The 70856-nt window shown below is 41.8% G+C and overlaps 4 protein-coding genes across 14 annotated transcripts in view; 1 reads left to right on the top strand and 3 right to left on the bottom strand.

Annotated features, from left to right (window-relative positions):
* map7d1a (MAP7 domain containing 1a) overlaps positions 1–26643 on the bottom strand; it is a 31117-nt gene extending 4474 nt beyond the window's left edge. Inside the window, exons 1-15 of one of the 5 annotated variants that reach the window (XM_081696119.1) lie at positions 26251–26643; positions 15506–15673; positions 13514–13582; positions 12487–12507; positions 9951–10114; positions 9604–9715; positions 7038–7142; positions 5212–5334; positions 4826–4968; positions 4427–4542; positions 3546–4204; positions 2729–3005; positions 1794–1974; positions 725–829; positions 1–49 (exon numbers count right to left, since the gene is read on the bottom strand). The exon at positions 1–49 is cut by the window's left edge and continues 2 nt beyond it. In XM_081696119.1, the coding sequence (XP_081552245.1) occupies positions 1–49; positions 725–829; positions 1794–1974; positions 2729–3005; positions 3546–4204; positions 4427–4542; positions 4826–4968; positions 5212–5334; positions 7038–7142; positions 9604–9715; positions 9951–10114; positions 12487–12507; positions 13514–13582; positions 15506–15673; positions 26251–26311 (2353 nt within the window). In that variant the 5' untranslated portion in view covers positions 26312–26643. The remainder of the gene's footprint in view (positions 50–724; positions 830–1793; positions 1975–2728; positions 3006–3545; positions 4205–4426; positions 4543–4825; positions 4969–5211; positions 5335–7037; positions 7143–9603; positions 9716–9950; positions 10115–12486; positions 12508–13513; positions 13583–15505; positions 15674–26250) is intronic. The other 4 variants (XM_081696120.1, XM_027001551.3, XM_081696121.1 and 1 more) reach the window with 4 other exon arrangements.
* Positions 26644–33983: 7340 nt separating this feature from the next.
* Positions 33984–49100, bottom strand: si:ch211-1i11.3 (mitogen-activated protein kinase kinase kinase 5). Of its 2 annotated transcripts, XM_027001630.3 has the most exons (28): positions 47394–49100; positions 47112–47251; positions 46606–46793; positions 46323–46491; positions 45880–45986; positions 45488–45658; positions 44137–44249; positions 43696–43855; positions 43397–43547; positions 43182–43286; positions 42495–42544; positions 41628–41723; positions 41188–41272; positions 40522–40655; positions 39935–40062; positions 39527–39663; positions 39323–39428; positions 38808–38965; positions 38445–38640; positions 38026–38179; positions 37709–37874; positions 37369–37551; positions 37175–37280; positions 36853–37093; positions 36415–36533; positions 35123–35211; positions 34970–35046; positions 33984–34866 (listed from the first exon to the last, which is right to left on the bottom strand). In XM_027001630.3, the coding sequence occupies exons 1-28, from the start codon at positions 47722–47724 to the stop codon at positions 34770–34772; spliced, it is 3957 nt and encodes a 1318-aa protein (XP_026857431.2). In that variant the 5' UTR covers positions 47725–49100; the 3' UTR covers positions 33984–34769. The 2 variants fall into 2 exon arrangements, with proteins under 2 accessions (XP_026857431.2, XP_081552269.1); XM_081696143.1 differs by lacking the exon at positions 47112–47251 and having other exon boundaries at positions 47434–49100.
* Positions 49068–60216, top strand: LOC113572197 (polycomb protein SCMH1). 5 transcript variants are annotated; one of them, XR_003410081.3, is made up of 17 exons: positions 49068–49182; positions 49847–49971; positions 50673–50722; positions 50939–51016; positions 51249–51319; positions 51526–51760; positions 52472–52560; positions 53216–53462; positions 55827–56083; positions 56424–56570; positions 56721–56847; positions 57152–57352; positions 57579–57746; positions 57960–58088; positions 58291–58428; positions 58913–59114; positions 59344–60216. XR_003410081.3 is itself a non-coding variant. In XM_027001575.3 (17 exons), the coding sequence occupies exons 3-17, from the start codon at positions 50698–50700 to the stop codon at positions 59464–59466; spliced, it is 2175 nt and encodes a 724-aa protein (XP_026857376.1). In that variant the 5' UTR covers positions 49068–49182; positions 49847–49971; positions 50673–50697; the 3' UTR covers positions 59467–60216. The 5 variants fall into 5 exon arrangements, 4 of the variants coding, with proteins under 4 accessions (XP_026857376.1, XP_026857377.1, XP_026857373.1 ...); XM_027001575.3 differs by having other exon boundaries at positions 53219–53462; positions 58913–59055; XM_027001576.3 differs by having other exon boundaries at positions 58294–58428; positions 58913–59055.
* A 5208-nt stretch (positions 60217–65424) lies between these two features.
* cited4b (Cbp/p300-interacting transactivator, with Glu/Asp-rich carboxy-terminal domain, 4b) lies at positions 65425–69269 on the bottom strand. 2 transcript variants are annotated; one of them, XM_081696803.1, is made up of 3 exons: positions 69085–69269; positions 68114–68163; positions 65425–68019 (listed from the first exon to the last, which is right to left on the bottom strand). In XM_081696803.1, exons 2-3 carry the CDS (start codon positions 68144–68146, stop codon positions 67252–67254), a joined length of 801 nt encoding a protein of 266 aa, XP_081552929.1. In that variant the 5' UTR covers positions 68147–68163; positions 69085–69269; the 3' UTR covers positions 65425–67251. The 2 variants fall into 2 exon arrangements, with proteins under 2 accessions (XP_081552929.1, XP_026857414.2); XM_027001613.3 differs by lacking the exon at positions 68114–68163 and having other exon boundaries at positions 69085–69267.
* Between the last annotated feature and the right edge of the window lie 1587 nt (positions 69270–70856).

Here is a 70856-nt window from a genome sequence, read left to right as displayed (position 1 = left end):
TCTCTCCTGCGTCTGTTCTGCGTGTTCTTTTCATTATCTCCTCCAGGCGCTGGTGAAAAGGGGAAAAAAAAGAATCATGAAAAGCATCCAAAGGCAATAAATAAATAAAAATCAATCAGATTGCAACACTGAATGCCCTTGTCTCCTTCTCCGCAAGAGTATGTGTTTTGATACAACATGAACACAGTGCAACAATAAGTCTTCCCTAGGGACAACAGTACTGGGTTTGGAACAATAAGGCATCAAGCCAAGCTCTTTGGCAGAAACATGTGCAGACATATATAAAATCCCTCTGAAGTCCAAAAGCTGATGGGACAAAGGAACACCGAGTGGTTCTATTGAAAGATGCTCTGTTCTAGTGGGTCTGCTGGCACTGGAGCTGGAGCTGGTGCGGTCAGATAGAGAGGCTGCCTGTGTCTGGTAAACAGAAATGCTAGGCTCCTCGCTCTGGGGCTAAAGCAAGCCACTGAGCGCCTTTATGGTGGTGTATCGGAGTCATACTCCCCCTGTGCCAGACCCAGTAATTAGCTGCTCTTTAGGGGCTACTTCTACAAAGTCATGCCAGTCCTGTGGGAGTAAGTGGATTGATGCATCATGATGGTAATGCTCCATGTTTACACAGAACAGAAATAAACATCCCTCCTCAGTGGAGGTCTAAAGGCGATATGCCAATATTGGGGCCCAGGCCAGGGGTGCCTCTGCAAGGGGCTTCTCAGTCTCCAACCTTCTTCCTGGCCAGCCTCTCCTGCTCCTCCTTCTGGAAGTGCTTCTCCCGCTCCAGACGCTGCTTCTCTGCCTGCTCCAGTGCCCTCAGCTCAGCCTCCTCTCTCTGTAACACATGCAGTAATAACACGACAGAAATGTTGGGCTACTGCTGACCAGTGCATTTCAAAACAAACATATTCCTTTATGGGTTTCCACTACTTTAATTCCCCATGTAATGTATGTATACCTCAGATACACATAAGATTGAATTTGAGTTTATGTATTGTATTGTTCACCATGTTGAACACAAGGTGGTGCCAGTGCTGAAAAGAATAAAGACTGGCACCTCAAAGACGGCTCCATCTGCACAGATCATCCAGAGTGTAAAGGCCAACAAACATTTTATTTATGGATTTTTCTTCCTGTGCAAACTGGCAATTATAAGGTCTATGAGCAAAAACACAGGCCAATTTATCCATCTGGTGCATGTGTGTGGGGTGGGGGGGGGGTGTTACACATAAAGGAGGTATGCTCTATCCTACTATTTCTGTCTTGGTTATCATGGTTAAATCCAATACAGAACAGAATGAATGCCCCACAAATGACTTGCATTAAAATTTACCCTTAAATCATTCCTATCTTAGGCAAAGTAGAGTTGGGAATGCCCAACACACTACGACAAACACAATTATTTTACTTCTTTTCAAACACATTACATACATTTATCAGATGCTCTTATCCAGAGCGACTTACAAAAGTGCTGTCAATTACTCATAGAATACATTCTAGCCAGTACAGTAGGTTAAAGTCCACAAAATGGTTGCTCAGTCTTTTTAATATAATCTGCAGTTCTGACTGTTGAGAAATAAAAGTGCATGCAGACGTCACCCAGCATTCTAGTGGCTGACTGCCACTGTGGGCACAAAGTTTTTTCCTCCTCAGAACTCTCCCCAGAGCTCCACTTGGCTGGCTTCCCTAGACTGATCTGGGACCAGCTGATGACCAGAAACTCCCCAGGCCTGTACTGAAAAATGGGGTTGAGAGAGTAGGTATAGAGTGGGCTGAAAGGCAGCAGAGGTGAACTGAACCTGTCTGTGGAGCCGCTGGTTCTCCTCCTGTTGGGCCCTCACTCTCTCCTGAGCCTCCTTCTCCTGCTGCAGACGCTGAACTTCATCCCTCAGCCTCTGCTGCTCCGCCAAGAGCTGCTCTTCCTCCTCCCTCCGCTCCCTCTCCTTTGCCTCTTGTGCTACCCGCTGCTCCTGCTCCAACCTGCCATACACACATACATACAGAAGCAATCAGTAAACTTGTATCATAATGGCATTCTTAGCACAAAGAAGAAAAAAAAAAAATCAGTCTTTTAAACAAAAAATAGGCTCGACTAGGAATGTCTCAGATTAGGCAATCTGTGCATGTTCCAGGCATTTATGTATGCAGGACATTATAAAGTGTACTCAGTGAAATGTGGGGAAACAGAGAGATTCTAAAAATAAGCGGATCCACAGTGGATATCGGGGCAGGGCCACTGTATCCTGGAACTCTCATTACACTTGTGCCAAAGGCCTGCCTGCCTCATAAACACCATCACAAACAACTGAACTGGCCTTCTTTAAACATCAACAGCTCCTCACCACAGGCAAATCACACACCACTGAAGGACAACTTATTCTGCTACATAGCACAGCTTTAATATAAGGCCTCACATGCAAACTAGTTTTTTCCTAGATCAGATTTTTTTTTAAGCACAATTTAAACTGAGCTTTATTATTATTATTATTATTATTATTATTATTATTATTATTATTATTATTATTATTATTATTATTATTATAACCATCATTGTGCATGCTGTTGAGAGAAAATGTGGGAGCATGCAATGCCAAATGTTCAAATCTAAACACCTGGACATGCTGTAAAGTGTGTCCTTTACTGGAACCTGAAAAAACCTTGAAAGTCATGGTATCTCATGGAAGTGTGCTGCGAGGCTAAGGCAGTGTGTGTGTTCTCAGACTCTGATGCTCACCTCTCCCTTTCCTCCTGATACCGACGCTCCTGTTCCTCCCGCTCCCTCTGCTCACGTGCCTGCCGTCTCTTCTCAGCCAGGATGCGGGCAGCCTCCTCTGGATCGTTGGTTCCAGCCATGGGCTTGGCAGGAGAATGGGATGAAGAGGTTACAGGAATGCTGGAATTGGTACGGGAGTGCTCAGAAACAAAGGACATCTCCTCCTTGACTGGAGCACTGGGGCAGGGAGGGGTGTCAGGGGCAGCAGACAAAACATCTGCAGGTACAGGAGAGGAGGCTGGATGAGAGAACAAGAGAGATATGAGAGAGTGAAAAAAGGGAGAGAGAGAGAGAGAATATTATACAAATTGAAAGTGCAAAAGAAAAACAATTCACCATTAAGTGGGAAAGGCATTCCTTAAGGCAGGGATCTGGGTCTCCTGCTGGAATGAACGGGAGCTGAGTGGTAGTTAGTAAATGGTACAGTCATTAGTATATGATTCAGTTATTACTACAGCTACCAGGGCTGGAGCAGATACAGCCATTCTCTTAACGAGCTGCCTACACTCTTGAGCCTAATTAACAGCCATATAATCCACTTGTATTGTAGCTTCTGTAACACACACACACACACACACACACACACACACACCCCATTTATTCATTTTTGTAGCCTGTAGCTGTGTGATTAAAGTCCAATGCAGCAAACTAAATCTAATACAAAAGCTAAGAAAAGTGGATGATGTAGCCAGAACACACTGATGCAATAATGCTCCAGTAATGAAGATAATTCTAATTACAGCAGTCAGTCCAGAGCTGAGGTAAAGATAACACTCACTGCACGCATCATTTGGAATGGCTGGGTCGTTGTTGTCTTGGGCTTGCTCAGCAGAGGTGGGTGCATTGGTGTCCCCCTCCACCCAGACAGGTGTCTTGGCCCTCTTAATCTGTGCCTTCAGGGTGCTGGGGCTGGCCTTGGCTGATGAGGGTCTGAGGGAATCTGCAGGGTTGGATGAGGCAGGCCTACCTCTGGACGTGACGGGAGAGGCGGCCCTGCCTTTGGGCGTGACGGGAGAGGCGGCCCTGCCTTTGGGCGTGACGGGAGAGGCGGCCCTGCCTTTGGGCGTGACGGGAGAGGCGGCCCTGCCTTTGGGCGTGACGGGAGAGGCCGCCCTGCCTTTGGGCGTGACGGGAGAGGCCGCCCTGCCTTTGGGCGTGACGGGAGAGGCCGCCCTGCCTTTGGGCGTGACGGGAGAGGCCGCCCTGCCTTTGGGCGTGATGGGAGAGGCCGCCCTGCCTTTGGGCGTGACGGGAGAGGCCGCCCTGCCTTTGGGCGTGACGGGAGAGGCCGCCCTGCCTTTGGGCGTGACGGGAGAGGCCGCCCTGCCTTTGGGCGTGACGGGAGAGGCCGCCCTGCCTTTGGGCGTGACGGGAGAGGCCGCCCTGCCTTTGGGCGTGATGGGAGAAGATGCCTGTTGCTTCGATAAGGGGCTAGGGCTGGAAACAGGAGAGAAGGAGGCCTTAAAATATCTGCATCCCATCATGACAACTGAGTAGATGTACTTAACCTAATGATTTTAATGGTGAGTTCTTTATTCAATGTCACAGTCTTCTATGCAGTATGGTGATGACGGGTTCGTCATCACAGTTACAATATTACAAAAGGTAAAATAACAGTTAGCAAATTAGAAACGAGTCCTTCAGTTAGGTGTGCGTTACCTGGGCTCAGCTTTGCTTCTTATAGGCGGTATGGACTGTCTCTTCTTCAGCACCTTCTCTTTGGTGATGGCATTCTTCTCCTTTTCATTTTCTCGTTCCTTCTTCTTTTTATCCATCTGCCAAGAAACAAACAATAGGCACTACTGAAACAATATCAATATTATAGTCATAGGGTACTTCGTGGTGGCAGGGTTCAGCTGACCTACAGAGGCGAACACATGAATGAATATATCTATTTATTTATTTATTTGTCTATTTATTTATTTATATCATATCGCTGAGAGAACCACAAAATGAATGGGTGTTTTGTGTGTGTGTGTGTGTGTGTGTGTGTCTGTGTGTATATCTGTCTGTGAATATGTGTGTGCGTATGCGTTGAGCACAAAAAAATGAGCATACAGGCGTGGAATCTCCACGGCGTTGGCGCTGGGTGATGTCTGGCGTGCTGATCGTGACTCTCCAGCGTTCAGAGCACCGGTGTGAACGTTGGGAACATGCTGTGAGCGGACTTGCTGAAGCAGAACGAGGGCACACTGGAGACTCTAGAAGATATAGATATATACACACACATGCGCATTCATATGTTTACACACAACAGCACATGTATGCACAAACACATATTTGCAAAAAGCAAATATAAAATGTATAGAATGTTCTGTCCACTGTGGCTTTTCCTCATATGCTTCATGTTTACCATATTGGAAATGCTGCATCACAATCATTGCCTGTAAGCAGTCTTACCTGTGTGCTGACAGGCTGCAAGACCATATAAACTTGTTACTTACGGGAGTCCTTGCCGCTACTCAGCACGCTGGCTGCACTGCGACTGCGTGCCAGGAAGGACAGAGTAGGTGTCATCAGGCGGTCCACAATGCTGCTCTCCCACGGACTCAACTCTAACCTGCGTGCTGCAGAAGGAGAGAAACGTCAGCATACACACACACACACACCCACACACACACACACCAGACACATGCTTTAAAGAAATAAAGGATCAAGACCTCCTCATCCACTCTCAGTCTAAAAGGAGCCACCTTACAGTTATATACAGACACTATATAAAATCAACAGTATACTCTCACCAGGCCCTTTGTTAGAATCTCTATATTAGAAACACAATAAAAGGTGTGCAGTTCTGGTCTGTATCATGCGCTAGGCACAGTTTGTGTTAGGATTCTCTAGCCCTTAAATGGTGACAGTGACATCTGCTATGCCTGACAAACAAAAACTCCACAGCCGTACCACTACCACGTCATGCTGTGCTGAGAAGTGTCCAAACCTCAAACACCATCTGCTCAGCAATGGTCATGTGGTCTAGTGATGAACAGGCAAGAGGGTGGATGATACAGATAAAGAGGGTAGTTTGTGCACATAAAGAGATGTACTGTAGATGGTAATTGTACATAAAATGAACCCATGACATAGATGTACCTACTAAAATAGCCAGTGAGTAAAGGCTTCTAATAAAGTGTCTGGTGAATATATGTAGATTAAACTGATTCCACCACAGTTTGGGGTAAGCAAGGATGCTCACAGAGGTCAAGATGAAACATACACTGTAATATTAGCATGCTATGCTATGAATGCTACATAATAACTAGAAACAAGTGCATAACACCCAATCAATAAAAAAATAGTGAGGTCATACTCAAGATCAACAAACATTTCCCAAGGCACAGAAAAGGAAACAAAGATTAATAGTTAACTATCATAAACTAAACACATGAATCGAATGTCAGGGAGGTTGAAACAAAGAAAATGGATATCCATAAAACAGCAAGGCAAAAAAAAAAACAACAAAAAAAACAAAAAAAAAACTAAACAAAACACTTAAATAAAGTTGCCAGTGGGATCATATCAATCATACAGTATATTATATACTACAAATAATGCCAACATTTTAAGAAAGCAAGAGAAAGAAAAGAAAGATTTTGTTGTGTAGATGGGTCACCTTGGTACTGTGCAGATTTCACGGCTGTCTCAGCAGCTATATACACTCCATTTTGGTTCAACTCACTTGAATATGTTCCACTTTTTAGTTCTGGCACATGCACTACATAGACTGGCCTACTTAATGAATGAAAAAGAATTACTCTCACAAAAAGCTGCTTGGCTTGATTAACCAAGCATGAGCCATGGGCTGCACTTAAAATCATACATTATTATCATTGGGTTTAAAACATTCAATACACTGAACACAATGAAACAGGTCTGTTTATGAAATTTAGACCAGGATGAATAAAGAAAGAAAAGGAGACAGAATCAGCCACCACCAAAAATGAACCATTCAGACGATGGAGCCCCACAACAAGCAACAGGGGGGAGGTCCAACATGGAATGTGGGGGGAACGGAGCATATACAGACCGGACATGAAAATTCATACATTCACACTTGAGTATGAATGTATAAATGTCAGAATCTATCAAACTCAAGACCCATAACAGCTGGAGAGTCTGGGCAGGAAAAATGATTCAGTGATTGCCCAGAACAGGCAGGTGATTCAAGACCAAATGAAAATCATATAAAGATAAAACAAATGATAAAATGTGAGGGGAGGAATCAGAGACAGCAAGGGGGTGGAATCAAGTCTAGGGGGGGGCATGGCCTTACTTCTGCTGGGGGAGTTCCAGAGGGTGGCAGAGGATTTGGAGAGGCGCTTGTTTAGAACAGAGTCCACGTGTTTGGGCAGGTTGACCGCAGATACTGAGCATCGGCCTGTAAAAGCCAAAGAATAGCGTACACACACAACGTTGGCTCCTGCAGAGGTCTGAGGTGCTGAGGTGCCCAGCAGCAAGCCATGAAGCACACATGCATTATAAACCAATGTGGTACTCATAAATGACGGCTGCACAAAGGACCTTCTGGAAAACTTTCCAAACATACGCTTTTCATCACCACATAAAAAAACAAGAATTGACTCTTAGCTGAGACCCTGCATTCATATAAAGTAATGAAGCACCATTGACAGAAATAAAACCCTACCAGCAGTGGTTTTCAGGATATTTTACATCAACAAGAATTTGTGCACAGGAAATAACCATTACTATCAAAGCACAGTGTCATCTGGCATTTACAGGTAACATTTCATTGGCTAAGCTTTAGGCCAATGTTTATCAAGTTCGTTAGTCAAATTATTGTTACTATTTCGGTATATAATGAAATTGTTCAGGGCATGGGGGAAAAAAAAAATTTAATTACTTTGCCCATTTTCCTGAAGATAACACACTGAAAAATTAGCACAAGAGGTTGTGAGGCTCAGGAGATGTCACCACTTCAGTGGTAGAAAGGTGGTGCACTGCAGTGATTTAGCATCAGACCAGGACATTCTCCCCTCCAACTTCATCAGAGCCAAGAAACCACAGCAGTGTCCAAAATGCAGCAGCCCAGCTCACCCTGACTTAGTCCTCTTATTTTCATGTATGAGATCTGATTAACCTCTCTCCTTCTAAGCGTATCAAAGCATCCCCACAACAGGATCATGCCACCTCACTATTAGGATGAGGGCTATTGAGGAATGAGCAGTGGTAAGATTTTGAATTTTGTCCAAAGACCCCAGTTTGGCTCCTGGGACCACAAAACCTTATTCCACATTTTAGCTGGTCATTCTGATGTTTTCTGAAAAACTCCAAATGTGTTGCTGAGCTGTGATGTGGCTATTCTTCAGTAAAGGCTGCTTTCTACCCACCCTCCCATACAAGCCAGTTCTACACACAGCTCTTAATATTGTTGACTAGTTTAACTTCACTCCAGTCATTGAACTCTAACTTCAAAATGACTGCTGTGGCTTCCCTCACGAGTTTTGTGGGACAGCCTGGGTGGCATCACTTCCTCACAACTGATCCAATGGTGCTCACTGGGATATACAGACACTTATTTTATAGCTTTTGGATATTATTTTATAAACTTTGCCTCTCTCATTCCCTTGAATAGCTCTTTTGTTTTCATTTTCAGAGTTTTCCTTTCAATTCACAGTATGACCAATTAAGGGGGTATTTGATCCAGAAAAGCTGAAACCTTTAATGATTGTAGAGGCCAATTGTCCTCATTAGGGTGAAAACTTGGAGCATGCACAGCAGAGGTTGAATACTTAACCAAACAGCATTTTTCAGTTAGTAATATATCAAATATTTTCTTACATAAAACCAATATTTTTTTTAATATGATAAATTAATTCATATTGATGTTTAGCCTTTTATAAAGTAAAATATGAATATTAAGTGTCATTAAGTATGAAAATTGTGTGAAAATAAAGTAATCCAAATGAATGTGATAACTTCATGAATATTTTTCAAGGCACCCTAAGTAGTAAGAATACTAGTCATACATCATCCACTCTCATAAAGGAAGCAGAAATAAGGCTTAATTATTTCTCTGTTTTTGAGGCGTTTGAAATATTTATGCATAAATTCTGTGTGTAATTGTTTGCAGCAGAAAAACAACAACCACCCATACCACCCATCAGGTAACAAGCTAGCAGTACTGATGACTCAAACCTTGCTACGCTTCCAATATATATATATATATATATATATATATATATATATATATATATATATATATATATCTCCTTGAACCAAGTAACAAAGCTAGCTGGTTATCTACTACTGATGCATCCTGTTGTGTTGTGTGGCTGTGGTATGAATGCTAGGGATAAAGAAGAGAGCACCATCTATAAGATGAGCACAAAGGTATCCTTTCTCATGCAGTCAGTCATACTATGGCTTTTAACAGCAACATTTACTACATTTATTGCATGACCAGACTTGTGATCATCTGATTTGGAAAATACAGCTAGAGTTTGGGAGTCTTCAGCTGTTATATGTTTGTGCTCTTTCTCTTGTTTCTTTTTTGTGTGTAACAAAACAACCAATTTGAAGACACATTAAAATATGGGTTGAGTGATTCATTTGTGTTATATAACCAATACTAAATTATGGTCACAATAATTTACTTTGGCTAAAGAACCAATTTAGCAGTGATTTGTTTATTTACTTAATTTTACATTTCTGTGCTCAGTAATGTCAACAGGATTCGGCTGGTGCTTGGAACCAAATTTCCATAGCCCAGCACAAACCACCTAATACCAGATTCTTATGTGCTGTTGAAGAGAACAGTTATAACACACTCTTCAATATGATGAGGCCCTGTGAGATATTTTGCCCAGGACTCTACTCACTTTGGCTTTGACTGGAGTTGGCACTCAGCCTGCCAGCCCAGGACCATCTCTGCTGGCGAATCTCAACCCACGTCTTCTTCGCAGACCTTTGGATGGCCGCCTCATATCGTTCCTAACCACAGACAGACTCGGTTAGCAATGAACAATCTCCATGTTTTCTTACAGAGCCAATGATATCAACCAGCTGTAATAATGATGAATTGCTATGCCACAAAAATTGTCTCAGTTTCAGTTTGGATTACAGTCTGCAGTCATTACTTGTGTGGGTAGAGCATTAGTTGTGTGGGCGGAGCATTGCTTGTGTGGGTGGTCTGCGAGTCCATCTGGGCCACTGAAGCACAGCTCACCTTGTTCTTTTCCAGCTTCTGTCTCTGTCTCTCCTCCAGTGCGGCCCGCCGCCTCTCAGCCTTCAACCTCTGCTCCTCCAGCCTCCTCCTACGCTCCTGTAGCTGTTGCTCCCGCAGCTGCCTTGCCCGCTCCTCCTTTTCTAGCCACTCGGACTTCTTAGCAGCTTCACAGGGGAGAAGCAGGGAAAGGCATACACACTTAACAAGCAGCACCAGTACCTTTCTTTTCTTTTTCTGATCATGACTACACTGCATTCTCTGAGTGTCTCTCAACAGGAAATCCAGTCAAATCTCAATAAGGGACTGTAAAACTGCTCCTTTAAGTCTGTTAAGTGTCCCTTAAGTCCATCAGTGAGTCTTACAAAACAAATCTCTTTATCAGTTTTTAAACAAGGTAACAAAAACAAACAAAGGCCAAGAGTCATGAAGTGTTAAACACTATGATTCCATACACAAGGCCACATTCGCAGACCAGGCAGGGACAGGCATTTCAAGTCAAACCTGCCCTTTGATTCGCATCAAGATTTAGATAACACTAGCACATGAGAAATACAAAACAGACATTTGGTCTACCAGTAGTTTTCTTTCTCACAGTATTCAGTTGCACAGTGACACTTTTTCACATGCAGAAGCCATTATAAACCTCATGAATCACCAGTGACCAGTGTTTCATAGCTTTTAGTTATGGCACATGATGCTGTTTAAAACAAAGACCAAGAGCTGCATGGTTTTCAGTATACACTTAAATATACCCATCCACACATTGAGGGATTCTGACTTCCATACACCCTGTGCATTAGGTTTAAAGACTCACTTTTTTTTCTTATATTATCCAACGTAGCAGATGCCTGTAAAGCCCTCCATTTTCAAATGCACATACTTTTTCTATTTCTCATGGTCACATATTCATGTACTTACAGTCAAGTGTTCTAAAGGGTTATCCTAAACATATTCTAATGCTTTCTGACTGACATCGATACTACACAGCCACATCAGGTGCTTCCAGCTATTCCTAGGAACAACCATATGCCTCAGTCTGCAGAGATGTCCTGCTTGTACTATCCATGTTAGGAGGTAAATACTTTGTAAGTAGATTTAAAAAGCCACTTGTTACTATAAGCTGTCAGACTACCTAAGAGCACTTTCATATGAGGGGCTGGGAAAGTACTTTATATCTTTCCTACATGAGCAGAATTATTAAATGATAGAACACGAAAATCACACTCTGAGCACACAGGACTAGGTCTACCAGAAAACATAAACAATTAATTAAAAAATACTTTTAAAAAGTTAAGGGTGAAGTATAAAAAAATGCAATTAAAGGAGGTCTTAAAGTAGGTCATTAAGGTCTTTTGAAGCAACGCAGATGTAAAGCGATGAACCAGTAGTGGTCTGATTGGACCAGTTTCTCTCTCCATTAAGAATTCATAATCCACTACCAAGAGCTGCAGCTGGTGAATATTGAAGAAGTCTAGCTTTAGAAATGTTTCAGTTTTGTTTGTTTGTTGTCTTTCCCACATTGCCAGTATCAGAAGGAGTAGCCCCTGGCTTTGATCACACATGCACAGTCACAGATGTTTTATGCAGTGCACACTAAAATTATCCTGAAAGGATCAAATGAAAGGTTCACAGGCTGAATAAATACACCTATAAAAATATTTCAATAAATGCACCAATATGTTCTCAAGATAAAAATAACAAACAGCAAAATGTCTGTCATTGCTACCAACATCAAGCTCCATACAAACATAGAATCTAGAAATGACGTATGCACACTGCACCCATGTGGCTGGAATCAACACTATCTGCTCACAAGATATCATGATCAAGTAAACAAAACAAGAACATTGATCTGTTCCCTGCCAAATTTGACTGGTGTGAGAGTGCTTTCCAAGAGATATCTGGTAATTACACTGAACTTGTTGCAGTAACAAACAATAACAAAATGCACATACCCAAATATAATAAGCACTTTTGTGAAGAGAAGTTCCAACTGGATTTGGAGCCTGTGACCTGTACATCACCCTAAACCTAATTTATTTACTACTGACTCTCAGATGAATGGAGAAACCAGGTCCAAACTATCCCATCAACCGATGGACATTGTCTTCACATTAAATATAGCTTTTAACTTTTAAATGTAATAGTTGCCAAGATGGGTTCACTCTCAAAAAGAAATTGAGTACAAGTAGCAGATTTTTTAATTCCTTCAAATTAAAAAATGTCTACAGAGCTATGGAGCAATGTATTGTCCTATTAGTCAGAGCAGATTAGCTAAATTAGGAGTTAACTGAAAATATCTATTTCCCTAACTTATGACATAGATGCTTGTGAATTTGTCATTTCTCAGGAGAGAGGTGGAAGAGATAGAGAGGTTATAGTGTTATAGTGCCACTGGAATTAACAAAATGGAAGAAGGAAAGAAGTCACATTAAAACAATTAATTGAAAGGAGGAAAGTGGCCAGGAGGAAATGGCCTCGATTGTGGACGATGCACAACATAAGTCACCACCACCACGGACACTAAAAGACTTACCTTGAAGCTGGCCTCGCTGTTCTGGGGGGGAAGTGAAAAAGAAGACAAGAGTGCCTGTCAATCATGCAAAGCAGTGTGTTGCTGTCATGTGGACAGCGAAGACCAACACGCGTGCACACACGCACACGCACACGCACACACACACGGCCAGTGAGAGATTCCCACTTAGGTCTCATAAAAAGGGCAATCACAGAAATGAGTGTGTTAAAATGGGATGAAGTGCGAGACATCCTGACAGCTCATCTACTCCCCACTCATTTTACTCCCACATGGTGTGTGAACTTCTCTAGTACAGTCATGGACAGCAGCTGAGCTGCTACATGGCTAAGTCTGTGCTGGCTGTCCCACTGTTTATCAGTGTCCATTTCACTGTGGGCAGGATGGTTCTGGCTACTAGAACATTCTCAACCCAGCACTGAAATGTTAAAATTCCAGCAACACAACAGTGCTCAATACACTCATATTAGCACAGACTCCACTACCAGGCTGAAAAATTATGTTCAGCAACACAGAGACTATTGCCTGTAATTGTCTTATAAGAAATCCTAGCTATACAATTAATAAAGTGGCCAGTGAGTGTAGGTGCGAGATAGAAGTTTCTCATAAAATGGCTGCTGAATGTCTGGTTCAATGACTGTGCATCAGCTATGGACATGTTCTTGGATTGTTGTACTATACTAGGGATGGGCTGTTGTTGCTTCTCAGTTATGAGCACACACATTCATGCTGAGACTAGCCTGATATGAGGATAGGTTGTCTCCAGCTCATGCCCACAGAAAATAGGATGATCAGTCACAGCTTTTTTTAATAACTGCAGTGACCCTGCAGGATTTTCAGTATACTTCAGCCTATTAACTCGGGGTGCTGGTGCTTCTCTACAGGTCTGGCCCAAAAACCTGTGCACACTTAGGCACTCAGCCCTGGCATACTTGCTCACAAGGCATAAGGAAGTCTTTCATTTTGGTAAACACAAGTGTTCCTGACCAGCAGGAGGCACCTTGCTCCTGAAAACCCTTTGCACACTTACCAAAATATTTGGCTCTCTGCTCTCTCCTCTCCTTTGCCAGCTTTTGCCTGTCCTCTGATTTCACCGCCTCTGTAGAGTGATAGAGAGACAGAGAGAGAGAGAGAGAGAGAGAGAGAGAGAGAGAGAGCGCAAGTGAACAAGCATACAAGACAGATACAAAGTGTGTGAGAGTGAGTCTGTGCGTGTGAGAGTGAGTGAGTGAGTGAGTGAGAGAGAGAGCGGAGTAGAGTTATTGGGCAGGTTAGCCCCAGTTTACATCTGCAGAGCTATATGACACTGGAAATTGGCACTGGAACCTGACAGCAGGAACAAAATCCATTCACACAGCTATCAGGGTCTGGGGCAATTCACACCATGTTTCCTCAGGGGAGTCAAAGATACCATATTTAAGACTAATCTGAGCATGTCTTAGAAATGCCTGAGCTAAAGTATTAAAAAATAAAAGAGAAAGGAAACACCACATCTCTAGCCAAAATGGTTTGAAAATAACAAGGCATGCTGTAAACAGAACTAAAGTTAACTTCTGTACATTCAGTTGTGACCTATAAGCTGATCCTTTTTTGTCACCAAAAGCATGCTAGAATGGAGACCATCATCCATGAGGAACAGAGTATGTGTTTCTCACATTAATTCTCAGACCTGGAAGCATTTTCTCTTATTGGTGTGATTTACATATTTTTATACTATAATCACATGGACACAGGACAGGAAAATGAACAACTTGCCATTAATGCTAGTCATATGGCTTTGGTCTAGACTAATGCTGTATGTGACCAAGTAGGCTCAGATGTCTCCAACACAGCAAATGAAGTTCCATCCAGCATCAACCCAAATTTGACACAGTGTATCCAGCAACACAAGGTCATCAGACACATCCAGATATTGCACTCCTTGGTCCTGACTTATTTCTAAGTGACAACGATGCAGAAACAATGACAGAGAGTCAGCTATGTAATCACTTCTCCATGGCTGGGGGTGTGACAGGGGGTGTCTCCTATCACCATAATTACAACTTTCCCCAATCACTATATGGACTTTCAGCCAGTACCACATGTCAGAAGTCCAACATCGCATAAACATGACAGCTAAAAGGAAGCCTGATAATTGGCAAACGTGAAAGAGTAGAAATGGTCTGCTGCTCGGTGTGGTGCTCCACTTTGGCACTGGTATTAATAGCTGTCGGAAAGCCGAGTCCCGTGGGCCACCCGTGCTAACGATCAGCCCTCATTCATTTTGATGAGTCACTCGGGCTGGGACAGCAAAAGTAGTGGGTCAGCCCAGAAAGGGTGCATGGAGGGTATACAGCGAACACAGATTCCTCTGCAACAGCCTCACCTGAAAGCCGAATCAGTGGGGTCAAGCTCAAGTCCACCAAACAGGAAATACATGCTGATGTGATGCTATTGATTCTTCTCATCCATAGGCAGACAGAGAAGGCTTTCCTCATGGAAGGTGAATATACAGGGGTTACATCAGAGAGAGGATCAAAACTCACTCTGGTTAACTCCAAAAATGCTAACTATGTGATAACAGATAATTACAGTGGACATTAGAGAGAGGAGTTTAATGCTGTAGCCCCATACCGAAAACAGAAACACAGAATGTAAGCCCTGAGACCAAACGCAGCCAACACACTTCCAAAGCAGAGACTGCTGTATGTAACAGGTACACAGCACAGGCACTCATTGAGGGAGGACTATTTCATGCCATTTCCAGGGAGGGAAAAAATCCAGGTCATGTCTCCACAGTAACCACCTGTGGTTCGGTGATGAGCACTGTGATGAGCTCTGGTATGGCTCTAAGGCAGAGGAAAGCGCTGTTATCACATGTGAATTAGGTCATTGCAGTTCTTGGTTTACTCAGGCTTTTCACACTTATCTGGTCACATAAAGAGAGTTTTTCATAACTGTCATTTGTCGTAAGGTAAACATGAAGGTGTTGCGGTACAGTTTGTTTGAGCACAACTTTGCATCAGGCAGATCACAGGCCTACCTTTTTTAGGTTGGGTACTGGTATTTGACTCTGGGCTGGGTGTCACAGGTGGCTTTGAAGTGAGGTCTCTAGATTCCTTCTTAATGGGTGTGCATGAGTCTGTTTTGGACAGGGTCTTTACCTCCTCCCTATTGGCTATAGTGGGGTTTACCTCTGGAGAAGTGACATCTAAAGAATAGAAGGGATAGAAGGGGGGAGAGAGAATGTGTGAGAGAAAGAGAGAGAAAGGGGGGGAGAGAGAGAGAGAGAGAGAGAGGGAGAGAGGGAGAGCGCATGTAAACAGCATCCACACAGACACAGTGAACAAGTACAGCCCAACTTCTATTTCTATATGCAGCTAGAAAAAGAGCAATGCAGTGACTTTGAGAATAACTGACTTTTCAGAAGTAGAAATCTGGTAGAACACGGAGGTATGACAGAGAGGCATCCGATAAATAGATAAATAGTAAGCATTTGCCTTTGGTTCTCATCATTTCTGGAAAATGGTCAGTTCTGCAACTCAGTCCAGCAGATCAAGATGCACAAATAGTTAAATTCAGATTTAAATAAATGAAATTGCATTATAATAAGCTGAAGACTGTTTTGCTGACTGTAGGCAGGGGAGCTTCCTACTAACAGCTGAAATACCTTCATGGATTCTAATGGTGAATTTGGCTGGATTTCCTCACTTCCCCACACTGGTTCAGCAGTGACAGGAGAAGAAAAAGTGATAAAAGCTGACTTCATTCTTACGGTCAAGACATAATGTCAGTGGAGGGCAAGGGGCCTGTTTAATATTGAATGTATAAATATAAGCAGACATTCTTCGAGACTAAATTCTCAAACAATAACTTCAGGCCTCCTCTAACACAGGCTACAAAACAATTTGAACCTCATGGCTGCCTGGGGACATGCTATCAATCTAGTACTATTACAACATTTGAATATAGAGATAATACAGTTTCATTTAATGTTATTTGAGAGAATCGTACTTTCTTAATTTGCCTGACAAACTCTTGCTCAGCCATGAAAGCCCACAGAGAGAAACCTGCTATAAAGTTTAAGCTAGGCATATGGCATTAAACAGGGCTTTCCTAAAGATAACTGTAGAATCATCAATACCCTTGACAAGGCGAAGTAGAAAGCAAGCTACTATAACATTATTAAAAAAAACAAGTGGTATTTTTATTTATTTTTATTTAATGTTTATTATTTCTTTTACAAAATGTGCTATCAAAATATCCATAGTAACCCTGTTTAGTACTTTGTGCAAACTCCACTGCAAAGCCAATGTAAAATCAAAATCAATACTTCACTGCAAAATCTCTGTCCATACAAATCATCCTCTCCAGTAAGTTATTTCTTTATTGCCATTGAGTCACTACTCAACAGAGGCAACCAGATGTTTAACCAGAACATCCTCAATCCTGTCAGAGTTCGTGATGCTTCTGATTGAACTTCACAGATGTGCAGTTCCTTCTGACATGTACATCCATCAGAAGAACTGTCCCCAATGCTCCATCACATTCCATCAACTTAAAATAACCTCACTCTTCAGAAACCCAGACATTCCGGATCCTCTCATTGAGACAGCGAGGCCGTCCCTCCTTTCACATAACCATTCAGCAGCTATGAGGCGGAAGAGTTGTACTTACAAAGGCAATAGCAGTTTGTTTAAGAGCAAGTGACGGGGATAGATGGAGGAGAGGGAGCAGAGGGGAAGCAGCCAGTCCAACTCAGCCACGGCTACTGCTTGGCAGCTAAAGCTTACCACTCCAACTCCAGTTCAGCTTGAAGGGATTCAAGAGTACCTCAGCAAAGATTTGATTGTGGTTTGTTCAAGTGTAACCCTTTAGCTCACGTTTTCTTTTTTTTTTTTTATGAGCTGAGAGTGCACCAGCTACCTTGAGAGAGTGCTGCTTGACTCTAAGCCAGAACCATGCAGTCACCTCGAAGTGGGTCGCTGCCATTTACAGGCCACCCAAAACCCATGCTTTTACAGTGCTGCTCCAAGTCTTATCACTTTCTAATTATCTTATTTCATTACAAGAGGCCACAGAGGATACTGCACCTTTCAGTATAGCCCACACTGCTATGGCTACCATTCCAAAAGATGTCTTACTAGCATCTTTAGTGCATGACTTGAATCATCAAAGGAAGCAATATTAATCAATATAGGCTGTAGACCTAAATTACACCATCACTGTGGATTCTCCAGTGAAAAACCTTTGTTCAGGGCTGACCTAAAATCAATATAAGAGAGTGTTCAGATGTAATTATACACAGGATGATATGTCAAATATCCTGTGCCAAACCATTAGGGTTTCACATAGGGTCACTCACTTCACTCATAATAAACCTCTAACAACCCAGGAACTGAGATGTAAGCATATATGACTGGTGAAAACAATGCAGAATGGAGAGGAGTTGAAGAGGGGGAGAAAGAGGGGGAGATTCGCAAGGACCTGGTTCCTGCTCTATAGTCACATAGAAGAGGTGCAGGACAGGAATGTATCCATCTATATAAACTTTACTCATGGTGAGGCAGTAAAAGGCTAAACTCGGCTGCTAGCCTATGAGAAGCTGGTATGAGAGAATGAAATTCAGAAGGCCTGTAAAGGAAAGCCTAATCTGCAAACAGAAGCAAGGCAACCTTGTGAAAGTCATATAGTATACAACAAGCAGTCAACAAGAACTCCGATTAATTCCCTCAATTAATTTAAGGAGATAATTCCATGGCTTATGAGACATTTAGCATATTTGTTTCTCTAACAACTGCACTGCAGACACTCAGCTAATAAGGTACTTTTTAAGAGTGCTAAGAGATTTGAGTACATAATTCAAAATCCATAGACTGAAAGCAGGAACCCTAAAGAGGAGGTCAAATTAGGATTTTAGAACAAGCCCCACCAACAAGATTGCTTCTAATGGACAAGGAACCCAGTCATGTTCTTTGCAAAATGGAAATGAAATGGCATTCAAAAGCATTAGGGAGTACTGTTAGTGAAGCCAAAGTCTGGATGGGGTGGGGGGAGAGTCACACAGAATAGAAATGCATCTCATTTAAGTGGGACTACGTGGCTAATGAATGACCTCATCCTCCAGCCTGCAACCGTCTCCCCCCAACCCGGATGGCTGATGTAAGGAGGAGGGTGAACCTCACAAGAGGGGAAAGAACCAGACAAGAGCAGTCAAGCTGGGGGCCCAGGGTAAACACCAGTTACTGGATCCATGCCGGGGGAGGAGGGGAGGCAGGGGGCAGACTGTTAAGGTTCAAAGGTTCCTCTTCTCTAGTTTCTCTAAATTAAAAGCAACCCATTTTCAAAATTTTAAAATACAAAGTTAAACATAATACTCAAGATATATTATCCTGCTATGAAATGTTGATTTCATTACATATGATTTTTGTCTGTTTTGGTACATTCTCTCTCATTCGCTTTCACTGTGTCTTGCTATGTCTCTCAGGAGATGTCTCAAGATCTGAGCCACTTTCTGGGCTAATCTGTTCCACTGTTAAAAACATAAAACCAGAGCACGTCAGCTCAGCCTGGACAGTGCATGCTGAGGGAGTGTCTTCAGCATGACTACAGTCCAGTCAGATTGCAGTCCAACCTTTCACTTTTAGCCTGCTTAGTAAACAGTGAAGAGTATATGCAAAAATGCATTTTTCACCCCAATGTGTTGTCAAAGCTACAATTTTTCTTCCACATCCGTTTCTTGCAGTACAAGCACTACAGCCAGGATTACTGTATCTCTGTTATGCTCCAAGCAAGAGGCAGAAGCATCTGTCAGTCATCTCACTGGGACATGTGCTATGTATGCTGGTGCTTACACTTCTGGTGAAGGTGACATACAACTTCAACGCATCACCCTTTAAGACAAATTAGCGTTTTCAGAGCTAGGCTGGGTTCGTTCATTTTTTATTGCAGTTTGAATACATAGAATGACTCAAACGGATTGGGGGGAAAAAATTACCAATAGAATTACATTTACGGCATTTAGTGGATGTTTTTTATCCAAAGCAACTTACAATTATGACTGAATACAAACTTGAGCAACTGAGGGTTAAGGGCCTTGCTCAGGGGCCCAACAGTGGCAACTTGGCAATAGTGGGGCTTGAACTGGCAACGTTCTAATTAATAGTGGAGTACCTTAACCACTGAACTGAGTGAGTAAACAACTAGGAAATGCCAACGTGTATTCTTTATACACCTAACATGTAATTGCAGAGACACAGGGATCTTCTTAAATACAGTGTTTTGGTTTTGCTAGCCCCACCTAGCCATCCTGGGACTATCCGAAAATGATAGGCCTAATTAAGGGCTCCATAGGAACACACCCAGGCAAAACATGGAGCTAAAACATGGAGCTAAAAACACCATGTACACGGCCGTTACCACCAGGCCACTGAGAACTAAAGACAGCCCTGACTCTCAGCTATAGAGAAAGAGTTCAGATGAGGGAATCAAATTATAGGGGTTATGAAAACATTATCCAATCCAATGTCCATTATCCAACTGGCATTTATAAAAACATAATCCAATGAACTGGACAGTGTGGTTGATGTTGAAGACCGAGTTCCGCTGCAAGCAGGAATTCCCTTGGACCATGCATTTGTGCCTGGTGCATATGACAACAAATGCTACTTAATACTAAATCTAAAGGCCGGTTTGAACTGTGCCTTTAGATATGTACTGTAACCAGCTACTATTGGGGGGCACAATCAAGTAAAATGCAGGAATCTTGAGGTGGCCATGAAGTGTCTGAGGGATACTACTGCCACATCCATGTTAAAAATAACAGTAAATAAACCTGTTGCCTTTACATGTAAATGTCCACATGAGACAGAGACACGGCCCATTATCCACATCAGCAGGCTTTAACAGCACTCTTATGGCTCTAATATTAGAGGTTTGCTGACTGTGTGAAGGCTGTCTGCCTCGTGGTGTGATTTTTGTACTTCCAGAACATTCTTAAAATAAACGCGAATTCCCCTTCACTCTGTCCTGCTTCAGTGAAGAAGGGGGGGTACAACTTCAGGAGACTAAAATTAGGCCCCGTCTTGACACCCGGACCTCAGAAGAACTACAGGTACGTAAAGAAGTCAACAAAAGGGAAAGCCAGAAAGAAACAAGAGGCTTCATGTTTCGAGAGAATAAGTGAGCACAGTTTTAAAGGCTCATAAGACACATTCAGTGTAATTTTTGATAGCTATTCAGTGGTTTTGCACCACAATGAAAGACTGAATCACTATTGTTTGTGATGTCTGCACTGTTAAACTTTAGACCTCACTAAAGCTATTTTGATCTTTCTGAATATGATGTTTGCTAGAAAGCATCTGCCAGTATCAGGCCATGAGATCCTACTATGATGTTGCACTAATAAACTCCCTCACATATTAAGGATGGCTTTATTAAAGCCTGACTTACCAACTTAATTTTTTTAAAGAGCCTTTATGATGTGTTGTGCAAAAATGATCTGCAGTATATAATGAAAGATTACTAATTAAACCCATTATATCAAGACTGTATTCATATCTTCTGCTTACTGTTATGGTTATCAAGAACTGCTAGCAGTTCTCCAAATATGACTGTTAGCACATCTATAGTACATTGTGGCTTATTTTCTGAAAATAAGCAGTTGATCACCTGCATAATCATAGAAAATACTATATGATTTCAATAACAGTTACTTTAGCTGGTGTTTAGTCTGAAAGGCCTGGCCTGTCTTCTGTTCACCATTTCCTTAGGTGGAGGAGGAGAGGAGGGACTGTTTGTCATGTGAATATGCAATGTCCAACACTACGTGATTTTTGCCATCTTGGTGCTGCAGATGAAAGCCATGCTGGTGTGATGCTCAGCCAGCATATACTCAACCCCTGGAACCATTCTGCCATTTTCCTCTCCTGGCTCCCCCTCCAATTTTCTATTCATTAATTTATAGATTCATTAATTAATTATCTGCCTCTAATTTCAGCATCTCTCTCTCTCTCTCTCTCTCTCTCTCTCTCTCTCTCTCTCTCTCTCTCTCTCTGATGAACCTCAGGAATAGAAGACAAATTCACAGAGGGATGGTTTATATTCCAAGCACAGCTAACTCACACTTGCACAAGAAACTGGAAAACATAGTCGGAACCATTGTGCACAGTGGTGGCTACATAACGCCTTAGCAATAAAGAGTTAATGATACAGAATGATGAAAAATTTGAAGATTTTTTTTAAATGAGATTTTATACTAAGAAGCATCCATCGTATCCTTTTCTTCTGTAAAATTATATTAGCACTGCAGGCTAGGTAAAGGACATTTGATCTGCAATATATTCTTGTAGGGAAGATCATATGCATATGGAATTAACTAGATGATAGATCATATAAAGATTCCCCCATGAACAAGAAAATAATGCAGTGATTGTTTACACATTTTTTACAGAGACTAATGACTAATCAGGATTCAAGGATCTGTCCTGACTTCCATCAAAACAGCTCCAAGACAGATTATTGTTTATGCCTTTTTTTGGCTCAGATAGCCAATTAAAAAGTTTAGACAGTATTAACCTAAATTATTCTAACTATGAAAATAAATAAAGTGGGTTACACCTGCTACTGATGGCTCCTGGATATAGCACAATTTATTATGCACAAAATAAGTTTGATACCTTTCAGATATTAATGTCACTGCTGAGAGTAGCTATGAGAGTGCGTGTATAATATATTACAGTGTGTGTATGAGAATGTGTGTATAATATATTATACACCTTAGCAGAAACATTTATTTTTAAACAAGCTCAATGCAAAAGGAGGAAAAGGCTTGAATGATATCCTAAACACCATCAAGGTCAAAGGTCATTACACTTATTGACAGTTATGATACATTAAATAAAACTACTGGACTCAAACCGATGAACCATGATCAAACTGTGCATACAAGACACACAATTTACACAACATCAGTTTCTCCAGGTCAAAGAGCAGGACAAACACACCTCTCCCATTCTACAGAGACCATAACGCAATATGCTTTTTCAATATCTTCATTATGCTACATGATCGCATAAGTGGCACTACACAAAAACATCCTACTTCACACCATACTAAAAACAGTGACCCTATAAAGAGGGTTGTATCTAAGAAGGCCTTAGTCTCCTACTGAATCTATCAAATCCTCTGAAGACATACCATACCAAACCCCACTCCCTTCAAATCATCCCAAAGAACGTCACCTTGGTGCAGACTTGCTGCCCATTGCGTAAGGGCTCCATGGTGGGATCTGTGGGCTGCAGAGCTGAGCGATCCTGTTCCACAGGCCTGACAGAAGGGGGGTGGTAGGGGGCACATGGCATGTTTCAGAAAACATGAAAACAGAAACCAGAAAAATGATCCCCTGCCACCTCAGCATTGGTAGGGCTACGGAAACACACGCCGACACACCATGCGGTAACACAGCATCCCGGGTTGTTTGAGGTCCAGCTCATCAGCTGGCGATGTGCCGCTTGGTGAGAAGCTTGTTTTAGGCAGACATTTATGTCAACCAAAGTACCAGCACTAGATCACCAAAGAGTTTTAAACACTGTTAACTGAAAACTAATTGGCTAGGGCCTTACTGGTTTACAGCACTGCTTTTGTAGAATTTACTCTTATTGATGTTGCACGGCTCTGGTTCAATTACAGCAGTCAGCAATAGCTGAAAGAGTAGCAGCATTCCAAGGAAGATTTGCCTCAGAGTCAATATTTTGACTACAGGGCAACGTTTAGGGTATCCTTTTACAACTGATATTAAAATATGTACTGTGTATCCACATAGGATGTTTGAAATGCGAACTGGTTTTCGAATCTTAACAGATACAGCTATCTAGCTCATTCACAAAGACTAAAAATTGAAGAAGTGCTGTTTACTACACTATGCATATGCTAAATACAGTAACATAATCCGGAATATTCTTATTACTGATTTACTTACAGGGATTTGGTCTTTGTAGCCTTTTGTAGTTAATGCAGAAATCTGAAAAGGTCTCTTTGCTTCACAATTTAGAAAATATTGCTTTTTGAATAGTAAGCACATCATATGATCTTGTATTCTCCTATGATTTACAGATAAGACTACATTTTTCCATTGGTTGAGGGAAAAACAAAATCAGATCTGTTTCCATCTAATCATTAATTTTCTACAGAGTGTATGAGCAGTCTAAGACCATAGTGAACTAGTTTTGAGGTGAGAGGTAGAAGGAAGAGATCTATTGAGGAGCAAAATAGCTTTATTGATTGGAGCTCATTGTGCTCAGACCCTCAGTTGTGGTTGTAGGGGATTAAAGACATAACCAAACAACAGCAACTTCACAGGCATGAAAGGAGGGTCCGTTGGTGCTCACCACAGAGCCTTGGACTATTGCAAACTACTGTAGATCAAAAGTAAACAGAGACTATACAATGTTTTTCAAATGTCCTGACAGGGAACAATTCTAGAGAGGGAGTGCTTGCTACAGAGGCAAAGTGCACTACACATGTAATGCATTACAGAGGTATACAAATTATCTGATGGTGCCATAAAACTAAAAGTATCTCTACTGCCACTGAATCACATGGCATATTTTAATTTGGTTTTGGCACCAAAAAACAACAAACAAAATAAACTGAAAAGAGAAGATTATCTCTAGTTCTGCTAAATAATTAAAGAATAAAATTGAGGTATTTTTCACAGTGTGCAAATGCAAAAAAAACCCAAAACAAAACACAAAAAACCCTTTAAAACCCTTAAGTGCCATCATCCAGTTGTTGTCAGGGCATCAAGGTAGGGCCTCTGGGTAGGTGAAAGTAAGACCAGCAGGGCACAGACAGTAAGACCAGCAGGGCATGGAAAGTAAAGACTGTCAAGAATGTTGCTTATCAAACTTATGGCATGTGAGGTAGATCTCCCAAAAACAACAGCTCGCATAAAGAAAAAATGAGTCACCACTGTTGTTGGGACAAAAATGTTCAGAGAATTCTAGAAAATAAATAGGTTTATAATGCACATTGTATAAAGGTATAGTTCACCAAAGTAAGAACATGACTACAAAAGACACACCTGAGGTGCTATGCTTACTCAATTAAAGCTGTTATTTGCATTCCATCTGAAATTATTAACACACAAATGTTCACATCACATGTATTCAGCTAAAACCTATACTGAATGAAGGTCACATTGACATATATTGCCTGACTTCTGTGGTCTTTACCCTATCTGGGGAAAGCAGAACAATTCGATGTCTTTAAAGCTCCTATTATCAAAATTTTCAAGATCCTGAGTTTGTTCTCCACCAGAAGGACCCCCCCCCCCCCCCAAGCAGGAAGGCTCAAATACAATCTTTTGATGTCAGCAGAGAGAAGGCTGAAAGAAACCCCTCATTTCCAGAACAATGTGGAGAGGAACACACAATGCAGAGGCGACACTGCCCTGAAAATACCACTGCAGCAACTCTTCCTTCTGAGCTCTGCAAGGAGCCATATGAGGAGGAACTGACACATTGCATATATCAAATCAGTAAGTCTCAAGAAGCTATATTCAAAAGGAATTCCATTATATTTAGCTGATTATACCATTCACCAGTGAGATAATGTTGTGGCTTTGTACTCACAAAAATAAGTTGAAGGGAAGAAATATTACTGGTCTCATATAGTTATATATAGGGAAGTTAATTCCAGTTTAATGCGATAAAAAAATAAAATAAAAAAAACGTAGGGAACATGTGGGGAACACATTAACATGCAAGATTGTGCTCCCTGCGCTAAAGATACAATGGATAAAATTATGCACCTCAAGTCCACTCACAAATAAAATAATTTTCTTAAACGCACAACAGCTTGGCAGTCTAAGTGACATTCATTTTAGGGGCAGGATTGTTTGCAGTCACATATAAAACCATTACCCCGTGGAATTAATCGATCTGACCCCTGGGAATCACCAGCAATCCATCTTTCGTTGACATCATTGGACTGATCATTACAGTGGGTGAATTCGCGATAGCCTACAGGTTACTACAGCACGCAAATCCACATTCTGCTCGGGTAGTGTGAACATGGGAGGGGGCCAAGAGTAGCCCGCATCGGACATGTTTGGTATCGTATTTACCCGCACATCTCGAGATCATTGCGTCACTATAATCCACGACTAAAAAAACGGGAAAAAATGATAGTCTACGATCATACACAGGGCATCATCAGACACGCCATGTGTATGCAACCTGACTGTTCAAAGCTAAATAAATATCAAGCGAGTCTAATACATGTCCTGTTTTAACTAGACTATCAAATTCATCATGCTCGCACCCTGACTGGGTTGTGCAATTACTCTATGAACCGTCCACTGTTCTTAAATGATTCATTGTAACATGTTCCAACTAACGTCTGAATCATGCCATGTGCGCTGATGACACATTCATGGGACGGCAACATTGTTCTCAAGATCAACTGATAAAAACGGACACTAATTAATTATGTGAATCACTTAAGAAAAAAATGAACGTGGATATGAACTAAAATGTAACTGCTCCTAGCCCACTATCCTATATTTTCTACTATATGCGATTATTAAAGCAAACTGAACTGAACACTCTGCTGGTTTCAATGAACCTCTATGCCAATATAATTAACATTACGGCCAATTATCCATGTGATAAAGATGGACAGGGGCAACATGTACCATTCTGTTTAAAACCACACTATTTGCAGTGGGGGTCTATACACCATCACATAGATTGATGCATAGCGTCCCTGTCAAAAACTCCAACTTACGCGTTTCTGTTGGGAGTAATCCATTCCTACTCAGGTCAGTGTCAAGATCTTTGCATTCCATTTTGTTATGTTCAATTAGGCGGATAGTCGTGTTCTCCCAATAAACCGTATACTCATTCCTCTTGGATTCAGGAGATTGAAAACTTGGTCCGCTCACTCCGTTTACCTACCCCACGTACCCAGAACACTGGGGGGCGAGAGAAACGCGGACTATTTAAATAGAGTCTTAAAATTTGAGAAAATCGCAAGACTACACACTGCAATTTCGTAGATCGACCACAAAACCGAGATTCCTCTCGGCCTGGTGGGAGTTAAATTTGGGGAACTTTCACAGGAACACCTCAGCAAACACAACCCAGGTCAACAGCTGATAGTATGTTCGGTTCAAGAATCGTCCTAACTCGGCCTTATAATTCGACTGTACCAATAAGGCTTGAAGGGATGGGCGTAGGCTATGCGGACGGATGAAACATTTCTTTCCATTTCAGAGATATTTCATTTCCAGCCTTAGATTAGTTCGTTGTGACACTGTATTAGTTTTATCTTTGGATTTAGGATCAGTTTCTTATCTGTTATGGAATTATTTTCATTGGTCGAGTCCCCACCTGCCTTACACATAAAGTGGATCCTACCACTGATTTTAACACATCCCCGACTCGCTGATCGCTGGTACAGGATAGCTTGGACCTTTAAACAGGCAATAACGATACATTGCATAGCATGGTCTTACAAATTCCATAGGTGACAGTGCCTGGTTCAGCGATGTATTTTATTGACATCATTAATCTTCCCCAATTGCTTAAATGTACCTAATTTTTCGAGATTAAAAGCAGCCCTAATCGAATTTTGTCGAAGTAATCAAACCTCAGAAACTAAGCAATGTGAGATTTGTTGAATATAATAGCTAATGTAGACTGACAATCGTCTTTTTAAAGTTTACATAAACCTTTCAAATTTTTTTTTACATTTCTGCTCTCCTCTGTATTTAAGTATTTAGATTAATTTTGCTACATTCAGTAGTAACTATGTAGGCAATATCCAATAGTATGTTCATTAAATAGGTTAAAACATGCACATTCTGCAACGTAACTTGTCCTGACAGTTGTCCACAAGCTGGTATGAAGTGGAACTTTAACGCTCAAAAAACAAACTCATGAATGTGCCTGTAGACTACAGCTAGCATCTGCTTGAGTGCAGACATGGAGCAGATGAGAGAGGGGGTGGCAAATTGTGTGGTTGAGAAGGAATATCCCATCCCCAAAAAGAGCCAGTGGGGCTCCTCTGTACAGCTGTTAGTCTGCGTTAGCACAAACCCCCAAAAGCCACCTGGCACTGCAACTGGACCCAGAGGAGGACTCGTTGGGTGGGAAGGTGGGTGTCCTACTTAAAGAAGCCTTAAACCACCAACCTACTCAAGAAGAAGTAAGGTATAGCTACTGAGAGACAGATAATAACCTGGGGTTGCGATATCAGAAAATAAAGGTTATTTCTGAATTAAAGTCTAATAGATACATTTTCACAGTCAAATGCAAGCACATATTAAATGCATAGTGATTCTATGGTATAACAGAGGAAAGAAATACTACAGAAAAACAAATATAAAAATAGCAAACACTTAATTTAACATGTTTGTTAATAACATGACATGTAATGTATGTGGACATGAAAATGTGATTAATGTGATTGCTGCCTATGGAAAAGTGACATCAATCCATGAGCCGCACCACTTTTAGGAACAATCCTGTAAAAATGACATGGATTAATTTCATTTTATAGTTATTATAGCATTACCTACTATTTTAGTTATTCTGTAAAAATAAGTAAATGTCAGGAAACACAATCTTTTTCTAACGTTTTTTAAAAATCTATGCTGATATTTTTGGTTTACGTTAGACAGTGTTCAAATTTTTCATTACTCTGCCTTTTTTTGTGTGACTGTACTACAGGTCACAGCAAACATGTAACAGTGTTTCAAAGGATGTAAGATGAAAACCTTAAAACAGTTTGTCACCTCTGCATTCCACTCTATGACTACTACATAAATTGTGTTTGTGTAGAGGGGACTAAACTGTTTGTGATAACCTTTACATGGAATTTTTTTTAAATTACAGCTATATCCTAATCCTTATATCCCTACTATGTACAAGTATTCACACATTTTCCTTACAGGACCAACCCTTGGCTATTTTGTCATTTGTGAGTATAATCTGTTATTTGCAGAGCATAATGTACTTGTAATTTTGTGTACATAAAAATACATTGTATAAGCAAATCACAACCTCAGGATTATATGCAGATATTTCCTGACTATGTGGACTACTGTGAAGTTAAGGACTGAGGAGAGCAAGTACTATCATCTTGATGCAACATATACCCCTTATAGTATGATGTTATCAAAGTACAGTACTGCTTGTCGATGACGCTAAAATAATACATTCCCATCTGCACCTCAAACATACAAGACTGAGTTCCATCTAGCAAAATAATAGTACCTTGTAGTACCTTTCTTGTAGTGTCATTCATTTTTGCTAGTGATATGGGGGAGTTATTGTGCAGTGCTGGTAAACGTATTCAGGTTTGTGATGGTTGGGGAGGCCATAGGAAAAAAAAGAGAGGATCCTCATCACGTGGCAGTATTGTGTGTATAAAGCATCTCGGAGGAAGAGAAGACAGGCAGGGAAAGCTAGAGGGAATGAAGCAGGAGGGAGTCTATTAAGGGTCCCACCATACATGGGTGCACAGGAAAAAAGAGTCCCCACTCTGCTTAAGAAAGAGAGAAATAGGCTTCATTCACAAAAAGCAGCTGTCCCACTGCTCTTGAAGCCCACTCACAGTCGCCCCCCCCAAACACACAGACGGATACAGGGAACACATACATGCGCACACCTGGTGACATATTCACACATTCACAAACATAATCTCATTGTGGGTACTCAGTAAGTGAATATTACATAACTGAAGTTGAATAGTGAGTGAGAGGGATTGAAGCAAGCAGCGTATAGGCCTACACAATAGAACACTGATGTAATCACATCAGCAATGGTGTAGCCACAAGTGATTCAGTGGATAGCACACTGGGGTTAAAGGAGATGGATAATAAAGAAGGGTTCTTAAAACTCCTGGCTAAAACTGTCACTGCCAAGAGGAAAGAAAGTGCTGCCATGCTGTTTCACTGCTCTTTCCCCTTTTTTATAGAAAAATGGCCTGATGTCTTGACTACAAATTTAATTCTAATGTAAATGAAAAACAGCTCTTGAAGGTTCTGCATGGATGCAGAGAATTTGAATGTTATTCTGTGTTCAGAAAACTGTCATCACATAAAATGACAGAAAAAAAAAGTAGACTCGTCATCTGTTACAGCCACATGTTCCAGCTATATATGTGTTGTGGATAATGACTGGGCTTATAGTGAAGTGCTAAAGCCTAGGTTCAATATGTTCTCACTGGATAAGCTTGCCTATTGTCTCACAGAGTCCATGGGTCAGCCTTTCTGAGTGACCAGGGTCATGTGTGGCCCCTTAATAAAATCACAATAGCAAGAATGTCAGGATTTTCCCCACATCCACAGTCTTGCGTACTACCTCTATCTCAGACCACAGGAATTCTGTGGGAAAGAACATAAGTCTCTTCTACATGTTAAACTGATTAAAACTGCAGTAGTGGCAGGAAGAGAAAAATATAAGAAAGTATGCGTACTGATGCAACATTACAGGGGTGCTAGCTTGCTATAGGGGAGCACATTTCCTATAGTCTCTTCAGGCTTAGCTGTGAAGCAGCTGAGAAGCATATTTGGGATATTAAAACTGATTTCTCTAAACAGATTTTTAAAAATCTTTAATACTATGGTTCAGTGTTGAATTGCTGTGTTTCTGAGAATGCCAGGGGACAATGTAAACTGAAAAAAATATGATGGAAAAGGGTTTGATCATTTAAAAAAAATTCCACAAAAGGGAGATGGTTATGGAAATGAACCCTATCCATTCAGCAGTAAAGAAGAGCACAGCAGGATATGGCGTTACACAGGGCTGCCTCTAAAAAACACTTGTATATTGCACTTTAGTGTGTATCATAAGATAGCACAGTTTGGTTAACAACCTTTGTTTTATTATTGTCGTATTATTTCTTGACAATGTTACATACCAAGTTATATCCCTAGACAGCATGCTGGTTCTGTGAGTCTTACAATATTGAACTTCAGTCTTATATTCCAAGATAAGGTTCAGCCCTGTCCTAAATCTTCAGATTTAGTTATAGCTATTAAAATAGCTCACATACTTAAAGACAAGTAAATTCAGCACAATACCCACATCCTCATAGAGGCTTTATAATTTTCCAATTTTTTTGTATTTTGTTCTGACTATATTGAATGAAAAATGATACTAACTGAACTTTAAAAAAACAAGGTAACAATACTATTAGATTTTAATAGGTGAAAAATCAACCAGATTATTTCAGTCTTTTGAGTCATACGTTCAACCTACACCTTTATTCCACAATATACAAATAATACATACCACTCAGTCACACACACACACAGACACAGACACACACAGAGAGAGAGAGAGAGAGAGAGAGAGAGGTTACGTAGATTTGATCTGAGACCCCTTATATCCCAGAAGTTTTCTTTCTGTCCTGCCATGTTTCGTGCAGGCCCCACCCCCCTCTGCTGCAGCTGAGATCCTCCCCTTCTACTCTCTCTCATTAACATTATAAACGGAGGCAAAGAAAGAGAGGGAAAAGGACAAATGAGCCTGTGATCCCCACCCTCCCCCGACACTGGTCAGCATTCTTCCAATCCCTACAACATTTTTAATTGATTCAACACGATGTGTAAGAGGCATTATGACCTTCAGCTAGGTGAAAAATTAGACCTGTTATTTGCAGAATGAAGTTGAAGTTGTTCTTCAGTACTGAGCATGAGGTCTCAGGTGACACTGAAATAACTCCTTCCAGTAAATGTATGTTATATCAAAGACTGCTTTTATCTCACATATATTTTCTCTCTCATAGTTATTTGCATTAGATTATTATTATTATTATTATTATTATTATTATATTCACACTAGAACACTATAAAACAAAAAATTCATAAACATACATAATCTCAGGATCATCATAAACAGCAGCTTCAACAATTTATACCAAAAAGCCCTTGATACTGTGCTGAACATCAAAATGGCATTTGAGGTGGTACGGTAGAAAGTGTCTTTAATCTGAGCATGAAATTATAATTGTGTATATGAACATGCACAACCCTTAAAGAAGAGCCCATTGGATGTGTTCGTGGCTGCAGTTCTAGCTCCTCCTATTTTTGCACATCCTGCTCCTGGTCTTCCTCACCTCATGGTGCACTAGACAAGCCCTCCTCCACATGTTGGGCCCCTCAAAGGGCAAATCCCCTTCCTACAGGAACCCTTTCCAGAAAACAGCATGATTGTTCCTTTAAGGGATTGGATATATAATCAGCCTTTACAAGGACAGACAGGCCTTGCACCAGGTGTAGAAGAGGAAGCAAGCCATTTAAGGAACTTGTAACACAGAACACTGCCTGTCCTCAGCTTTCCTATCAAATTGTCCAAGATATAATACCACCAACAATTAGCAATGTTTGCTCAGGAAAGCTTATAGTATCAAAGCGCCACAACAAGAAATGTAGTAGCTATTAAATGTGCAAAGTCTTTAAATGGCCATTCATCCAGGTGGACAAAATCAATGAAAAGGCTCAGACTCGCTGGTTCTCTGGTATTCAACACAGTCCATGACTTGCCTTTGTGCACCACAAAGGGATTTGTACAGCAAGATTCAAACCCACAGGAAATGCAGTCTGAATAGGCTTCCCCCTTGATAATAAAGACCAGGTGTAAGGGTTTGTGTGTGTTACATCACTTGATGGTTGAAGAAAGACATGCACACCAAGGCTTTAACTTACAAAAGCATGAGACCCAAAAGAACTTGTTCAATTGGCATTCCATTTGGATACATTTTGTTCCCAGTAGAATGTGAGATTATTTTAGCATCATTAACTGCTTTAAATTATTTTGCATCATGGATATGTGAAGTGATCTTATGGTCACATCATAATCGACAAACAAAAGAGTATTACAATCATGACCCTACCAAGAATATGTAATTAGCAAAGACCCTTTCCAAATCCTCTAGTAGTGTCTAGTGCGAAATGTTCAAAGAGAAGCTCAAAAGCTTCAAATGAAATCCTTTATCTTCTTTAGATTTAATGTTTATAGATTTGCCTATGTTAAGCAGAGGTTCATCCCATGCATTGATGAAGGCTTTCATCCTAGCTCGTGTTTTAAGAGTCTGTCATGCACACTGCTGCAGTGGGTGTCCCTGCAGGTAGCAGTGGTAAACCTGACTCAGCTGCCAACCGATTCCAGCATGTGCTCAAGCATCATGCCTCATTTCAGTCACATGACTGAGCTGCCCTTGCCCATCCCCCAACACCACACCACACCACACCCCCTCCGTCATGGTGGCAAACCTATCCAAAGGCTGTGATTACGTGATTATGCATAAAGGAATTCTGGATTAGAGAGAGAAGAACAAGAATGTGGGCTTGCCTGATCCAGAAACAGCATTCCACAGGCCATCAGATGAGACAGGGAGATGTGGCCGGGAGCTGTTCAGGACTGAGCTCTTCTTCAGTCTCACTCAGAATTGCACTCAGGTATGAACACACATCATTGTAAACGAATTGACTGAAAATACAAGAATGAGTGAAAAATATACACGTTTCCTGGTGGTGCACCATGTCTGCCACCGAGTGGATTGGCTGTAATCTTGCGAGTTCTCAAAAGCAGTCACGTTACCATGCGCCCTCACCTGGCGGATTCAGGGAAACACCCCTGACAAAACAGTTAATGAAAAAAGACTAATAATAGAGAGACAAAACAAAAAAGGCACAATGTGTAATTTTAGAAATGTCTGAACTTTTCATAATGTCTCAAATGTTTACCTCATTGAACAGAAAAAAATGTGCACTTTACCAGTAACATATTTAATATCCTAGCAGTAAATTAAGTAAAAGTGAAGTTCAAGACTAAAGTAATGGAAATTTCAGCTGCATTATTCCATTAGAATCCTACATATGACTTACAGTGATATTAAGAGAGAGAGAGTGGGTGAGAGAAAGTAGACGAGACAGGCAGTCTGTGATACCAAGAGGAGATGAACAGCTGTTGCTATGGTGATGTCAACAGTGTAAAAACATGAGGAAGTATGGTTGGCATGCTCAAAGCAGACTCATTCCTTCCAAATAGCCTGTCTGTGAACTAAGTCCAAGTCTGTCACAGTAACACACACACACACACACACACACACACACACACACACACACACACACACACACACACACACACAACCTAGGTATGTGGTACAATGTATAATGTATATTATACATCATATTGTATTTTTACAGTGTATATATGAAATTTCCATATGTATGAAAAGTGATTTTTATATTTTTATATAGTGCAGTTTACATGAGATGAATCAAATTGCTTTATAAATCATCAAGTGAACCAGTTTATGCTCCTTCAAGTGGGTCCCACACATGGAGGTGGCCATGTTTAGAATAGGTTTAGTACATAATCTCTGAAACATCCAAGCCACAAGGTGTCAGTATAATGGCTGTTTCCTAATGTGAAGCGGAATCACTGGAAAAACTGTTCCTTTAAATGTCCAGAAGTGTTCATTCTAACACCAACACATAGCAGGCCTATTATTTGAGTTTATTTATTGTAAAAATGTACATTTTTAAGAATGTCAGTAAAGTTTTCTTTCCTTCATTTAACACAGTAATAAGATGTAACATACAATGGAAATGTTATATTGTGAAACCAGCAGCATTATTTTATGCTCTGAAAGTACTGATGTTTAGTTATGCCTGGAATCGCCATAGTAAAAATCTCATAAAAAGAAAATTGAACATTAATGGTTGGATAATGTAAAGGGAAACATAAACCTCTAGTTTTTGCTTCGTTAGCAGATTTCTTTTGTTTACTTTGCTACACTTCTATGGCAATAATGCACTTGAACATTACTGCTTATGTCTCCACATCATATGGCCTGAACTTGGACTTCATATTTCTGTGAAAAAGATGTAGTTTTTACTTTTAATATGTTGATAGACTGTTTTGGAAATAGTTCATATCAAACTATGTTGGCTCTAAATCCCAAGACCAAATTCAATATACAGACTCCCATTATATTCCCAAATCAGGAATTGCAGAAACAGGGTCCCAACTGGTTCTGATATTAGGCTCTGAGGCCTGCTTAATTTCCTGAGTGAAACTTGAAACAAATACCTATTAGAGTACATCTTCCCAGTATGACCTATGAGTACTCTATACATCAACTTCTTAGAAAAGGCACACATTTGATCTCAAAATCAAAATTAATAGCCATCCCAAATGAAATGAAAATACATAAACAATGATGCCAGACAAAAGGCACAAATGTTTCAAGCTCATTGAGCTCACAGGATGATAGCTGAGTTCTGTCAGTTACAGTATGCTTTCTTCACTTTCCTCAGTCACTGAATTCAGATGAGACATCCTCTGTTTCAAGATGGCTCTCCACATACGACACAGCATGCCACCTCTGTATGCACACACACACACACACACACGGTCAAAAACATTACTTCGCAGTTTGTCTCCTGACAATTTCTGAAAGGCGGTGGCCAGTCTGCACGCGTGCTCACTTGATGCCACAATACTTCAGATCATCCCTGCAGGCCATGTAGAGCAGGACATTCAGGGTGAAGCCATGAGCCAAGACCTGCATGACAACAAACATGAGCATGAGGCCTCTGCATGGCAGTGCTGTGTAGAGCAGGACAGAGCACTGCACTCACTGTGCTTATGGTGTGCTCATCCACTGGGACAGCCTTCAGCCACTGCACCAGGGCCTGGGTCTGATCATGCGACCATTCCACCTTGTTATCTGGGGAGAGAGGGTGTGTACATTTACATTTTTGGCATTCAGCAAATGCTCTTATCCAGAGAAACTTACAAAACTGTCTTGTCATCTACTCATACAATGCATCATAGCCAGTACAGTAGGTTATAGTTCAGATAACATGGAACTAGAATACTGTTGAAATATAGGGATCAATGCTGATACCTAGAAGTACAAAACATATATAAGCTCCATCTCAGACAATGAGTGCAATATGAAACAATATCAAATTATACATGTTAGAGCTTTGGTTACCCAACAAGTGCGGAATCTTTGGTCAATCTAAATATTCCACAAATAGAAATAAAATGTCTTTAGTCTGTGTTTGAAGACTGCAAGGTACTCTGCTATCCAGACAGCCAGTGGAAGTTCATTCCACCATTTGGGAGCCAGGACAGGATAGACTCAATGCTTGTTCCACGAGACCTGAAGCGTTTCAAGCCGAGCTGTACTCGAGGTTTGAAGTACTTGAGGTACGGATCGGACTTTGACTATAGACATCATGTATGGAAGGGCTGGTCCATTTTTAGCTTTGTAGGAGAGCATCAAGGTTTGGAAGCCAATGAAGGGAATTCAGCAGGGGAGTGATGTGTGAACTTCAGAGGTGAGGTGGTTACATGTTATGATGCATCATAACATGATAGCAAGGTTTTCTTTTAATTAAACAGGGGTTTCCTCACTCCACATGTATTCACACAAAGAGAGACCGTCTTTAGTTGTTATAACACTAAGCCAACCCTTTCATTTTAATGATGACAGGGGCATGGATGAGCATCAGTAACAAATCCTGAATAAGACTCTGAATAAGAGCATCTGCCAAATGCTGCAAATGTAAATATGCAAGACACTAACATTCAGGAGAGTCTTAATTACTCATGAAAGAAAACCACCACACTTTCATGGATTACAGTTAACAGGGAAGGAATATTTAGACAAGCCTTAAGAGTTTGTGCCTGGGCTTGGTGTGACTGACTAATGACTATGTTGAGGTCCAACACCTTTCCCCCACAGCTGTTCACATCAGTAATGTAGTACTGCATCGGCGAGTGAGGGTGGTATAAAACACTGCCTTGTTGTAACTTCCAGTTGGCACAGGCAAATGCTTTTATTTCTTAAGAATAAACACTTTAGGAAAGGGGAAGAAAAACAAGACAGGAGAAGTAGGACAAAGGAGGACATAATACTTACCATTGGTTTCTGGTGCAGACCTTTCCTTAAGGCTATCTATCTGCCCTTGTTTACTTTGCACTGAATCCCTGAGCAGTTCCTGGTATTCCTTCTCCTTCTCACTTAGCTGAGTCAGTAATCTGGAAACCCAAAATAAAGCATGATGCCTATCAGCCTCAAGGATTCACAAATGATTTTACTGTTCTACCAATGCCCCCTTCTGGCCGTTTATGAGGCATTTGGAATGTTCTTATCCTAGAATATAGCTGGAGTAGTAATATGAACTTCCATGATTCAGTATCAGTTTCACTGTTCATTCCTACAATGATCACAAGCAGATAGGTGGAAGAGTCAAAGAGAGTCATCTCTACTTATATAAGCCCAAATGAGCTAGCACTGAAAAATAAATTCCTAGAACACTCCTGGGGTAAACACTGTCCAGAGCTGGCTGTTGGGCACCTCCAGGTTTCTTGGCGTAACTTGGTAAACTCCTGGGCCAGGGGTCTATAGCTGCTTAGGAGGCTGGCAGGCAGTCTGGAACTTGTGGCCTGCCCTTCAGACCCCTCTGGGTGCTGGGCAGGGCCACCGTCCCCAGCAGGGGACTCTGCAGATGCTTCCTGGCCATTTTCCCTGGGCTGCTCTGTTTCGATAGGAGTGCCTTCCTCCATCTCGAAGGAAGACTGCAGCTGAAGCTTGAGTTCTAAGGAGCACAAGGAAACGAGGCATGAGGGTGGAGTGTGTAAAGGCACTGGGGCAGCGTGGAGAGTGGGCCTGGATGTACCTGGCAGTAGAACAGTGATGGCATCCTGCACAGCCTGTCTCAGCAGGTTATCCAGAGCAAACATCCAATGAGGTTTCACCTGCTGCTGCCGCAGCACCCTCTTCACCTGTAGAAGCAATGGCAAGGCTCTCGTCAGGGTGTGCTCCTGAGCTGTCTGCTGATACAATGTTAATTATACCAATGCTGCCACATACAGCATCCTGGAAGCTGAAGAGCACCGCCTGCAGGCTGCCGAGGGCTACTGCGTCCGTGTGCAGGCTTGAGCGAAGCTTCAGGAGTCGGGTTGTCAGCTGCTTCTTGTCTGGGGAGCGGATGTTCTCAGACAGGCAGCCTATCAGCTGCTTGATCTGCTCTGAGGTGATGCTGGGTTCCTCAGTCTGCAGGACAGGAGTGTAGAGCAAATAGCAAAACCCACAAAACAAACACCATTTCAGGATAATGCAGTCCATATTTCACAACACAAAATAGATGCACATTGCCTTTGTGTGTGGATGTGGGTCATGTGTGCATGCGCGCGTGTGAGAATTGATTTACCGGTGGCAGTGAGTCCTGAATGTTACATACTACTTGGCCTATGTAGTCAGTAAGCACTTTGTGAAGGGTGTTTCTCCTCTCACTGTCCTTCCTCAGCAGGAACAGGCCTAGCTGCTCTCCTGTCACAGAAGGACTCGATAAGTCAACCTGCTGCTCCCCTGACACCCTGGAACACACACACGCCCACATGCACAAACACAACACTTCAGTTACATTTAACTAGTGCTTGTGCACCATGCACCCATTTCATGGTGTAATAAAAATAGGTGTTTGTCATGGTGTAATAAACAGGTGTTTGTCATGGTGCTCTAGCTCACGGTAGGAAGCTGGGAGGGCTCTCTGAAACATCACTTCCTCTGATGTGGTGAATTGGACTCCTCAGGTCCAGAGAGCTGGAAAGCTCCATCTTCTCAGCATCTGTGTCCTCCACATACACAGCGATGGGCACAGACATGCTCCTGTGGTACTCTCCTGCTCACACCAGGCCAAATCAGTGAACAGCAGTTTTATGCTTATATATAATAATACACAGGAATACACTGCAGTACCTAACAATTGAAACTACAATGCTCCATAACATACATAGAAATGGCACCTCTAACCTGGACATTTTCAAAAGGCACTGGACACATTGCACAAAACTACAGTAGCCACATACACTAAGGCACAAGAAGTTTCATGCCTAATTATACAGATAACAGAGCTATCAATGTATAGTGTATAGGACCACACTCACCAGCAGAGCTGGATTCGACCTCGGCTAAGTAAGGCTGGAGCTTGGCTCGTTTTCTGCCTTTAAGGAAGACATATTTTAGCAGCTCAGAGGCAGTGGTCCTCTTGTCTGGGTTGGGCTCAAAGCAGCACATGATGAAGGTTTTGGCCTCCACCGACATGCACTCTGGCACGGTAGGGTGGATCTTAAACATGCCCACCTGGAACACAAGGGCCTGGGCTTAGCAGTCCTAATGGGAGCATTTCCTTCATCACATCCACATGTCTAAACCAAGGCCTTAAGAGTATATGCCTATGATGCACTGTCAAAACTACATTTGCAGTACACTATAGGAGGGCTACATCATAAGTGTGACAAAAGTGCTACCTTAAACATGGCTGCCTGTGGGCTGCCAAGCTCATGGAAGGGTGTTTTCCCAGTGGCCATTTCTATAATGGTACAGCCTAGGGACCAGATATCAGCTGGCTTCCCATATCCCCGTGGGCCCTTGTCTATAATCTCTGGAGCCATGTACTGCAGAGTACCTACATGCATTTGGGATTTTAAAAAACAGGTCTCAATGATTAAAAGGTTTATTAAAGGTTTATAATACAGTCAAATACAAAATTAAGAAAGAGAAGGCTGTGTTGCATAATTTGTCATCCCTTATGTGAAAGCACGAGGGAGTGGCGAGTCCTGGGGTTGCTAATGTGGCCCATCTCCCTAGTTCAGTCTTGACCAACAGCATGTTCTAACTGACCATGTCAATGTGAAATCAAAAGTGCTCATGCATGAGACATTTCTCCAAGCCATAGTAGCTGATTTGCTATGACACCATCACACACACACAATCAGTGCATGATAAATATGTGAATTCAAAGTAACTTAAGTACAAAGTTCACCTGTAAAGGTCTCTGTACATGGATTGATTCCTGCTAGTCTTTTAGAGGTTCCAAAGTCAGAAATCTTGAGTACACCACTGTATGTGTTAATCAGAACGTTGTCACCCTGATGGGATAGGCAAAATGATCAGAAAAAACAGGACAGGTATCTGTTCATGTCTACACAGCTACAGGTTCAAATCTGTGGCTCTCTTAGGACTGTACCTTGATATCTCTATGAACTATCTGATTATCATGAAGGTATCTGAGTCCTTCAAGGATCTGCTTGGTGTAGAAGACAATGGTGGGCTCATTATCTTTAAGGGGACCCCATTTTGATCGTAAGAGAGAGGACAGGCTTCCTGTGGAAACAAATGAGAGTAGATCAATATTTTTGCCACAATAAAATATACACTATCTCTGTGTGCTCATGTGCACTCATGTTGAAATATCAAACAAGGCAAGCTTTTACAGGAAGAATCAAAGAGCATGCAGCACTTACTGTCTGCCAGACATCCTCCCACACATGAACATGCAACCAAAATGTCCAGCTGAACATAAAAGACTGGTTTTCCACATTGCTTGTGTGACTCAATGAATGACGTGGAGTTAGGAGGGGGCAACGTCACATACCTCCTGGCACCTCTTCCATGAAAATTTTGATGAAGCCATCCTCGCTGATGGAGCCCAGGTACTGGACAATGTTGCGGTGCTTTAGCCTCTTGTGGAGAGCTATCTCCTCATGGAGTGGCTGGGAGTAGCTGCCAGAGAGAGAGAGAGACAGACAGACACAGAGAGAGAGAGAGAGAGAGAGAGAGAGAGAGAGAGAGAGAGAGAGAGAGAGAGAGAGAGAGAGAGAGACAGACAGCCAGCCAGACAGACAGACAAAAAAGGTGACCCTCAGTGTAACCCAAGTGAAGTGAAATGACCCATTTCCCATTTTGAATGACAGGCTGCAAGTCTGCATTATGGTGTCGTTTGCTTTAAAGAAATAACAGCGGCCCTTAGGTATATACCCACATTGCTTTCTGGGGATAAACATTGAGTGGGAAAAGTCTAAATACACATTAATCTCTCTTGAGGACAAAAGTTATCAAAACCTTGGCACCTCTGAATATGTTCAGAAAGGCCTAAACATTTTTCTAGTTCAATGTTTAGTGCTAGAACAGGAAAGACTGTGAAAGGATCAATGAAACGACAGCAGTCAAACATGTCCATACGTGCTGTCTTTCTCCGGAATCTCCTTGATGGCAATGCGCACTTGATTGCTCAGGTCTCGGCCGGCATACACCACTCCATACGTTCCTTTCCCGAGCAGCACTTTCTCTCCATTCTCCCCTTTCTCATACATGTGCTGGAGAAGCAGAATGAGAACACGGCAGAGACCGGACAGCCATTAGACACCAATTCTCATGCTGTATTCCTCACACAGGTAAGGAGCATATTGCACTTTATCCCCACATCCTCAGTAGAGGGGAACACATTCCTGTGTAGAAACACCCATTCAGGATACGGTGAAACTGCTGTCGGGGCTCTAAATACAGATGCACGCAAGGCTAAACATGGCACAGGAGGAAGTGGAGAAGCAAAGAAAGTAAGTGACAACTGGTGGGACTGCCCACGTGGTGGGAACTGAAGTACCTGGATGATCTATATGTCAGTGTTCTTACTCCACTTTTCCCCCAGAGGTAGCTAGTAAATTGTAAGCACTCGACTGCTAATAAAATGAACACCCCCTTTATGTGTATCCTGCCAAACAGAGACTGTTCTGTATAGTTTCAAGTTATGAAAACGAACCACTACACTAAAACTAGCAAAAGTTAATGTTCTTATTATACTGTAGTTAATTTGTAATGGTTAAATGGGTATTATCAAAACTGTCTCACCTCCAAAACTCCTCCACTAGCAGGGCTAAGTTCATCCACTGAAGACTCTCCCTGACATATCAGAGAGTTCACCAGTTCACAGAATCTATGGGAAGATAGTCACATTCACATGAGCAGAGCAGGAAGCATGCCCCTCCCCACCCACAATGATAAAGCAATTAACCATTAACAATACTCCTGCTTTTTCTGGTAAATAGTAATGTTCTGCATGTTATTATTTGAATCCCTAAACAAACAGATTTAAACAATCATTTTCCAGTACGTCATAACTCACATGAGCTATAAAAAAAATCTGTCGTTACAGTAATGAAGGCTGCTTGTCTATTTAGAATAATACTGACTGTGAATATTTCTATCTATATAATAAGCATAACATGACAGTTCCACACTCTTGTTTTCATTTCACTGTGTGTGCGCGCATGTGTGTATGTATTACTCACCGTTTGCAGTGCAGATCACTAGGAAAGCACAGCTGGAAATCATCCGAATTATACAGGACATAGAGAAAACAGCTCCGCTCATCAAATTTAGAGATACTGAAAGAGGAGACCAAAAAGCATATTGATTGGTACACAAATTTTTACCCTAGACATAAGTTATTCACAGACACCTCACATTGTGGCATACATTTTTCTGTAAATCTTATGTGAAAGTAAAACCATGTGCATGTCATTTCAGCAGAAACAGTGAGGGGTACTCTTTCACACAGTATAAATTAGGCCAAGCAATAGATAAAACACAGCAAACAGATCAACTAAAGCTGAATAAGCTGAATAATGCAGTCATCAGTCATCAAACTGCTGTATGCACTCCTCTCTCAGTGCAATGACACACTGTATACCCAAAAACATGCTCAACACTTTCCTTTGCAAGACCAGGAAACAAGGTTTCCAGGCAGTAGAAAGAGCATAAAGGGCAAGTAGTGTAACCTGCTTCTCCTGAGGAAATGATCACATCTGACCCATTACATAACAATGCCAGACTGATGTTGCAAGCATCTGTGCAGAAAACAAGCCCTCCACTGCTCTGAAGGCTGACCATGGGATCAAAAACTAGGCTAAAGGCCCTGAAAGACAAAGATTCAAATATAGCACAGAAGTTGTTTCTGGAATCAGGAAGAGAACTGTAGCCACATGGGAAAAGGTTTAAGATATCTGTTTGTTAGCTCAGAGGCTCACAGAGAGAAGGCGGCGGCATGAGAGAGACAGCTGGGACTTTAAAGAAGGGTGTCTGCTTAATCTACTTAATATAAATGTGAACATAAATGCCTGAGAGCTGTGGTGAGTGAGTGTCCCACATGAGCATACCTCACGCCACGGATTGCTGATGCAGGGAAAGTCCACTCATAGAGGCCTTTCTAAGTGGGACAAGAGGAAATGGAACATGCTTACAGATGACTTAATACAAAGCCCTTTAATACAAGTGCTCACCACAAATCTCTAGTGAGACACTAAAATATCCACTAAAAAAGGTCAAAATAATACGAAGACATATTGCTGAAACACATTCTACAACATTCTAATAAGCTGCAAGACGACTGAATCATTTCTGACCATTGGGATACTGAATACAACATTCACCTCACTGTATGACCAAAACTACGATTGTTTCTGAAGCGATAATACGGCTGCATTATGGCTGGATAAGACTTGCCCCGGGTTAGTAAGGTCCAATGTATATGTATGCCTCTTCAGCCATGGTGCTAGTACATTCTCTGGTACGTGTGAACTTCACAACGCTGTGTCACATTACAGTGTTGTGAAACCGGACCTCAGCTATTGTCTACTATGCGCAGTCTCCTCTGCCTTTCATTTAAGAAAAAAACACCTTGTTAATAATTCATCACCACTAGAAAGCTCCACCCTGCTGATCCATCACTGGCGGCACTCGTCCAGAAGCCCACAGCACAGACGGGTGGCCAGCCACATGAGCCCACCATGGGCTAGACATGGCAGGGTGGAAGAGCAGAGAGGAGAAGTTGGCGTGTCACGTACCTTCAATGGAGCAACGTGTCTCAGCTGCACTGTGCGGCTCTCGTCCTCCTCGCTCACACTCACTACACTGGGCTGGAATGCCTTGGTTGGCTCCAGGATAAGGACCTGTAACGATAGCCGTTACAGATACCACTGTTTCCAATACCCACAGGCTTCAGGCCAACATTCTAGCTGCTCATGAGAGTCCCAAGGTGGAGTACAGACCACACTCTTACAGGGCAGTGCGCTGTGGATATGGTAGGTTTGCATGCTTGCACCATCAGCTCCATCCAAAAGTCCACCATCTCCTGTTTAGGATGCTTCACCTCTGGTGGTCTGGTAAACTGCTTGTACAGAATATATGTCTCCATCACTGATCCTACATACCTATAATACAACCCACATTGAACAATTAGGTAAAGTGTTATGTATGGGGCTCCCATTAAAGTAAATACCTGACCGTCATCTTAAAGACATGTCCAGATGGAAGTGCTTATTCCTGAGAACAACACTATTAACTGTTTAAGATACTCACCACATTGGTGCTTTGAGTCTATAGAGTTTCTCAGAGGCCTCTATGACTTTCTTGTGCTCATTGGCCAGAATTCCAGCTCCGAGGTAGAAACCTACATCCCAGTAGTCCTGCATCTTTTCCAGGCTTCCCTTCCTGCCAAGTAGACTGCTGAGAGTGACACCTGGCCCCCAGGGCAAAACAAAGACAATGAAGACAATGTCAGTTAACCAATACTGAAACATGACAATCCCGGCAAACTGTAGCTTCAGTTGTGCAAGAGAACACTAATGCCCTTCACTTGCTGTACTGCCATCATGAAAACTCTCTGTCCTACTGATGCTGAGGACATGATCTCACAAGCACACAAATGAGGCAGTACAGCATCAGTTCACCCTCGAGCATTTCTTGTTCCTTAAATATATAGGGCACAGGACAAAGGTGCAGGAACTGAATGACACATACCAATTTTGCGCAGCTCAACAGAGGTGTCAAACCCATGGCCGGCAGCCATGAGAAGGACCACGTTGTTGATGCCTGAGTGCAGAGAGGGTTCCATCTCGAAAGCCTTACCGTACCTGTACAGAAAAGTATGGGTAAAAACAGGACAGATAAGGGCGACCTGAAAGCATGGCTGTGCAGATAAAGCCAGCTTCTGTTGTGAAAATACTGTCACCACCGATAGCATGAATGCTGCATGTCCGCTTTCTCTGCGCATGCTGATGGCTCCGATGAAATCTCTTAGCCAGCCACAGTGCCCACAGTAGATGGTAGGTATGTACCGGCACATTATATCCTTTAGATGAGACCACTAGGTCATTATGTGCACAAACCTACAGCACCCATATCCTAGCTATCCATGGGTTAAGGTCAAACTGCCTGTGAAGATATCAGTAGCTCAACATTCTTTGTCCCAGAGGCTTAGATGCACATAGTGCAGAGGGGAGGGAGTCTGGCTGGGAACAGTATTACATTTTATCCCTGTTATGGAATATTGGCTATGCCTTTTACTTCTTTTGAAATAATGTAACATCATAATGCTGCCGCTGTCTATTTGGATGCAAAAAGAATAAGCAACAGATGTCCAAAAAAATCCCTTAATTATGAGAGACCAAATACAGTGGACCAGTTGTGTACATACTACTTGCGCATATATATGTAACAACTGCTAATACACACATACTAGTTATATATTTGGGCTCTTGAAAAGCACTATATTCATTTCATGTATTATTATTATTATTATTATTATTATTATTAGTTACATTTGTCTATGTAGTATGTGCAAGCAGTGTATGTGCCTAAAATTTCTTCACACAAATATGTGTGTGTGCTTGCTCAGACCCTGTCTCAATGGCAGCAGGTTGATGCTGTATCACAGAGATGCACTCTCTTGCAGTAGTATCTTTACTTCCTTTTGAAACATTACATGTGTTACTTTAACCAACATAAAACATTGCCATTCAAGACACACAGTATTAGTTTTAAGGGTTTACATGACCAGTTTCTCAGGCGAAACAAATCAGTGGAGAGATTTCGTAAGGTAGGGTTACACCTTAAACAATTACTCTAAATTAAGCTGACCTACTCTAAATTAAGCTCACCAAAGGCATTTCACTGCCAGTTATACTGTGTATGACTATGTATGTGACAAAAACGTTGAACTTTGAATGGAATTTAAAAATTGCAGTCTCATGTGTTTATATTTCCTTTGCATCTAACACTACACCATTAAGTGTGTGACAAGCATAAACATCTTCAACACTGTGGTGAGGAGTAGAAATGGCAGAGACGCAGATAGGATATCGGGCCTCACCAGTGGCAGGCCTGATCACGGCTGCTCGTGTCTGTGAATCCAGAGCTCATGAACATGTCCTTGTAAATGCGTCCACAAAGGCAGTACACATCTGATGCAACCTGGTCTCCGGACCCCACTAAGGGCAGAATAACTGAGAGGGCCTTTGCACGGTCGCCAGGAAGATTCCTCCTGGAAAGACAGTTGGGGGGGGACAGGACAAGATATTGGGTAACACGTTTAAGATTGCCATTCTTTAAAATCAACATGCTTAAGATGATCCATCATTCCACAATAATTTTATAAATCATAAAATCATAAATCTCAGTACAATACTGTACACCTACTGAAAACATGTATGACAGAAAATAGTCCATATTGCTATGATGATGCATGTCATCAAAGAACATTACCTGTTGAGGGCAAATATATAATGAAATTTGATGTTTGGTTGTGTTGCCACCATGCACATGGGCAAGTTATTCAGGGTTTCCACAAGATTAATTATGGACTCATAGTCCTGTGGAAAAGCAAAGGACTAAATTATATTCAATCATTTATACAATTTACCAGAAGTATCACAGTGTTTGCGTCATTGTGGCTGATTTGTTTATGACATTAATTACAAGAAAACAGCATTTGGGTCAATTTTTCCACATCTGTTCATAAATCAAAATGTTAGGTTGTAATCAGACATTACTCATCTACAAACAAATTCACATGCACAGGCAACAGAAGGAGAAAATGCTGTTGCTCATACAAGAGAATGCAGCAATAGAAGAAACCAGCACGAAAGCGTGAAATCAGCAGTATACTGACTGTGCTCTATGTGCTCGGCTGCCCTGCCAACCCCCACCTGGATGTCACGGTAGGACAGGAGGAGGCTCATGACTATGTCGGGACTGAGCAGCTCCACCGTATCAAGGCGCTTCTGGATGTGGCCCAGCTCCTGGCTCAGGGCTTGACCACTGAAGCGTTCCCGCGCCATGCGGATGTCCCGCCGGATGGACTCATGGACATACTCGCTGTGGAGATAGAGTCCACTCTATCAGTTCATCTCATTCAGGAGACGAGCAGTTTTTTTCAAAATTCGAAATGTTAATGGGTAAAGTACTCATTGCAAAGAGACAACTACTGACCTAGCATGAACTTGCACATTCTCCAAAAGCTTAACCAGCTGGTTCACTAAAGGGGTCAGCAATGGTTCAATGCTAAAGCTAGGCTGCAAGAACTCCTTAATGCCCCACATTAGAGTTGCATCACAAGAGAAAACCTTTCCCTGAGGCGACACCATGTATGGTATAAAAGTATAGCTCCCACATTGCTCCTGTTGGGACACAAACATACATACAAACAAACAAGCAAACAATAAGTAAATAAATAAAGAAAACTCTCTGAAATCAAAGCAATGTTGGATTTCTGTGGCTTGTGTCTTATATGGCAAAGCATTCGTGTTTCATAATAATAAAGGAAATGTTCAAGAATTTAATTGGTCATAGGTGTCCATGCAAAAACCAACAATGCAGACATGCCATGAATTGTTTTATTTTTAGCAGTGTATGTAGGATTACATGCATAAATTCAAAAATCATGTGTTATTTTGCAAGTATTTATTGCACAATACTAAGAGTCCTACACTGCCTACCTTTAGAACATGAAGATCATTTTCTTGCTTATTGCAGTACAATATAATATTGTCAGTCATGCCGAAACTCTCTCTCACACCGAGGTGATAAAAGAGGGAAGGTTGGCGAAAGGAATCGCTCATCTCAACAACAGCAACATCTGCAATGAAATTTAAGAAATAGCTTTCTAGAAAGCCTCTTAGATGTATATGAATGGTCTATACAATGTTTTAGAGCGCTACGTTTCCCACAGCGTTTAAAGGCAAACAGACCTTGGGGTGTTCTCACATGCCTACACTTGCCTGCATTGTAGAAACTATCCAGACTGTTGGCTGTACCCACCGCAATACATTCAAATGGGATGGTTTTAAGATCCCCTTGCGAGTCTGCGCAGGCTTCCTTAAGGCACCTTAGTGAAAGATTTTCCTCAGTTTGTGGCACCGAAGCGTCTTCAGCAACAACATACACCACCGATAAGACTCGGCTGCGACAGCGAGGTGAAGTTAAGCCCTTATTCGTGCCGCTGAGTTCGATAGCCAGAGGGTCCTGCCACAAACTTCCCGCCGATACTCTGACAGGATCTTTCCTTCTGGTTTCGTGCAAGCTCATGCGCCTGCGTTCGGTTGTATACATTGTATCCCGTGTTATTAATTTAAAAAAATCAGCTCCGCAACTTCATTTCGTAGATCTACTGCGTGGTCGTGTTCCGTAATTTCCCAGGTGAGTTGGGAGTTCTCAATCCAATTGGACACGTCTTTCTCCCTGCCCACTTTTGCTGTCACTTTAGACCGAGAAGAGGGAACGTTATCTTTGGTGCCCCCTACCGTCAAGACTTTGATGAAAAATACGAGATTATTAATCCTCTACATTAACAAAGCGCGAGGGTCCTGCAAACAGAAGCCGGACAATACAACTGCAAGGTTCGCGCAAGCAGGTGTTTCTAAAAACAAACATAAAAAGCTGATTCTTTTTTTCTCTCTCTAAAAGCTGACCTATTCAGTTTGTCCCATTAATGTTTTAAGATGTGTGATTTTTGGTGTTGGTGGAAGATAATTTATTACTACTCTGCTATCAATCATGATGCTATTATTTTCGATTAGCCAAGTTTTCAGACGACAACACGTTCGATATGTTTATGTCAATTTTTATGTCACTTAAATAACAGCACATCAGAGAATTGTTCCAAAGTATATCTCCACAGACAATCGAGACCAGCACTGATGGAGACATACTAGATGGTAACACATTTATACAAAATGTCTAATATATATAGTCTTTGAATATCAAAATGGTAATTATTCTGATATCAATCTGTCAAACTCTGAGTAGCCTAATCTTAAACCTGAACCCCAATGAAGATCTGTGGCAAGAACTCTCCATCACCTAGACCCAGCAATTTTGACAGCTCTAAAAGCCAGTGAAAAATTTTACCCTCTCACAAATGGGCAAAGTAAAGATTAGTAGACTATCAGATCATCTTCAGATAGAGGTAAATATACGAAAAACAATGTTTTGTACAATTTCCGTTCATTTTGTAAATGGGCAGTGTATCGAAGTTCCTTGAAGCTTTACGCCGAAAAAAAACAAAACTTTTTAGCCATTCCATTTTGGGAGTGCGCTTTGCTTACCTGTACCTAAATGAACTAGCTAGCTAATGAAATCAAACGAGCGTAGAAACAAACAAATAAATAAATACATGGAGAAAACAAGCTTTTCTTTTGTTCTGCTTGCATTTTCGTCACGAACTGTACTCAAGCGCTTGAAGATTAAACAATTAGTTCCAAAATAATGTGCATTACCCCATACAACCAACTTTACTCTAATTACAATACTTCTCCAAGCTGTCAATTCTTCACTTAAGTTTTTCTTATTAAATGCTACTAAAGACCGAAAATATTCCACTCATTTTCCCTCCGAGGTCTCGCTGTCGGCTAAGATAGCTCCCTCGCGCGTTTCTGCGCTGCCGAGGCACGTGCTGGAGACCCCTTCATTCACCTCCCTCCCCTCACTAAAAACAAGACTACATGCGCACTACAAAACATGGCGGACTAACATCACATTTAGGAAATTAACTAAAATCTTTCGAACGAGGTAAATTATCTTGTTTACATGCGCATATTAATATTATTTTGGCATTACCTCGGTTTACAAACATTCCTTTAATAAGCCATTGAGGGGAACTACAATGCTAGCTACCTAGCTACAGTCTCTGATACATTGCTACTCAGAAGGCTAATCTTGTTGCTTGGTTTCCTAAGATAGTTAATATAGCTCACTAGCTAGGCTACATTACTGTTGTTGTTAGCCCTACTAGCTAGCTAGCCTTCCATGAGAATGCCAGTGCAGTTGAGTACCAGCAGACATCAGTGATGCAGATATCATTACCCGGACGCTTATTCGATTCTTATATTTGTTGTGAAAAAGTATCTATTTATAACGGCGATTACGCAACTAGACAGCTAACCGTAACGAATCTTTACTCAAACTGAGACATGTTGTGCTAGTAATGTTAGCAGCTAGCTGGTTATTTGTCGCGGGTTATTGCTTTGATCCCTGGCGTATCCTTAGGTCGGCTTTGGCTTTGTGTTCTGTTTTGGATGGTTGCTTTTTGTCTTTGCCTATTTTAGATATATTCGTTGGTCTAATAAGTACTTAACTAAGATTTTCTTTGATAACCGTTAGCTCTCGTGTGTTATTACTGGCTCTTCTGTTGCGTCCCGGGAAAATAACGTTGCTGTCATTTTCTTTGCGAGAGGAGAGGGAGGGACTGGTCGCCTGAATTTGGACGCCATCCTCTTGGCGCAAAAAGGCGCACTTCTTTTGAAAGAGAAAAATACCTAACTGAGGAACCGTATCCCAAGACACTAATGCAGACCTAAGGTATTGTTGTTCATGGGTTTATTATTTATCTAGTTGTACACGATTGCATATATTTATTTCATTACCTCTAAAACCATGTCAGTTTTGCGTGATATATATTGTAAACAGGAGTGTTGATATTTGTTTAGCAACATCAAGGTGCTTTTATTACTCTAGCTAGTGAAAGTGGGACAGAGATTTTTTAGCTAGCTAGGTTAGTACTGCGTTGCTACTTTAATGGGTGCGCAAATGGTCAGTGTTCCTGTTATTATTTAAGAAAAGCAATCACGAGGTCTACCACTTTACTCTGACTTCGAGGGTCACTTGCGCGATGTCTGACCCGACGACCTTAGTGTCACTTAAGCGAGATGGACTGTGGTTAAAAAAAGATTGTGCAGTCTTTTTTTTAACATGATATCTAACGGTCCATCTGACAGCGAGACAGGGATGACAGCTGGTTTTGCTCCTTTGTTACTTAGTGTTGATGTGTCCCACACCCTTACCCCCTGCCTGGGGCACAGAAGGAAGATACCCAATACATTTCGCTAGCTGATTAAATCAAAGAGAAACGTTTTTCACCTCTCTCACAGACTCATAGTAAACATAAACCAAAATATGGATTCGACTTGATGTAAAGTCCTAATTTATTTTGAATGTTTAGAGGCTTGGTCTCAGTCTAGCAGTACTTAAATTTCAATGAAACTGGTTTGTGTCCATTAAAGAGGGAAGTGAAAGTACTGCAGGATCATGAGAAAACCTGTGCCTCCGAAAGGTAAGGTTTTATATGGCTCATGACATGAATACAATTCATGACATTTTACAAGAATGTTACCAAAGCTATTTGTTATAAGTAAGGTAGGCTTTACTTGGTAAACAAGGTGTATATTTTCCCAAATAAAAATAAAGCATTTTCATTTTTACTGTATTTTATGTGATGTAAAGGTGACATATGTCCATTTGTTGTACTTTTCCCACTCTCTCTCATTAGCTATTGAGTGGAAAGATGGCAGGCGAATCAAACATGCCCGGAGTGGAAGGCCGTCACGCGTTCCTTCACAGTATCAAGGTACCTGTGGGTCATCACTAATCTGGTTTGAACCTGTTAGCTTTATTTCATTTGTTTCATATTTGACCTGCACCCTTCCAATTTTCAGAATTAAATGTTACCCATGTCTGGACCAGTGTACTTTCTCCATAGTTAGACTTACATCTGAGAGATAGGGGTGGAACCTATAAGTGAATACTACTACAGTATACCTGATGAGGTTCAAAGATTTTTCCTCACTGTCCCTCCATAGGGCACTTTAGTTGGGAGAAGTATTTGAAAGAAACAGGTGCCATAGCTGCCCCTGCCCACTGTTTCAAACAGGTGAGCATCTTTTTTGTCCACACAAACATAGCTCTAGAATGGGCTTAATCTTAATAGCCTAGCTGACAAGCACCATGAGTTAATTTGGAACGACTTATTGACATGACAGACCTTGTAAAAGGGTTTTCATCACTGGGTTAAAGTAGTAGCAGCACTGTTGCACTGAGGCTGGGGCTGGACTCTGAGTGCATGCTGCTCCCCCACAGAGCACTACACCTCCAGTGAATGAGTTCAAGGCAGGGATGAAGCTGGAGGCCCAGGACCCCAGGAATACCACGTCCACCTGCATCGCCACCGTAGTGGGGCTGACTGGCTCACGCCTACGCCTGCGTCTCGACGGCAGTGACAACAAGAACGACTTCTGGCGCTTGGTTGACTCGTCTGAGATCCAGCCCATTGGCAACTGTGAGAAGAATGGGGGCATGTTGCAGCCACCTCTGGGTAAGCAGGACACACACACAAACACACACAGATGCACTCACACATACATATATCACATGCACACATACACTCATGCACATATAAGCACACACATACACACATATGTACACCCACAGACACATAGAAACACATAGAAAACTGAGGCAAAGACTTCAGTTCATCTTCTCATTTGGTATGAGTTACTGAAAGATTTCATGTATTTTATATAGAGATTTAACATATTTGATCTTATAATACTTTTCTTGTTAAATATTTTTCAATATTAAATCAATATAGAAAGTAATCTATATAGAAATTAATATTTCTATATTAAATTCTCTATTAAATGTTTTTTTTTTCTATTTAATATATGACATAAATCCACTGGCAAGTTTTAGCAGATCAGAACTCCATGTGTAAGGTCTTTAGTAAGGCCTTGACCATCCTCTGGATGTTACTAAAGAAGATTACAGAATCAAGTTTTTTTTATTACATGGTTTGTTAATTGTAATTCAAGTCATGCATTTACATAGTGCATTTCATGCAATTACATAGTAATTGCTGAACTTATATTAGTAATTACAACATATTAAAGTATTTAGCATTTATATTTTGGGGCATATCCTCACGATGTAAATCCTTGTAGAGAGGATCGAGTGTTTCCTCATGATTGTTCTTGTTTAATGGGTTTCATTTCTGAGATGATTTCTCAGTGGGAGTTTTGATCTCCAGGGTTCCGCCTGAATGCATCATCCTGGCCCATGTTCTTACTAAAAACGCTTAATGGTGCTGAGATGGCCCCAGCACGCATCTTTCACAAGGTAACCACATACACATGTATGCACACACACAGACACACACACACACACACACACACACACACACACACACTCCTATTGTGGGACTGCAAAAATTATAGAACTGTGAGATAACTGTTGCACTGTGAATAATTATGGGGTTTATACAGTAAATGAAGAATTTAAATTATTTTAAGAAGGCAGACTATGAAAAGTTATTTTAATATTCAATTATGACACTAGTATATGTGAAATATGCATGTTAATGTGTGATTGAATGTTCTGTGTTAAGTCCAGTAAACAAAATCCTTGAGGGGACAAGCATATATTTCTGCCAGTCAAAATTCTTAGCTTCATTTTCTTATTTACAAACAAAAAGTGTCTGCAATGATTCTTTTCTTCATGTTATTTCTATCTCCCTAAAATGACTAGTGAGTAAAACAATGCCCAATTTTACAACATTCCAAAAAAATTCCAACATAGAGTGGCAATGGTACCAATGCATGCATTAGAAATGCTGATTCATTAGTGCCAGTATTGGTAATCATGTTGGTATTTGTGTCAGTGCATTGAGGAAGACATACGTGTCTCTTCATTGGCCTAACATTTCTGTCTCACGCTAATTTCCACTCTTTCTTTCCATCTTTCTCTCTCTCATGCCATTTTTGTGGTTCCTCAGCAGGAGCCTCCCTCACCGGAGCAGAACTGTTTCCAGGTGGGGATGAAGCTGGAGGCAGTGGACAGGAAGAACCCGCACTTCATCTGCCCTGCCACAGTGGGGGCCCTGCGGGGTGTGGAGGTGCTGGTCACCTTCGACGGCTGGAGGGGCGCTTTTGACTACTACTGCCGCTACGACTCCAGAGACATCTTCCCTGTCGGCTGGTGTGCGCTCACTGGAGACAACCTGCAGCCCCCCGGCACCAAAGGTGTTTCTTTTTGTCCCTTTCTCTCTTTCACTGTCTCTCTTTTTCTCTCACTCTCATTTTTCTCTCTGTCTCTGAGCCAGTACTTGTTATATGCTTCGTCACTGGTGCTTTTTCCAGCATTTAGAAACAGAACAGCATAGTGCTCAAATGAGAAACTGGATGAAAGGTGCCATTTGCCTTTGTCCAGAAAATAGGCAGAATCTGAGCTCTTGTGCAATAATGAGATATGTGGTTTTAATTCAATGTAGCTTAGTGAGAACATTCATTTTGATGTAAATGTGTTTCTGTTTTACCTAACAGAAACACCAACATAACAAAAATTTAATAATTTGGGGCAGAAATGCAGCATTTTCAAATAACTACTGGTTAAAAATGTTAAGATGGAGATAAACACTACAAAGAATGATGGACTCCCCAGTCACAGAAGTGGAATACAGTGAATATGAAAGTGCACTGTAAAGTGTGGAACTCTGCATGTCCTGGCTACTGGTAAAACAGTGGCAGAGGGGGTGAATGTGAAGGGCACTTGCAGGTACTTGTGAGCTCTTGGCACATGCCCAGCTGGCATGCTGCTGCTTGCTGAATGCTTCTTACCCAGCAGTGGGCCTCGCGTTGGCGCCTGCCCTCCAGGAGCTTCCAGCGGGAGTGGCAAGGAGAAAGAATTGAGCTTAAGGGTTCCTGTTTCATGTGGGCATGGCCTGTGATGTCAGAGCAGGGAGGAGGAGACAGAAGGAGTGGCAAAACGCTTTGGGTGGGACTGTGGAGGAGAGGGTGAAAAAAGGGACAGTGAGTTCAGTGAGTTTTCACCCAGGCGAAAGTGCAAGAAAGGGATAGAGAAAGAATGAGACTCCATTACACTCATTGCATGCACTGAGGGACTTCATACCATTTTGGAAAGCTGTAGATTTATTTGTGGTAAGCTGTGTACTGTTTTGTTTCATTCGCCTGCCTGTGTGTGACAGTGTGTTAGTACAGATTTAATTCACACATTTGATCTGTGTGTGTGTGTGTGTGTGTGTGTGTGTTTACCTCAACTTCGCGTAGGCGACATATGCAAATGTGTGTGTGTGAGTGTGTGACAGGGCCCCTTGTGAGGGACAGATGGTAAGGGAGGCCTACAAACAGTTGATATGAGCCATGCATTGGAACTTGTGCTTAGCCAGTGGTCACACATGCACTGGAACTTGTGCTCTGTGCCCACTGTTGGCACATAGTTGGCACATTGCTGTCATGCTATCATAATCTCTCAGTCCTCAAGAGTGGCCTCACGCACACACGCGCGCGCACACACACACACACACACACACACACACACATACACACACACACACACACACACACACACACAGGGTACCTTCTCCTCACTTTGTTTTTCAAGGTCTTTTGCAAAAAGATCGAAACTGAGGGCAGGAAGGAAGTGTGTGGGGCTTGTAACACCCCAGTCACACATACACACCAGTCCTAAATCAGGGCACATCGCCTGTGTAATGTGTGTCCTTGTCACTTTGGCTTGTGTGAACCTGGGCTGTGTGTGAACCTCTCCATTCCTTCTTAGCTTAGTCTGAATTGCAAAGCTGGCTACCTGTACAGGTGCGTATAACTCTTGCTCTGTGTCAGCTGAAAGGTGTTGTGTTTTGCTGTGGAAGAGAGAGTACTCTAGCAGGTCATATTTTAGACATGTCTCTTTCGCTTGTGAGTGTTCATTGTTTTTGTCATTTTGCACAAAAATGCAGTGTTCATTTAACTCTTAATTATTTTTCTTCAAGCTTGCTAACCCTTCTTTGGAAATAGTTCTTCCCCTTTTCTCTCTTTCTCTATCTCTCTCTGTCTTACTCACACATGCATGCTCATACACTCACTCATGCTGTGCTTCAGGGGCCACTGGCAGCTGGAATGTGTAACACAACTCGTGCCTTTGTTCAGTGGTTCTAAAGCGAAATGGGTCACCATGGCTCTTAAAACAAAAGCCCTGTGATGCTGTTGTCTGATTGGTGTTTGTTGTGGCCACTGCTGCTCTTATCACTCACTCAGGGTTAGTTCTAAAGTGTCAGTATTGCTTCTGCAATCAAGCTAAAGATTAGAGATCATTTTTCAAAGCCAATACAGATTCAAGTACTGATCTTTTAAGTCCAAACTTTTCAGTTTTAAGCACTGGGCATATATAAGAGGGCTGTCTCATCCACAAATGTGATATTTTATCCATTTCTGGTCCTAATAAAATTGCTGTGCTTGTCCTTATAAAAGGTGTGCCATGTTTACCCGGTGATGAAAGCCTAGTTTACTTTCTGTAGAAACCAGAGTCTGCCAGTGGCAGCACCCATCTGGTTATGTCACACTCCTTCTTCATTTCTCCTATGCCCTCAGTGGGGTTACTGAAGCCACCGCTGGGTACCCTAGGTACCCTGCCAGACGGCAGTGTGGAGGGCACAGGCATGCACCCTACGTCCGGCAGGCCTCCAGCCCAGAAGGGACGCAAGCCAGGCCGCAAAAGAAGAAAGTTGGCCATTCCCTGGAGCCAGAAGGGCACCACAGCCATCATGGAGCCCCACGTAGAGCAGCCTGGAAAAGGACTAGAACCTGTAAAAATCCCTAAGAAGAGAGGCCCTAAGCCTGGGAGCAAGGTATGCCATGGGACAGGGTACACCACAGAAAAGGGCGCACCACGGAACAGGGCACACCACGGAACAGGGCACACCACGGAGCAGGGTGCACCACGGAAAATGGTGCACCATGGAACAGAGTAAACCATGGGATAGGGTACACCATGGAAAAAGGAGCACCAAGGAACAGGGTATACCATGGCACAGGGAGCACCATGGCACATTAAGTGGGATTCCTTTGTTGCATCACAATAAAAGCATCTCAACTTCAGATTACTTCAGGTGTATGTCTATTACTTCAGGTGTATGTAAGGATATTTCTCAAATATCTGTACATGTGTATTGTTTGTATGACATGTAGCTCGGCTGGGCTAAACGTGCTGCTTGGCTGGAAGGAGCAATGGCAGGTCCTGGCAGACCCCGAGGTCGACTGCCTGCCAACTGGGCTCAGAGCCAAACGGAACCCATCAAGATCCCAAAGAAGAGAGGCCCTAAACCTGGCAGCAAGGTCTCCTTATATAATCACCTTGCCTATTGCCCCCTACTCTGTTTGATGTCTGCATATGTCTGTCATTATTTGGGTCGTGTGGAAGGTTAAACATAAGCACCAATAGTTGGTGACTCTACTGTGTGCGTGTCTCATCCTTCCAATAAACAGAGGAAACCGCGTGTGATGCCTGACCCTGTGCCCACCTCCCCCACCAGCAGCACTCCAGAGCCAGACACCAGCTCCGTGCCACTGGACAATGCCACTATCCCCAGCGCTGCCTTGCAGGCTCCCACAGGTACTGGTATCAGTCTGACATTTACACTTCCTCTCCAGAACCCTTAAACCATGTCTCACTATGAGATCACAAGTAGATTTGAAGTCTTATTAAAATGAAATGGTCAATTCAATTACCTGAATAGGCATCTTAGATTTAGCTTGGTGTCTTCCATTTGCCATCCAGATTCAGCTGCATGGCTGATTTAGCCAGCTTTGGGTCAGGCAGTGCGCATGCTCTGAAAGAAGATGCCATGATGTGATGACTGGGTAATGTTCCACCTTATTATTTGTGCCCTCTCTCCTGCTGCGCTTGTGCGTTTTAGTGTGTGTGTACCTCAACAAGCACGGGAAGGTGGGTCCTCACCTGGACTCACGGCGGGTGCAGGCTTTGCCGGACCACTTTGGGCCGGGGCGGGCCTCTTCAGTGCTGCAGCAGTGTGTGCAGGCCTGCGTGGACTCTGCCCACAACCAGAGCACCGTCTTCTCCTGCCTCAAACCAGGCCATGGTGGAGAGATCATCTCAGGTCAGCACACATATACATACATATGATCCCTCACTCACCTTCTGCAGCTTATCTTTACAATGCCTATGGACCATGTCCTTATAGTTGCTAGAGTTTATTTATTGTGATTCCAGGCTAGAAGTGGTTTCCATTTACAGATACACGGTTATGGAATCCTTTCTGTTTAAATCTTGTGTGCAATGCCCCAGCCGCTCGAACTCAGACCTCTTGCTCTTTTGCCACACAGCGCACTTTGAGCAGAAGCAGCACACCCTGACCCTTCCAGCAGTGAACAGCGTAACATACGTGCTGCGCTTCCTAGAGAAGCTCTGTCACAACTTGCACTGTGACCCGCTTTTCGGCAGCCAGCCTGTGTCTCAGGGAGGGGTGCACTATGAAAGCCATGCGCATGCAGGTATGCACATAAACACACACACACACACGCACACACACACACACACACACACACACACACACACACACACACACACACACACACATCCCCACAAGCACATACTCATGCACACAGAAGTCACTGAGTGGCACTGAGGTGAATGTAAGTCATATGCTGGAGTCTGTACAGACATGCATGCATCTGTAAGTGTGTCCCCTGTTGTCTGTCTGTCAGAGAGGAGGAGCTTCGCAGAGTGCCCTAGTTCAGGACCAGGGCGAGGCACTAAGAGATTCATCCAGGACTCCTGCAGCAACAGCCCATTGCCCCACAAAATGGCCAGAAGCCATCGCCTCTCCTCTGAAGGTACCACACCATTAGTACAGAATAACAATGGCTGGAGTCAGGCATGGCTGCAGCAAGAACATGCCTGAAATATTTGGATTTAGGCACGCATTCCCTAAGATGAAAACTTTTCATCCTAGAATGTACTCTGCACTGTATGAAGTGTGTTTATGTTCTCAGCTTCTCATGTTTTATCACTGAATGAATTTGTGTTTGTGTTCAGCAGAGCCATTTCTGTTGGAGAATGGAGGCACAGAGCACTTGGAGAAAACCCCCCTGTCACCTAGTAAGAGTCTGGGTCTGCACCCTCATACACAGGGCTGCCGCTCACCTGGCCAGCTGCATCGCTTAGGCTCTGCAGGTGTGTACACACCTGTAAACAAACACAGGCACACACACAAAACCACATAGGCCCTGATCCCACATCTGTCTCCCCAGTTAGTGCTTCTGTAGTTTTGTCTCTTTGAACTGAGAACCTGAGAACATGTCAGTGAAATGGATTTGGATATACAAAATTTGTATATCACAACATCACATCAATATACTGATTTCGCTGAATTGCACATAAAAGTCATATTTTTGATGTTGATATTTGTGTTTCTTAATACAGTTTTTTCCTGTCATTACATGATTATGTTGGGACATATGGAACATATGAGCAGTGCTCTTTGCCTAATCTTAGAATGTATTGGCTTTTTACGCGCCTCAGTTTTTTAAAATGACTTAAGTAAAAGCACATGTGAATCAAGTACATTTAAATTAGTATTTCATAATAGGCTTTTGTGAGCGTTGCACAGTTGACATATTTGTCTGAGTAGAGTTTTGTGATTGGCGCTTGTGTGCAGGTTCAGAGCGCTTCCTGAACACCAGGGACAGTCCCCGGCCAAGTGGCCACGACCCAAACCTGTGGACAGTGGAGGACGTCATGCAGTTTATCAGAGATGTGGACCCTCAGCTGGGCCCACACGCAGACCTCTTCAGGAAGCATGTACATTAAGGAGTAGAGAGGGACAAAAGAAACCAAAGGAATAGCAGAACAAGATAATAGTAATAGTTGTGTATATATAAACCAGTAAAGATGTAGGGCTCTAAAGTGTTCATGCCAGTGGAGAGCAGAGTAGCTGCTAATATGAGTGTACCACTGTGTGGCCTCTCACTCATGAGCATGTGGGCAAATTTAGGGCATACTTACAAGTCTATCGTTATGCACTTCATTGGTTTCAATGTGATAGATTGTAATTTTGACCCAGTCTTCTTTGCCATTGGCCTGTTTCAGGAAATTGATGGGAAGGCTCTCCTCTTGCTGCGCAGCGACATGATGATGAAATACATGGGCCTGAAACTTGGCCCCGCCCTCAAGCTCACCTTTCACATCGACAGACTTAAGCAGGGGCGCTGATCCACCTTGCACATCGACAGACTCAAGCAGGGGGCGCTGATCTTGAAAGGCAGAGCTGTCTTCTGACACCCCCTTTTACTCCTACCAAGCACCCCTTCCAAGAGAAGGCTTATGCCTACTAAAGCATACTGTAGCAGTGGCCTTCACTGGCCATTTCTCAACATGTGTCGCTTCATCTGATGTGACCTGTTCATTTCTCTTTGTCCTCATCCTTTGTGGTACTCATTACACAGTGTAGCACAGACTGCCCAGGTTCCATGATCAGGACTGTTGATTCACACACAATTCTCTCCAAGGTGTTTATATACATCTGGAATGTATTGTGTGTTCTTGTCTCTGCCTTAGGTTGCAGGTTCAGGAGACATGTGGACTATATCCAGGTCATTTCTAGGCCTTGGCTTTTAAGACATCTTTATTTTTTCCCCATGCATTTTATAGCCCCAATCAATAAGGGCTTGGACATGTTTTTGTAAACTTCAGGTAAACACTAGATCTCTCCTTTGGGATTGGTTCTGATTGATGTCTCCTTCAGAGACATTTTGTTGTACCTAATACTGTACTTTATACATAACACCTAACCTGCAGTTATTTCCATGATAAAGTTTGTGTTTTGTATTGTTTTAATGTTTACTCTGTGTGTGTTATTTGTACTTTTTTATTTTATTTTTACACAATATTGTTAAAGAGTTCATACATTCTGAGCGTTATACTCAGTAAGGCTCAAATAAAATAAATCTTCTGTAGACTTTCCTGCATTGTTCTTCAGGACCTCGAGAATATAACACACTATATTACTTAAAAAATTGAAACAGAAAAATATTTGTAGGTTATTAAGTCCTACTAACGGTCATTTTGTTACGTTTAGAGAACGTATGAGGACGTCAGGTTTTAATCCCACAGCCGACATCGTAGCATTCTGCATATTGCAACTGGTACTTTAAATTGCGTTTAAGTTTAGAAGTGAATAGGGGGTATTCGGCTTTACAGGTTATTTATATATGGCTGTAGCAGTATTTGGGCTTAATGGCCAAGAGAATGTTAAACACCCATTTCGAAATCCCACTTCTGAGGTTTCCTTCCCTTTAGTAACATCTCGCTGGAACCCAACGTACATTCAAACTCGTATATATTTCAAAATACGGAGAAATACATTTTGTATAATGTAAAGTGGTGGCCTAGGTGATAACGTGCTGTTAGTGAAAATGATTCTTGGACCTAATTCACCCATATAGCCTATCTACTTAGTTTAGCTAACTGATGACCGTTAATTTAGCACCCAGCTAGCTAGTTGAGGTACGCTGAGAGAATTTACGCATGCGCGTAAGGGGACTCATGCCTCTACTACGCCAAGCTGTTTGGTGGTCCGGCAAGAAGGGTTTGTTTGCTTGTTTGTTTGTTTGTTTGTTTGTTTGTTTGTTTGACCGTATTAAAACTACTGATTTTGCCAAGCCAATAGAGCTACAATCCATCTTAAATTCAAAGGAAATTAAAATTTAGAGCAAAAAATGCTGAAAAAAAAATAGAACTTTGCTTGTGAATACGTTAAATTCATCTTGTTTGTACCTGCAAAGTAACACAAGGGGGCAGCAAATCTCTTAGGTTCTGCGGGCGAATCTCTTGTCTCTTAGGGTCTGGCGCACAAGCACTGGCTGCTGACAAATGTTCTGAGTTACATACAAGCACTTTAGAGTTGAAGTAAACAGCCATTTCTTGCATCTGAATCTTTATATTTTAGATACAGTATGGTAAATATCTCAATAGAAAATACTTGTATTTATATAGTTGTGATGCTAATGTTGGCTCCATATGGCACTATAGTAAAATACTGACAATATCACACCATGGCTCCATTCTGACTTTACCAAATGCACATTTGTGTAAGCATTTGCATGCTGCCATCAGAGAGTTATACTGTTTCATTTCATTTCCAAACCTCAAGCACCAGTGCCATCCTTTGTGGACATATCTCTGCAAGCAATGCATGTGTATGTATTATATAATTCTTATCGAAATGGCTATTTTATAAGTGCGTTAATGAGACATCCCGATTTACATGGTTGTTTGAAATTATATTAATTAAGCATAATTTCAGGTTCAGTGCATTTCAAGACCATTCCCATAGACTCTTCATGTGAGATCTCTGTTTGGTGTTGACAAGATCATGCACATAGACTGCAATAAGATACAACATACTGTAAATCTTGCCACATCCTCACAGCAAACAGGAAACAACTTCTAAAACCTTAGTTAACTGATCTAACCCACAAAGTGCGTGTGTACCCTGTAGTAATTAATGAATGTCACATGTTTCACTTTCATGTTTCACAACTAGATACAGTGGGAAAGCCCTCTGTCCAGAAATGTTCCAGTGTCCTTGCATTGAATATTGTGATGCAAGGCCATGTGTTGCATTCCCATCATATTTCTCAGCTGTGATTAGCATACTAATTACCAAATGTCAGTAAAGTCCAAGCAAAGATCTGAGACATGAGGGGGATGAGTCATTTAAATCCTTCAGCTGAGAGAAATAAACAGCAAGGGGAACTCAGGAAAATAGAGTGATTAGCCATCACTTTATTGGAAATGTAATAACTATTTGTTATTAGGTGTTATTTCATTACATCTTGTGTATTATTTAATTACATCTAATAGACAAATGTGAGCTGGATACGTCTGGGTAGTGGACCATTATCAACCCAGCAGTTGCTCCACTGTTGCTCCTGATGTACTCATAGCAGCACAACACCCACGACTGTGCCACTACCATGTCAGTGTCACTGATGTGTTGGGAATGGTCTGTCACCTAAATAAAATATGAGCAGTGGTCCCAGGGTTAGAAACTGACCAGACTTTAATGCAGAAGATAGTAGCTGACACACTGTGTATAGAAATAGTTACAGTGTGTGGTTGTACAACCATAAAAGATATGTGTGCAATAAAGTGGATGATAAGTATAGGTGCATGGTAGGATATTCTAATAATGTCTGTAGTAAGTGTTCCCATAGCTGCATTTAGCTATATTAACACTAGGGTAGTAGTAACTCTATGGTAAAAATGGGGTGTTCTAAGTAAAGTGTTCCTTTTTAGTGCACCACAGTTTGTACTTACATTATCAGGTCCATTTCTAACAAACTCAGAATGAAGTCCAGTAGGGAAACATGGCACAGTTTTTCCCAGCCCAGAACCCTCTGCTTGCTTTGAAAGCAAGTGTGCTCACCATGCAGGAGGGCTGTATAGGTTATTTGGGCTTGATCCAGACCCTGCCACTGGAACTGCAATAGTCTGGCTTTCTACACACAGGTGCTGCTACAGATCTTATCTGAACCTCCAAGAGGCTCCCACAGCATTGCCAAAACCATGGTGCTGCACAACAAATGTCAGCCTGATCAAGCCCTATCAAGCTCAATCTGCTTGGCCGTAGCTTGCCAAAGTAGTGCCCTTGAGGTTCTAACAGTGCTCAGGAGGCATTTGGAGTGTGAACCTTTCCACTACCCTGCTCTCAGTACACAAACAGCAATGGCCCCTTATGTCCAGAACCCAAAAGCTTAGTGTGCTCAAAGTTGGCTCCCAGTAGCCATGTGTCTGTTGGTCAGATTAAGACATGAAGAAGCTTAGAGCCAGATCTGTGGAGACACAACAGAGTGAGACCCCCACCACCACACACACACACACACACACACACACACACACACACACACACACACACACACACACACACACACAAAACAAGACAAAACAAACAAAAAAAAAAAACACTGCCACTCCTATCTCAACCTGTTGTAGCTGGCCAGGCTGAGGCTTATACTTCACACAGCAAAAATTAATAATTTATACATTGCCCTTAACATCAAAGGCCTAAAAAATGCACAAGAGAATGGAGAGGATCTCTAGCCATTCAAGCCCCCAATTTCTGTGCCATGGCCTTCTATCATCATATGCATTAAATGGCCAGCATGGAGGATAATGAGTCAACATTAACATACTGATTAGAAGCCTACATAACCATCACTACTGAAAAGTTAACTTTATGTTGGCTGTTATCTGCGTTGATTACATAAGTGCTCCTATCACTTTGAAAGTTTCCCGAATGTACAATACCTGATGGAAGGGAGGTTTAGCCAATGTCCAAATCTGACCATGACATTCAGAGGCTCAGTGATCCACGCAACCGCTGAACTACTATTGCAGTCAGGCAAAAAGATCAGCAACTTCAGTCTTCTACAGAATTTCTTTCAAATGGAAGATCAATGAAATATGTAATTTTCCAAAGGTGAATACATTTTTCACAGCTAAAATATAGAGCATGTTCATGCATGTATAGAGAACATGCCTAAACGTGCATTACCTGCAAGCACCTTTCCCATATGTGAGCATTAGATGACCTCATCTACCTGTTCTCTAACTTCTTCAGCAATCCTATATGAAGCCATTGACATTCTTCTAGCTAAAGGATTAAACAGCAATTCACTGAGTGCCACCAAACCCAAATTAGTGAGATTAATAAAATGAAGTTCATAGCTTTGCAGAGGCTGTCTTTGAAATGGAAGTTTGTAGAAGTCACACTCAGAAATTCAAATAATTTTTGGAAATGACGGAAATAACAAAGAAGGAAAGTAAATGCATTTTGTCAATAGTATAAGAAATTTAATTATAAGTTCTAAATGGTTTGTTTATTCATTGATCTAAAACAATTCAAACCTGTATTACATTAGTTCATGGTGGAACAGCATAAATGAAAAATGTAAGAACCGATTTTCATATTTGATATAAACATTGATGGTTTTGTCAATCATTGCTTACATTTCTGTTGTGGCTTTTACAATATTACAGTACTTACATATTTTTACTTACATTTTTTACTTATTACTTTACCCAGGAACAGCCAAAATCATGTTCTATTGAAAATGGTTGTGGATGTGTAAACAGTAGTGGTCAGTTTTCCTTTACTCACAGAGGCAAATGTGACATCAGGCTGTCCTCACTTACCAGACATAGGTCTGAGCGAGTAAGCTTCAACATTCGCCTATACTGACAGGAAATTAAGTACTGTAAGAGGAAGTGAATGCTGCCTGCCTGTAAAACCAGAGCTGATTTGAAGAGGTGGTCTCACAGGAATCCTCTGAAACTCATGGGTAAACCCCATGGAGAAATCCCCAGACTTTGAACAAAAACAACTATTTTTGCTTGTATTTTGTTCCTTTTTTTGCTAATGAGAATTTTCTGACCACTGTGTAATCCTGTCATGGATTCATGGATTTTACATCTCATTGTAGTGGATTTCAGATTGTTGATGTAGACTGAGAAGACTGAAAGCACACGCAGGAAGAAGACTGTGTGTAGCAGCTCTTGTGGGTGGCCTATGGAGGAAGGGAAACAGCCAATGGTTCCATGTAAATCTGCGTGTCACACCCTGTTTAGCAAATGTCTTGTCTACTATGTGATGACATTCAAAAATAAACAAATGTGACTTAATTGCGAAAACACACAAAGACAATGTCACTGCATTCAAAGTTGTAATATTAACCAAGTATTACACTGTGCTAAGACTAGGGCAAGGTGTATTCACAGTTCTTACACATTTCCTATCTAGATAACAATTGTGGCTTGGGAGGAGATCATCTTTATATTCAAATAAAAACACGAAAGCCGTTACATAGACCAGCCCAGAGTTCTCCTCACACGCCCTGTCTGCACATTTTACCACAGACAAACACACACTGTGACTGTTATCTGCAAGTTTCAAATTGCAGAGGCAAAGAAGGCAGATGAATTCCCCAGAGTGCTGAAATTGGTGATGTAGCTTTGTGTAGAAAGCCCCAACTATTCAATTCACCAGCCACTTGAAAGACTTGGAGTTTTGATTATTGAAAATGTGATCTTAACAAATCATTTGAACTCCTCACATTCACACCTTGTTTTCAAGCACTCGACAGGATAAACAACATCTTATTCATAAAGTTTTGTTCCATAAATAAAATAGTTTATTATTGCTTAAAATAAATACATTTTCTTCAAACAGAAGCAAGAGAGAAGACCATTTGTGTCCACACTGATAGCTGGGCAGCCATTACGGTCAACTCAAGCTTCCTTTAGCCATTGAAGCAGAGGATACACTTGTCAAGACTGGAAAAGTTAATTACACTGGTAAAAAAAAAAAAAAGGAAAAAAAAAAAGAAAGACTGTACATGAGCATGTGCAGCACTGCATGACTACAGTTACATCTTCAAGATCAACATCCAAGCTCGGGGCAGAGTTCTACAGGCTTAGGGCAGAGTTCTAGTAAAAGCGAAGAGGACACAGTACAGGTTTTAAGGGACATCTTCAGCTAGTCTGCATGTTCTCAGTAGAGGACTATGTTGCTGGAAACCTTTAATCCATCCCCCTGTCCTCTGTGCCCTCCCTTGCCCCTCTGAAAGAAAGGAAAATGACAGTGGAGCGTTAACAGCTCGTCACTGCAATCCCCTCCAGAAACCCATGCAACACGTGTCCATAAATGGAGCATGTACTCCATTCCCAGGAGCAAAACCCACAAGTCTTGGTAGTCAGGTCAGCACAGATTAACCTGGACTGTTTGCACTGACCCCCAACCTAATACACTTTCACAATGCATTTTAGAAGTAAAACTCACTTGAATTTGGGACACAAAGTAAAGACACCCACCTAATGAATCCTGTTTGAAGAACAGAAGAGCGTACCACAGCACAGACAGGTAGGCAGGGCCAACACTTCAGCTTTAAGATTCTTAAATGAGACTAGAGGGCATGAACATAGTGGTTGCTGAGCTGGAAAATACAATAGTGACTACCAGTATGTGTTAGATGCACTGGACCTGTAACCATCATCTGTATGGGAGTTGATTTCACTCTTTATGACTTCTTGGTTCTTTTTATACATACATTTTTAAAATCTTGCCCGTTCTGAGAAAAGATGCATGAGAATAATATGATCAGATCACTGTTTAAAGTCTAAACCAGAAATGATGCAAGATGGCAACTGGTGACCCATTTGTTGATTTCAGCAGCATTTTCCATTACTCCAGTAAATTCAGACATAAATGTACAAATAAAACCATGGTTGAAACCTGGCTTTCTATTTATTAACACAAGACCTAAGTCACATGTTGAATACTCCTTAACCTCCTTAAAAGGACAAAAAGAGAAGCTGTGTGATTTAAAGGCAGCTCTATAGCTCATATAGAACAGATGTGATGGCATAATCTACAGAAGATACTAGGGGTGTCTAAAAGAATTGGCTTGATATACGTAGATCAATGCAATATATTTTAAGGATCCAGCTATATCGTTGCTGACCAGATCATTACAAGCAGACAATTCAAGTCCAAACCATTAATCCTCATACCTCAACCTCAATATTTACCCCCCCTCCCCCTCCAAAAAAAGAAAAATCACAACTGCAACATAAAACATTCCCCACCCAAAGTTTCTTTTTTGTGGGTGTGATCTACACTGATAATCAAAAGAACATAAATAAGTTACATGTGAATGTAAAACTGTTATAAGGACTAAGCGTGTGTTGCATTGAATCAAGCTCAGTCTTGCAATGTTATTACATTCACATCTGGAGGGGCAGAAGCTTTATGTAGTACTCCATCCCCATGCAGAGATACAGTGCTGGCTGGAGCACCACTATACTTCAGCAATGAACCAGAGAAACATCTGGCTACTTTTCTCTGCTCTGCTTGGATGATTTCCTCCAAGAATAAGAACAGGGCATCCATTACCCCTTTCTGCATATCCACCCTTTCGGAGTTTCATTGTCCATGCCTCAGCAACTCACAGTGCTCGGCTGCTGTTTGCTGACAAAGTCTGATATAAAATCAAACTCGTTCTGTCCAAGGAACAGCTCTGGGAGCTCCTGCACCCTGTCTAGTCCCAACTCCAAAACAAGCGATGTGAGAACCTCCTCATCGATCAGGTCAGTGTCCATACCATTGAGACCAAGAGCGGGGCCAGCCATGTGCTGCATGCTGGCCAACTGAGCGGAACCCATGCGAAACTGCACGCCATTCGCCATGTGGTTGCCGTTCACGGCCCCGAGCGGGTGCCCATGGTACTGGGTGTTCAGTTTCTGTAGGTGCATGCTGGCCATGAGCTGCTGGGAAGTTAGGCCCCCGCCCATGTACTGCTGCTGCTGCTGCTGTGGTTGCTGATGGCCTGGGTGCTGGTGCTGGCCCTGCTGCTGGGGCTGTGGGTGGCCCGGGTGTGGGTGCTGGTGCTGGCCCTGCTGCTGCATATGATGGTGCTGCTGGCCCTGGTTACTGTACATCATATTGGCTGTCTGCATCTGGTGGTGGCCCATGGGTGTGCTGTTCATCGGCCCGTTCATGGGGCTCACCATGTTGGGCCGCTGCCTCATGGTGGCCTCCATCGCTCCTTGGGGGCCATAGTGCATCATCTGTCCACCGGGCATGGCCCTGAGGCCAGGCGGTGGCACGTGCTGCTGACCATTCATGCCCAGTCGGTAGCTGTGCAGGGGGCCATTGGCCTGGCCGTGGCTCATGGGCATCATCATGTGCTCTGCCATGGCTTCTCCCTTCATTAAAAGGGAATACAGTGTTAGATTTCAGAACAGGGATACTGAGGACAACAAGGGTGGCTGCTACAGGAAAAGGGGAGTGGTAACAAACCTTTAGTTCATGTTCACTGCTACCAATCCCCATCCTCAAATAGCCCTTCACTGACCAACCAAAAGCATTCAAAGTAAGCGTGCATGTTGTATCAAGACAGCAAAGAGCAGATGAAACCAAAGCTATGGTATGCATCTTATTGTGTGTGTCTAGTGAGTATTAATCATAAAACAAAAAACAAAGCCAAGCTACAGGCTTGTACATGGATGACACAAGACCACAATTTTGACAGAAGGATAATGTCCTAATTGGGCAGTGGTTAAACAAAATCTACCTTTTTGAGACACCTGGTTATGGCAACACAAAGATCTACAAGATTCCTCATCACTGCCAGCACTGACTTTTAATATAGCAGAATTACCAAGGTGTCTTGCACTCCTCATCTTCCTGGCTACTCGTGACTGGTACTTCAGGGATAGCCTCTACAAATACCAGTGAAGCAAATCCAAACCACTTACACTTCTAAAACACAGTAATATACTACTACTACTACTATTACTACTACTACTACTACTACTAGTAGTAGTACTACTACTAATAACAATAAAAGTTGACACCTACTACTACTAGCATCATTATTATTATTATTAGTAGTAGTAGTAGTATTATTATTAATAATAATAATAATAATAATAATAGTAGTAGTAGTGACACATTTGAATGTTTTACTCTGGCGTTCTCCGATCCTAGTAGTCAAAGTATACTGGTTAATAAGCCAATCAGAGTCGAAGCAACAAAAGCGTATAACAGTTATTAGAATTGAACTGTACCTTGGATTATGTTTATCACAATAAAAAAAACAAAAAACACATAAAATATGTATTGTTGTATTGAAACTCGTAACTGGTATTATTGTTATCATAACATCATTGCAACTGTGTATCGTGTAGCTAAGAAAGTCACCAGTAAAGCGAACAATAGAGCTACCACCCCAAGTCCTAAATCAGCTCAGCATTTAAAAATATCCTTACCCTGCGTCCTGTTTTTCAAAATTCAACTATTTCGCCGCAGTAGGACGAATCAGGCTTAGTTTTGCGATGCACAAGCCTCGGGATTACAGTTTATATTCCAAAAGGTTAAGATTCATACTCGAGTGCATACCACTGCACAAAAGAACCTCCGCATCAGATCTTGAAACGAATGACTATTTTCTGGGTCAACTCAGGGATTATATACACATGTGAAAAGCTCGGAGGCAGGCTGAGAGAAAGAGGTGGAGTCACCGTGTGCTCAGTATCCTTTGTTACGATTGGCCCCGGTTAATATTTTTGCGAATAAACCCCAATAGGTTTCTATGAGAAACTGGCAAATTTACTGTTTACAGGCACCAGGAAATTTTACTATAGGGTTCAAATATCAGTTAATCAGTTTGATTATTATTCTATCTTTTTACATCTTTTAGAAGGCTATAAACAAGTGAGATAGATAAATAGGCCTATTTACACAATCGGATAGATAGATAGATAGATAGATAGATAGATAGATAGATAGATAGATAGATAGATAGATAGATAGATAGATAGATAGATAGATAGATAGATAGATAGATAGATAGATAGATAGATAGATAGATAGATAGATAGATAGATAGAAAAAAGTAATCACTATTCTATAATAGTTTAAGATTACAAGAAAAGTGTATGGGTTAACAAAGACAGCTAATGCATTTGGCAGTCCTGCTTTCATGCAAAAGTTTAATTATCACATTTTGTGTATTATCTTTGACAAACTAATGTGTAAAAGTGTTAGTTTTTTAACTGTTTCAGTTTTATATGTCAGGCATGTTTGTGTTTCATGTGAGTTTGTTTGTCTATGTGAGAGCATGGAGAGAGAGAGAGAGAGAGAGAGAGAGAGAGAGAGAGAGAGAGAGAGAGAGAGAGAGAGAGAGAGAGAGAGAGAGAGAGAAATGTATGAGCTCTGTGGAAGTCCATGTGACCTAGTGCTGTGTCTGTCTGATGAGGGGTATGTGTGGGGGAGGGGTGGGGTTGGTGCTATTCTGAGCCACCGGCTGCAGAGGCAGGACCCGCACGTGCAGTTTAGAAGCAGCTCCAAAACAAGTGCGTCAACCTTGTGAGGCAAGCATGAAAACAAAGTGAAGCTGCCAGCATCCATCTAATATATACCAATTACTAACCCAGGTTTGTGCCTAGTGCTCTCAAACATGTTGGTGTCCCTTAGCAAGTGTCAATGATCCCCATCACATGGGCATTCAGGGGACAGTTTGGAATGTCTATTCAGGAGAGTAGGGAATCAACATTCTGTGTGAGCTTGATCGCTGACTGTTTACCCAAATATCATTTTAGCTGGTTAAAGGAATGATGCTAACATCCAAAGTGTATTAGCTATCTTTAGCATCTCTTTTTTTGTGCTCCTGCACTCTAATTTGCATGACTATCTGTTTGGCCCCTGGTCAAAGCCCTGCTATGGCAAAGCCCTGCTGATGTCAGATCACGTTCTGGCCCACTCAAAACTTGTCACTTATAATCTCTTCATATCATGTGGTGAACTTTTCAACAGACAAAACTGGTTTATTATAATATAGGTCAACCCCTCTTGCTCTTCAAGCCATAACGAAAGCTAAAACAACTCGTACAAGATCTGTCATAATTGTTGCTGTGCAAGGACACAACTGAGCAAAGCTGATATAGCTGTATACAGTACTGTTTCTAAAGAAACAACACATTGTGTTTTCACAATTCTTACTCTATGTTTAAATTTAGTTTTGACTGTTGCCAAAGGGACA

This window comes from Electrophorus electricus, chromosome 14 (assembly GCF_041902795.1).
Source record: "Electrophorus electricus isolate QZ-2024a chromosome 14, ASM4190279v1, whole genome shotgun sequence".
NCBI lineage: Eukaryota > Metazoa > Chordata > Actinopteri > Gymnotiformes > Gymnotidae > Electrophorus > Electrophorus electricus.
The sequence above is the reverse complement of the archived record's forward strand: the minus strand, read 5'-3'. Positions and strand labels throughout refer to the sequence as shown.

What these genes read in the sequence shown, in the direction of transcription:
- si:ch211-1i11.3 (XM_027001630.3), bottom strand. Translation starts at nt 47,724, where the DNA reads ATGTATACAACCGAACGCAGGCGCATGAGCTTGCACGAAACCAGAAGG. An exon ending in TTCAGGACTCACTGCCACCG is followed by an intron (nt 37,552 to 37,708) that starts GTAAATCAATTC and finishes CCTGTCCTGCAG; the next exon opens with ACTGAGGAACCCAGCATCAC. An exon ending in GTCTGCACCAGAAACCAATG is followed by an intron (nt 35,212 to 36,414) that starts GTAAGTATTATG and finishes CTCTCTCCCCAG; the next exon opens with ATAACAAGGTGGAATGGTCG.
- LOC113572197 (XM_027001572.3), top strand. Translation starts at nt 50,698, where the DNA reads ATGAGAAAACCTGTGCCTCCGAAAG. An exon ending in CAGCACGCATCTTTCACAAG is followed by an intron (nt 52,561 to 53,215) that starts GTAACCACATAC and finishes GTGGTTCCTCAG; the next exon opens with CAGGAGCCTCCCTCACCGGA. An exon ending in GCATCGCTTAGGCTCTGCAG is followed by an intron (nt 58,429 to 58,912) that starts GTGTGTACACAC and finishes GCTTGTGTGCAG; the next exon opens with GTTCAGAGCGCTTCCTGAAC.
- cited4b (XM_081696803.1), bottom strand. Translation starts at nt 68,146, where the DNA reads ATGGGGATTGGTAGCAGTGAACATGAACTAAAG. An exon ending in GCAGTGAACATGAACTAAAG is followed by an intron (nt 68,020 to 68,113) that starts GTTTGTTACCAC and finishes CTTTTAATGAAG; the next exon opens with GGAGAAGCCATGGCAGAGCA.